The sequence below is a fragment of the Macaca thibetana genome, chromosome 14 (genome assembly GCF_024542745.1).
Source record: "Macaca thibetana thibetana isolate TM-01 chromosome 14, ASM2454274v1, whole genome shotgun sequence".
In the NCBI taxonomy this organism is placed as follows: Eukaryota; Metazoa; Chordata; class Mammalia; order Primates; family Cercopithecidae; genus Macaca; species Macaca thibetana.
This window is the reverse complement of record NC_065591.1, coordinates 14,506,791-14,562,373: the sequence shown is the minus strand read 5'-3', so window position 1 is coordinate 14,562,373 and position 55,583 is coordinate 14,506,791. Positions and strand designations below refer to the sequence as shown.

General features: G+C 40.4%; 2 protein-coding genes across 7 annotated transcripts; both read left to right on the top strand.

The window, feature by feature from the left end:
* Positions 1–4,671: 4,671 nt before the first annotated feature.
* On the top strand, positions 4,672–24,292 carry FAM111B (FAM111 trypsin like peptidase B). 2 transcript variants are annotated; one of them, XM_050758511.1, is made up of 4 exons: positions 4,672–4,882; positions 5,003–5,052; positions 5,881–6,047; positions 20,725–24,292. In XM_050758511.1, exons 3-4 carry the CDS (start codon positions 5,967–5,969, stop codon positions 22,840–22,842), a joined length of 2,199 nt encoding a protein of 732 aa, XP_050614468.1. In that variant the 5' UTR covers positions 4,672–4,882; positions 5,003–5,052; positions 5,881–5,966; the 3' UTR covers positions 22,843–24,292. The 2 variants fall into 2 exon arrangements, with proteins under 2 accessions (XP_050614468.1, XP_050614469.1); XM_050758512.1 differs by lacking the exons at positions 4,672–4,882; positions 5,003–5,052 and having other exon boundaries at positions 5,156–6,047.
* Positions 24,293–30,405: 6,113 nt separating this feature from the next.
* Positions 30,406–41,710, top strand: FAM111A (FAM111 trypsin like peptidase A). 5 transcript variants are annotated; one of them, XM_050758527.1, is made up of 5 exons: positions 30,406–30,611; positions 30,726–30,833; positions 31,159–31,343; positions 35,490–35,607; positions 38,398–41,710. In XM_050758527.1, exons 4-5 carry the CDS (start codon positions 35,527–35,529, stop codon positions 40,150–40,152), a joined length of 1,836 nt encoding a protein of 611 aa, XP_050614484.1. In that variant the 5' UTR covers positions 30,406–30,611; positions 30,726–30,833; positions 31,159–31,343; positions 35,490–35,526; the 3' UTR covers positions 40,153–41,710. The 5 variants fall into 5 exon arrangements, with proteins under 5 accessions (XP_050614484.1, XP_050614486.1, XP_050614487.1 ...); XM_050758529.1 differs by having other exon boundaries at positions 35,451–35,607; XM_050758530.1 differs by lacking the exon at positions 31,159–31,343 and having other exon boundaries at positions 35,451–35,607.
* Positions 41,711–55,583: the final 13,873 nt, after the last annotated feature.

Here is a 55,583-nt window from a genome sequence, read left to right as displayed (position 1 = left end):
TTTTCTTGAAGATAGCGAGTCTCCTTGGAGCCTCTGGAGTCTGGAGGGGGAATGTTACCTTCCGCAAGCTTGTGTTGTCTTCCCAAGACAGAATGGACTATGGGGTCTCCATGGGAAGAGTTAGCTGCCAGGGCTTCAAGGCTGGCTCCTAAGTGGTTGCTGGAGGCTTAGAGACCCCACGCCAGCTCTCTCTCAAACGGGGGCAGCTTGTTTGCAACAGTGAGTAAGGTGAGCCCACTACGAAGTCACAGGACAGGAAAAGACCATCCCGTCTAAGCTTTTACATACCCCATTGCAAGCTCCAGAATGTGGTACCCAGGCCCATATCTCTAACCCACTCCCAGAGGACAATTCTCATCAGCCTTTCCTGCCACTTCTGCCATTGTACATCCAGACAGTTCCCTGTTCTCTTCTATCAAACTCCTACTCAGCTCTCATCCATCTAGTCCAAACATAAATCTTTCTCTGTGATATGCTCTCAAGGTAGAGGCAGTGGGGCCTTCCTCTGTATTCCCAGAACATGTTGTTTGCAACTCTAAATACAGACGTCAGCCTACTGTTACAGTTCAATAGCATCTTTCAGGGGCTCATGAAGGAATCACTCTTCGTAAACACTGGCCTTATTCCCTAACTTCACCAGACCCAACCTTAGTGCTTGATCCATTCCCACCTCTCCCAACCACGTGAGAGGCCTTTTCCTCTTTATGGGTTTGCAAACCACAAAATGACCCAACCACCAGTTACTTGGCCAAAAGTATTCTTGTCATATTTATATTAAAATCCAGCCAACACGATGCTCTGTGCCAAGGGAATGTTCCTTTTCAGGGCAAACACTGTGTCCCCAGGGATGTTAGGCAACTTCCATAGCCCCATATAAGCATTAGCTGAAAGTGAGTTTTCCTTGGTGGCCCAACAGAGCACAGCTGCAAAGTGAAAAGCAAAGCTAGAGCTCTACTCTGGACCTATTGCTCTAGACAGTTTCTCTGTGAGGGTCAGTTGTATACGTAAGGAAGAAATGAAAGATTGCTCCCCAAAATGGCATCAGGTTACTTATCCCAATTGCGTGGTTCAGTTGCTACTCCAGTGATAAGCAAATAAAGAGGAAGTAGAAGCATAACTTTTCCTAAACTCAAGAAGCAGGGAAGCTTCGGAATTAGTGTGCAGCGGTGCTGCTTAGAGCGCCATTATGAAGGGACAAGAGTGGTCCGCTGGGAGGTAAAATTCAGGGCATCTAAGACACAGGGGCTCTAGGAAACAAGGCAGGCTTTTGTATTTATCGTTTGCCGTGATATCTGTGAACTTTCTTCTCCCTTTTAATTTTCCCTGTACTTTAATTATATTTCTCAGGCCAGGTGCGGTAGCTTACCTCTGTAATCCCAGCACTTTGGGAGGTTGAGGTAGGCAGAGCACCTGAGGTCAGGAGTTTGACCCCAGCCCGGCCAACATGGTGAAACCCCATCTCTACTAGAAAGACAAAACTTAGCTGGGCATGGTGGCAGGCATCTGTAATCCCAGCTGCTCAGGAGTCTGAGGTATGAGAGTTGCTTGAATACAGGAGGTGGAGGTTGCAACATCATGTGTTGAATGTCCACTTCCCTCCTTATTTTTCAGTTGGATTGGATTAGCATCTCCAATTCAACATGTCAAAAGAAGAATTACACACACACACACACACACCCCCCACTCCTGGCACACACAGCATCTCCTTCCTCAGACTTCCCCATATCAGTTAATGGAGACTTTGTACTTCTAGTTGCTCAAGTCAAAAGCCCAGGAATCATCACTGAGCCTTCTGTTTCTCTTATTTATGGAACATCCATAAGCAAATTCCATGGTCTGGCCCTTCAAAATAAATGTGGAATCCAGCCATTTCTAACACTTCCACCATTACCATCTGAGGCCGGCTCCAACATCTTTGCAATCCTGGGATAGCTGCCTTCTCCCTTCCACATCTCTTCTTGTCCTCTCAGAGTTTGTACCGTGTACAGCTGCTTGGGTGATTTTAAAAAATATGTCAGGGTATATTACTCCCTTGCTTCAAATCCTCCATTCAAAATAAATTTCACATTTATGACAAAATCCAGACTTCTTCATATGGCCGACCAGGTGCTTTATGCTAATGGAATGTGCAGATGCTCCTCCCTAAGGAGCGCCTTTTTCCAGGGTAAATTCTCTATCTCCAATGATGTCAGGCAATTTCGACAACATCATTCTCTACCACTTCTTGCTTTTCATAGATTTTTTTCCTCCAGATTCTACAAAAAAAGAAGATCAATCTTTTTGCAACGATTTACTTGCTGATGTATATTGGTGCCAGTCACGTGTACTGCTTTCAGATGATTCAGGAATAACAGCGATTTGAGAAAGCTGTCATTAAGTTTTCTCTTCTCTTTGTCTGTATGACATTATTTTTACAATTATACTTCTAAAGTTTGCTCTTTCTGAAAACCACAAGACCCGTGTAATTTAAGCAGTGATTTCAGAGGTCTCTGTATATTTTACATTAAGTTCAGAAACATGTTCATGATTATTCCACCAAAACTATCAACTTTTACATAAACATCTGTCCTCCTATGAATTACAAAATAATTGTCACCACTCCCACTTAATCAACCATCTTCTCCCCTTCTTTGACCAACTTCTCAAAAATAACACCCAATACTTAAAGGCATCTCTCTCTTTTCAGGGTCTCAGGCAGTAAGACGTTCTTTTCTTAAACAGTAACATGTTTTCTCAAGCCCCATGCAAAGCACTTCTTTGATATCAGTTTGGGGAGGCCGAACTCTGGAGTCTTCATTCGAAGGGTAAAGTACCTCACTCAGTAATGCGCGTCCTGAGAACCCGGCCTAAGCAGTGCTGGCCGCTTCCTCCTCCAGGCTTGCACTGTCTGTGTTCGCCAGCCCCTCTGCGAAGTTAGTTCATTTGCAGAGCAGGCCAAGTATCTGTAGACTTCACGCAGACGCGGGTGCAGCCTGCTCTGGGACTGGGTCTCTGCATCATACGGGTGGAGCTCTTTCTGCTGCGGTCAGCGGATCCCGCCTGGATGCTCGTCCCGCCATCGTCGCCCACCTCGCAGCTGCAGAACGGCAGCAACTACCACACACCGAAGCAACTTGGCGGGTTATTCGCCCTGCAGCTCCCGCCAGCGCGCTGCTCCCGCTCGCAATCAAAAGTCAGAAATCGCGAAACCGCCAGGCGCCTCCCACTCCGCCCAGCTGCCGCGCAGCTCCTCTTGGCCTCCACTGGGAGACAGGGGACGCCTATGAGCGGGAAGGAGCAGGGCAGTGATTGCTTAGTTTATCCTGGGAGGCGGGAGCTGGTCTCGGACTCAGTGGTGAGGGGGAAGGGATCACTAAGACCCGCGTGGGTCATCCAGCCAAATAGGGAGGGTGGGCGGGTTGGCGCGCAGTCCCTAGGCCAGAGATGAGTCATTTACATCCAATGAGAGAAAAACAGCCTTCAGAGACTCTTCGTCCATTGGCCAGCGAGAGTGTCAATTCCCAGGCTCCTGCCGCGCGCCGGCGCGCCCTTCTAGGCGGGAAAAGTTCAGCTGAGAGCTACAAAAGAGCAGCCTTTCCGGCACCTGCGAATCCAGAGCGGTGGGCGCTGACTGGCACGTGCACTGTGTGGACAGACTCTCCGGTTCTGTGAGTGGTTTTTCTTTTTCTGGGTCGGACCTGGAGTTCTCTTAGGGGGATGGCTGACAAAAGCAATAGGCAGAAGGACCTCAGCCCAAAGTCAAGGAGGTTTTGGATGGGGAGCTGGGCAGCCGCCAGTGTGGTAATTCCCTTCCCTGCCCCTCAGCTTCAAAGACCAAGAGTTTTACTCCTGAAAAGATATTTGGAGATCGTCTGGGTTTTCCTGAATCTCAAGAGGGTCGTTTGACCCTGGTGGGTCCTATCCCTGCCCAGTGCCGTTCGCGCCCATAGAACGAGACCAGGATCCGTTAAGTAGAGCAGAAACTATTCACTGATCAAGGAATGGAGTAGGGGAGCACCTGCTCAAAGTGCCTGGGGTGTAGTGTGGGGGTGTTTCTTAAGGTCTTTTAGGGCACGTAGTTGGAGAGCAAGGATTCCTGGAAAGAGGTGGGGCCTTCCAGAAAGAGCTGAGTGCGGCAGTCTCGTATTTCCTGTGCACCCAACACTACATGTACCTAGCAAGGTGCATTTCTCCCCGAGGCAGAGATTTAGGTATGGTAATTAGCAAGGGTTCAGGTTAGGGTAGCGCTTCTAAGTTCGTTTCCCATCTTGTAGCATGGTGGTTACTGACATCCAGTCTGTTTCTGTAAGCAAGCACAGCTTCAAGCACAGCTGCAAACCTTCATAGGTTCTGGGGCTTTAGGAAAGCATTGAGGTCATCCTGCGGTGACAGAGGCAGCTGTTCAAACAATGTGGTGCGCGTTTGAGAGGGGAGTTGCGGGGTGAGGCAGGTAAAAGTGCAGATTCCATAGCCACACCCCGACATACAGAATCAGAGTCTGCGAGGGTGGGATCTGGAATCCTTTTTAAAAAGCTCAGAGGAACCAATTCACACGAACAATACAAGTTTGATCTGAGCCAAAGTCCTTAATTTAGAAATGAGGATCCCTAAAAGGGTTACAGGGAGAGGGCTGGAGGAAAGTTAGACTATGACAGTTTTACCGTGATTCTTTCCTGCCCTTGAGAAGTTTTCTCAGCTGCTGCTCTGATCAATACACAGCTGGATGCTTTAGGGCAACCCTCTTCATATATCTGGAGTTCCATCTCTTGCAGGTCTCCCACCAGGTCTGTGACCTGTGACCTCTTGTCACCCTGGTCTCTCAGCTTTGTCTCCTCAAATCTGGAATTCCAACTAGCTTTGTCTTGCCGCCCTTCCTTGCGACACTGGCCTGGAATCCTTCAAGGTAGTCTGCTAACGTGGATTATAGGATGCATTTCAATTGTCACTGTCCTTAATTGCATCATGTCCAGTTCCTTGCAAACCATGGTTTCATATTTTTTTTGTTGTTCTGTTTTATTTTCAGACTAGGGGGAAATCCGGTCCCTGTTACTCCTTTTTGGCCAGAAATTCAAGGTAATGACTTTTAATGTTTCTGACTACCAGTTCTATCATCTCTCTCACTTCTGGACCTGTCTCTATTCACTGATGTTTTCAGTCATTATGGGTCATATTTATCCACTTTTTAAGTGCTTGCTGTTATTTTTAGTAGTTATCAAGCTTTCTTAATTTCACAACATTGTGTGCCAGAAATTTTTACATTCCTGTCAATATTCTTGAGCTTTGTTTTAGTACATTGATATTTTACATGGAAACCATTTTATACTTTCAAAGCTTGCTTTTATTTTTCAGGTGGGACTAGAACTAGTGCTAATTTTGTCCCACTATGGAAGAAATACCTTTCTGAGTAGTCTCCCTGATACTTCATGAATTATGAAGTTTTCTAGTCAGATTTTTGTGAACTGAAATTATACACTGTCCTGTATGAGCCTCAGAAATTGTTACATCTACTCCTTTTGGGTAATTCTTTTCCTGTTCCTTTTCAACCGTTTCATTCCACCCATGCATTCACCAAGCTGAAATCTCAAGGGATACCCACTGCAGATCTCTGATACTGTGTGCTCCTGTGGCTCTCTTCTCCCTAGTACTCTGTCATACAAGTTCCAGTCATCCTGGCCTCCCAAAACTCCCACCTTGTCTTCTCAACTCAGGGAAACTGTGAGACTCTGCCTGTTTCTCCTTCCTAAGATATGCCTTGGAAACTGCATACAGTAAGCTAAATGTCCATAGGGCTTACCTCATATGATTTTCTTCTCAGATATTAGAGATGAGGTCCCTCACCACCTGATGTCCAGTGTTTGAAAGTGGTTATTTCATAGATCTTGTTTTTTTGGTTTTTTTTAGACATTTCACGTGGCAGAATAAATTCAATCCTTGTTTCTCCATCTTATCCACTAGTAGAAGTTAGTTATATTCTCTTTGAACTCATCATGAATTCCATGAAGACTGAAGAAAACAAGTCATTTAGTGCCACGGGAGATGACCAGAGGACTAGACCTGAAGTTTCAGAGGTGTGTCTACTTTTTTACAACTCCCCACAGGAGTGATAATCTAACCATAGTGCCATATGAGGTTCTTGGAGATAAGTTCTTAAACAATGGTAGTTATAAGTCTTTCTCTTAGGTAGTTTAAAATATATTTGGGGAGCTCATACACATAAGTGCTTGTGGAAAGCAAAATGATAGGGTATGAGTTAACAGTGCCAAACATGTCCTAAGACAACAAGATGACTAACAAACAATATAGGCACTTAAAATCTTGGAAAGTGTAGTCAGGCAAAAATAATTAGCTAATGTTTACTGAGGAAACACTGTAGGCCTGGAATTGTGTCCCATTATATTGATTATTCCATTTAACAGTTAATAGAACTATGTAGTAAGTATTATTATCATACTTATTTTACAAAAGAAGAAACTGAAGCTCAGCTTGCTTATAGTTGCAGAAGTAATGGACTTCAGAGCAAGGATCTGAACCTAGGCCTTCAGAATGCAGAGACTGGTTTTTGACCCACACTATTTTGCTCAAAATATGCAAACTGATAATACTAATTTGAGACATAAACAAGTGATTTTAGAGTACAGAGAAAAGAATGCTTAATTCAGACTTAGGAAACTACAGCAGTGTCATATGAGAAATGATTTATTAATGAATAATAAATCTAGAATTGTCAAACTCAGGTGTAGAAGTGGTTGTTGGGCTGGGAAGAGCGGAAAATGGAGGTGTTAGTCAGGCGGTACATAGTTTCCTTATACAAGGTGAATAAGTTCTGGGGATCTGTACAGCCTGGGTGCCAATAGTTAACACTATTGTACACTCAAATTCTTGCTAAAATGATAGATCTTATGTTAAGTGTTCTTATTACAAAAATAATAAGAGAGCAGGAAAAGACTTTGGGAGGTGATAGATAGGTTGATGGCATAGATTGTGGTAATAATGTATCTCCATACTCAAGTTGTATACATTAAGTATGTACATTAAATATGCATTTTGTATGTCTAACACTAATTTATTTTTTAAAAAGAATGAATGACATTTCACTAGTATATCAAGGATGAAGGAATGGCCTGAGTATAGTCATGTACACAGGAAAACATATTTGGGGGACAGGATAGCTTTATTTGATGCTGTATAAGGAGAATTCAAGAATGTGGTATGCAAATAATGCTTTCTGTACTGATAAGGTAGTATGGTGCCAAGATCAAAATAGGCTTTATATCAATAAGAGCTTTCCATATTTCCAGTAGAAATATTTTCTAATTGTGAAACAATAAAATGGATTCATTGGCTCACATGAGTGGACATTCCAGAATTCAGCTGAGCTCTTCATTCATTGGTATACAGTTTCTTTAAGGACGTGTTTGTGTGTTCAGTTCCTATGTTCTGCTTTTCTTACTATCCCCTGGCTGGCTTTCTGCATAGTGACAAATAGAGCTGTAGTAGTATCAGGTGCTTTACTCTCCCAATAATGAGTCTATCCTGGTTTCCTGAGGAAACTTCTCTTTGCCATCTAATTGTCCCAGTTTAAGTAGCTCACCCATTTCAGCACAAAACCTTGTGATTGAGAGGGCACATATAGATATTCTTAAGCTGGCATGAATTCATTTCCATACATGTATGGCTCCTAAAAAGTGGGAGAGAGGTAGAATAGCTTTCTGGAGAATAGCTGCAGTATCTTTTTTTTCTTTGAATTCCATGTGTAGGTCTTTGGATTTTCTTCTGTAAATAAAGGAGACGTGTTTACAGACTTTAGCTTTGTGTTGCTTAGGAGGAGTTATTCAATTCACTTTGGACTTTGTTAAGTTAAATATTAATGTTAAAATGTTTAGGGCCATTTTGTTCAAGACAGTTGCTACTAATCACATGTGATTATGTAAATTTAAATTTAAATTCAACTTAACTAAAATCAAATAATGAAAAAGGTGAATAGTACAAATTCTCAGTTACATTACATGTCAAGTACTTAAGAACAACCACTTGTGGCTGTGGAATTAGACAGTACAGATGTAGAACATTTCCATCACTGCAAACATTCTATTGGGCAGTACTAGTCTAGGGCATCCAATGATAGAACAGAACGAGGGTATAAAACTGCCAAACTATTTTTCTGGAAAATAGAACAAGAGGGAAAAGTCAAAATAAAGGAGACAACAAAGCAAGGGAATATAAATTTAGAAAAAGTGGAAAAAGTAGAAGATACAAAAAAAGTGATAGAAATGAACACAAAAACCCCTACACCCAATTAGTTGTCTTACAGATTATTTGAAAGGCTTTAAGTTTTATTGTTTCCTTTAAATTTATTTATTTCATAGACAGTAAAATTCAATCTTTTTGGTGTACAGTTGAATGGCCTATAACAAATGCCTACAGTAATGTAACCATGACCAAAATCAAGAAGCAAAGCCGTTCCATCACCCTAAATAATTCCTTGTGTGGTTCCATCACTCTAAATAATTCCCTGTTCTCCCCACTAATCCCCTATTCACCGAAGTCCCTGGCAACCACTAATCTCTTCATTACTCTAGTGCTGCCTTTTCCAGAACATCATGTAAATGGAACATACACTGAATCATACCCTTTGAGTCTGGCTTCTTTCACTTAGAACATTCCACTTAAGTGTCATAAGTGTTGTTCATGCATTGATAGGTTTTTCTTTTTATTGCTGAGTAGCATTCCACTGTGTGAATGTATCAAAATCTGTTTATCCATTCACTCACTGAAAAGCATTTGAATTGTTTCCCATTTGGGGACTTTGTATATAAAGCTGTTGTGAACATTTACATACAGGTTTTTGTATGAAGATTAGTTTTCATTTCTCTTGGGTCCACCTAGCAGTGGAATTGCTGTCATGGAAAGTGTATGACATAACTTTAATTTTATAGGAAATTGTCAAAATGTTTACAAAATGGCTGTATGATTTCACTTGCTCACTACCAATGTGTGAGGGTTCCAGTTGTTTCATACACTTTTCAACACAAAGTTTTTCTGATTTATTCATTCTCATAGGTATGTAATGGCATCTTTTTGTGGTATTAATTTGCATTTCACTAATGACTCATGATTTGAGCATCTTTTCATGTGTTTATATCATCCACATATCTTCTTTGGTGAAGTGTCTATTAAAATATTTTGCCCGTTTTTATCCTGGTTGGTTATTGCTGAGTTTTGAGAGGGCTTTACATATTTTGGAAACAAGTCCTTTGTCATATTGCTTTTCTCATAATATTTGTGATAATTGCTGATATTTTATCTCTGTGTGGCTTGTCTTTTCATCCTCTTAGTCCTGTTTGGGAGGGAAAAGTTTTCAACTTTGATGAAGTTCACTTTCTCTATATTTCTCTTTGTGGATCATGCTTTTGTTTTTTACATCAGAGAACTGTGCTAAATCTAAGATCACAAAACATTTCTAAGTTTTCTTCCAGAGTTTTGTAGTTTTAGGTTTAAGTCTTCAATTGATTTTAAGTTTTATTTATTTTTTGTATGGTGCTATATCTGGATCAAAGTTTGTGTGTTTGTGTGAATTGTGTGTTAATTGTGTAAAAAAATTAACACAATTGTGGATAATTAGCATCTTAACAATGTTGAGTCTTCCAATCTTGAACAAGATATATTCTCTATTCATTTTGGTCTTGTTTAATTTATTTTGCTGCTGGGTGCCTGGGAGAATAGGCAAACCTGGTGCATGAAGGCAGAGCAGGGAGTGGGTGATTGAAGGGGCAATGTGACTGGTGCACTGTTTTCTCCAAGGTCACCAGACAAGATAAGAACTAGAAAGATCAGAAGTACAAGGCACAAGTGACAGAGGTTAGTCATCCTGACATTATGCAGCTTTAAGATTGTCCAGAGAACTGTGAGTGGCTCCTCCTAGCAGACTTTCTGCTATTACCTCTGGGTCTCTGAAGTGTGTCTTGCCGCTTTGACGAGAAACCCTTGCTTCCTCCATCCTACATAAACTCCTCAAGGGAGAAACCTCTAGCACTGGAATCTCCCTCTCCAGACAAAAGCTCTGCACAGATGGAGTCACGACTCCATCAGCATCCCCCAGACGGAGTCATGACTCCATCAGCGTCCCCCACACTTAGAGTCCCCTGGAAACTATATGGTCAAGATCATAAGTTATGTATGCCAGATGCAACAGTCTGTTGGGCACATTATACACGTCTTATGGGAGTCGCACCACACTTGGAGGGAAATGTTTTCCAATTTGACAGAAAACAGAGGGGAGGTATTTGTTCAGAATGCATTTGAAGCCTGGCCCCTCAGTTAGCAAACTTTGTTGACCAGCTTCTACTTTAGGGACTAGGCATGTGAAAGAAGGACAGAGTTCCAGCTCTTGTGAACCTTACATGTTAAAGAGCGAAAGAGACTATCCAGGAAATAGACAAATAGAAAGTTTTTGCTAGTGGATCAAGAACATACAAAGGTAACAGAAAGTGGCAGGTGTGTGCCTTGGAGTGCTACTCTGGCTGGGGAAGTCAAGAGGCCCCTGAAGTGGCCCTAAAGAGACCCAAGGGAAGGCCAAACAGAATGGTGAGTGCACAAGCTCTGAGAATGTCTAGGGCTTCCTGTCCAGGGCCTGAGTGGGCAGCATAGCTGGGACCAAGGGGAGAGGAGCTGAGCAGCAGAAGGTGGGGCAGAGGGAGGGATGGACAGGGGCCAGAACACTCTAGCCTCATGGGCCTTGGAAAAGAGGGGATGGGAAGATGCTTGAAGGGACAGAAGAGTTGAGAGTGGAGGCTATTCCACAAACATCCAGGCTAAAGAGGAGGGGGCCTGGGGTGGCCTGAGACTGGGAGCTGAAGGGGCAGAGAGGAGGGGATGGAGTGGATGAGAGGTGTGAAGGAAAAGAGAGATGGAGAAGGTAGGGCTTAAACTGTGGCGGTCAGAGAGGGAGCAGAAATGACAAGTGAGTTTTGACCCTGAAACCCAAGCACTTTATCACCGACAGGAACTTTGCCTTTTTCTTCCGTGTCTCTAATGGGCCAGGACAGTGGTGAGTACATAGTATTCATTCAATCACTTTGATCATTTATTCAATGAACATTTCTTGCAAACCTACATGTCTGGTACATCACAGGCACCAAGGATATACCAGTGAATACGGTGATATCCTTGTTCTCTTGGAGCTGACACTATAGAGGGAGAAAGGAAAAATAAATTGTGTGTGTGTGTTTGCATGCACGTGTGTGTGTGTGTGTGTGTGTGTGTATTGATATGGGCGGAAGGGAAAAGAGAATGGTGGAGGCTGTTTTGGAAGTGGTGATAATCGGCTTCTCTGATAAGGTAATATCTGAGGCCTGAAAGGAGTGAGGAGGTGAGTCCTAGAAATATCTAGGGGAACAACACTGAAGATCGAGAAAGCAGTAATTACAAAGGTTCAGAGGTAGAAGGGTGCTTGTTAACCGACCAATAAGTCTAGTGCTTGTTGACTCACTAATCAGTTTCTGTGTCCCTTCCATTAGACTTGGAATCTCTAAGGAACATGCCTGGGTTTTCCTCATCAGACAAGAGGGGTCAGAGAGGTGGGATGGGGGCCACTTTCTCTCTTTCTTTATGCTATTATTCTTTTTTCCAGTCCTGGCCAGGCTTAGAAGTAGGGGCCAGGGAAAGACAAGGGTTGAGTCTGTTACAATCTGGAGAAAAGGTAGAGAAAGTCAAGGAATAGGAAGGTTCTGTGCTGTTCCAGAGCCCACCACTCCTACCCATGCTGTTTCTGCTTTTAACACCTGCAGGTCCCACCCTGTCGTCCAGTTCCCCACCTCTGCCACTGTTGTGGCATCCATCACACTAAAACTTTCTGTTTCTTGTGTTACCAGTCACAAGTTTTTAGTCTCCCATGCAATAGAAATTGACACAAGGCCAAGTGAGTTTCCCAGACAAGGCTTTGTTAGGGGCTTGTTCTCGAATACAAGGGAGACAGCACTGGAGTGAGTTCTCCAGATGGCTCCCCAAGGATAGGTCTTTTTGCTGTTTTAAAAAAAGCTGACATGAAAAGCACGAGGTATGATAATATCACTGTATGTGTTGGGTGGACTGTAGAGTGTGCAGGCACAGTGAGAAATCATGTTAGTACTTACATCACATGATCAAAAAATGGTGGATAAGTCCCTCCCTGGGTGGGGATTTTCACATAATAATGAGGCAAGCCATGAGGTAAAGTTTGGTCATTCTACTGGTCCTGTGTTCATGCAAGTGATAAAGTTAACTCCCTTGAATGAGATTTATGGTAGAATGGTTCTTAGTTTCTTTAAGGTCTCACAGCCAATGAAGATGGCACCAGTGGAGATGCAAGTTCTGGTAGTCAGCGGGTGTGGAAAAATGCATTATTGGTGGTGGAGGCAGAGTCCTGCCCCTACTCTGTTTCATTTGGATATTTACCTCCCGGTGCATTATTTGCTTCTTTGGCTATCTTGACAGGGGTTGGGCATAATTTCACTGTGGGAATGCTGTGAATGTAGTCAATTCCTGCTCTGCTTCAAGGCCTCGAGACTGAGAAGGTACATAGAAGACTCCAGAATCTTAGAATCTCAGCTCAGATTCCATCTATACTCTGACTTGTGTCCTGGACCTTAGTCACTTCCTCCTTATTGTTCCTCAGTCATTTCTGTTTCTCTAGCTAACTTGCTGACAGAACATGTTGCTCTAAATTCTGCTGATTCAAAACTCTTTTATTCTTACCAACAAAGCATAACAGGCATCTCCAAATATGCCTGACCACACATGAGCTCTTACAAGGCCTACAGTGAATTCAGATTACCCAATCCAATAATTTATTCTAATTTTAATTGTAGACACTCCCCTCCTGGTAAGGTGAAATGCTGCATCCCAAAGGCCCTTTCCACAGAGCATTCTAGGGCTCAGTGAAGGGACATTCAAAAGAGCCAGGTCCTCGTTTCCCATGTGTGCCCCTCTTCTGGAGCCCAGAGCTATAGAGGGAAGAGTGACTGACTTCTCGGACTCTTAACTGGAGAGAAGGCAGTTGAGGACCACCAAGGAAAGGCCTCAGAGTAGAGAGGAGCTAAGGTAGCTGGGCCTGGTCAGCTGCTCTTTGTCTTAACTCAGGGGTGCTCAAAGCCTGGCCCCTAGGATGGCAGAATCAACACAGACTGAAGCCTCACCCCAGATATATTCAGTCAGATCCTCTGGGTTAGGGCTCAGCAATCTGTGTTTCAAGAAACCCACAGGTGATTCTGATGCAGAATGGTGGCAAGAACCCAGACCCAGACTGGGACTGTCAGGCAGGTGGAGTCCTGGCTCTCCGGTAGACTCTGAACATGAGAGGCCATGGGCAAAGCCCTTCTGGACCTGGGCATCCATTTCTCCATTTGATAAGCCCCAGATTTTTTACCAGGTCTCTGAGGCAGTGATAGAATCAGGTTAACATCTCAATGGGAGATGCACAGAGAACCGTAACCCTCCCCCTTTCTCACTTAGAGGGAAAACAAACTATGTGCAGTTGCTTTGAATGTCTTTGGGTAAAGTCACAGGGGAGCTGCCTGCCCTCTGAATGAGCCAGATAATTTGATTTACCCTATTTAGTTAGAGATCTTGCTATACCTTAAGCAGAAAACCCACCACCACTAACACATACTTTCCCACAACCCTGGAAAGGAAGAGACATGTTTTAGTTGGAATTTGCTATCCCTAGACCCTCCTTCCACTTCCACTGTTTTTTGGCAAGGGGACTTTTCTGTACTGCCTCCTTAAGAACTCAGGTCCCATCAAAGTGTGGAAAGAACAATTACATTTGTTTGGCATGTTTGCTTTTTTGATAGCTTCTGAGGAGATTAGGAGGAGGGCAGGTTTTTCAATCCTCCTTTAGGGATGCAAGTACGATTACCTCAAAAGTTTCCACTCCCTACACACTTACCAAGGGTCCCCATAAGAGCCTGGCCTTTCACATATATTTTCTCACTTACCAAGCACAGCTCAAAGATATTAAACAAGTAGCCCAAGGTCACACAGTAGGTGGTACATGTAGCAGAGCCTGGATGTGTGCTTCCTCCCTCTGGACCCTACCGCCTCCCGCAGAGGTTTCACAGGGCAAGCTAGGACTGGCACTGAATCCTCAGGCCACTTAGTACCCTGTCATGGCCCTCAAGGAATCCACACCCCAGGCAACGACTTCTTCTGAGGTTTAGGAGTGAAGGAGTGACTCCCCAATCCTCCTCCTGTTACCAATGCAGGGTCTTCACTAAAAGTTGTCCTGCTTCTTGGCATTTTAAAGAAAGACTTAGTAAAAACATACAAACAAAGCAACAAAAGAAAGAAGCAACGAAAGCGTAGATATATTGAAGTGAAAGTATGCTCAACAGAGTAGGAGCAGGCTTGAGCAACGGGCTCAAGAGCACTGGTTGCAGAATTTTCTGGGGTTTAAATACCCTCTAGAGGTTTCTCATTGGTTACTTTGTTTACACCCTATGTAAATGAAGCAGTGGCCCACAACCAGTTTTATTGGTTGAGGGAGGGGACCAACTAGAGGTACTTCCATGTTTCATCTGCAATGCATTGGAAAGCGGGAACTGGGGGCATAATTTGCAAAGGGAGGAGCCTCTGATTCTTTTGTTACTTGAGTGTGGAGAGGTGGGATTTTCCTTTTGATTCAGTTCTAGGAAGTGAGTGTGAATCACCCTTAGGTTCCCTGCCTCCAGGTCCTGTTCTTCTGCCTCACTCCTTTAGACCTGGGGCATCCCTCTTGTCTCCAAGGGGGCTCCTCAGGGCTGCATTTGATCATTCAGCAGAACCTAAATTGGGGAAGGCAGCCAGGTCTAGTTTAATTTCCTACAATATATTTTAGGACAAAAGTCTTGCATATATTGTCAGAATTTTCTACATAGATTACCTGTCATCTATGAATTAAGATAATTTTACTAATTTCTTTCTGATACAGATGCCTTTTATTTATTTCTGGTTTTTATTGCACTGGCTAAAACTTCCAGCATAATGGTATAGAGATTCTGCCAGAGAAGACATTCTTGCGTTTTTTTCTAGTCTTGGGAATGCATTCAATCCTACACCATTAAGTATGATGTTACCTGTAAGGTTTTCATAAGTGTTCTTCATGAGATTGAAGAAGTTTCCTTTTATTCCTAGGTTGCTGATATTATTAGAAATAGATGTCAGGCTTACCAAATGGTTTTTCTATGTCTGTTGAGATGATTCTATGTATATATAGAAATTTTAATTTTTCTAATTGGCTTATTACAGTGATATGTTTTTCAAAGGTTAAACCAACCTTGCATTCCTGGTATTTACCTATTAGTTCTTGAATTTATGTTTATATTGGCCTGTAGTTTTCTTTTCTTGTAATGTTTTGCCTGTAGAGCTAATATTTCCCTATTGCTGCGGCAATGTTCTTTTTGCTACTGTGCTCAATGCCCCATGAATTATGATGTTTTCCCTAGGTCTGGTGGGAACAGCAACTATTCCCAGCCCTGTAAGATCTCCAGGGATTGTTCCTTCTAATCTTTTTGGGTAGTTGATTTCCCTGACTTAGGTGATTTCCTCATATGCATGTGCAGACCACTAGTCATCTGAAGACTTATGGGGACCCTCTGTGTACAGTCTTCTCCTGCCCTTCAAAAGCTAAACCCATTGGCTTCCCAGAACTCGGTTCCTTTTCCTCAACTCAGTTGCTACTGAGCTTTGTCTGGATTCTTTTCCCTGCACCATGGCCTAGAGCCTCTTTTCAGGCAGTAAGCTCAGGCAGTCATAGAGTTTGCATCATTGTTTTTCTGTTTCTCAAGTACCACTGTCCTTCGACTAATGCTGAATGTCTTGGAAACCATTTTGTGTATTTTGTCCATTTCTCCAGGATTTTCAGGCAGGAGTATAAGTTAGTTCTATGTTATTCCATGGTGGCCAGAGTAGAAGCTCAGGATGCTGCTTTTTTTATTTTTCCAAAGACTTTAGTTTTAATTAGTGGAAATAATAGGCAATAATGGGCTTACTTTATCTTGGCTGCCCCTATTACTATCAAATATATAAATATAAACATACCAGAAGGCTTCTTAGCCAGATTAAGGGCATCTTCAAAAATCTCACAGGGAACATCATGTTAAATAATGAATCATTATAAGTATTTCCTTTACAATGAGGGAGAGTAGAGGAGTTCTCACTATTACTGCCTTTATTTAGCTGGTAAATAAAATTTAATTTAGCCAATACAGTGTGATAAGAAAAAATAGTAAAAGATAATGTTTGAGGATTTAAAAGAAGGGAACAAAGTATATTCATGAAATATTCACAGATGGTATCATATCTATTTTTGAAACAAAAAAGGTTTATAGATAAAATATTAGAATGATTATAATGTAGGAAATTGGCTAGGTTTAAGGTTGATATTTACAAAACAATGGACTTAGCTTAGTCAGCAATATCAGAAAATGTAATCCCTCAAAAATTATTTTATAATGCCTAGAAAAATATTATTTACTTAGGAAGAAATGTAAACATTATTTGTTAACCATTTATGGAGAAAATTATTTTGTTGAAGACTTGAAAATGAGACATAAATCAATGTCAAGATATACTAATGAGTAGAAAAACTCAAAATTAAGACAGTATTTGGTGAATATACAGAAAAATATACCATTGGAACAGAACAGAGAGAGTAGAGACAGACTCACAAATTTGAAGATATGACAATATATTTGTATTAGTTTGTGCTATGGTGTGAATCTTTGCATCCCCCACAATTCATATGTTTAAATCCTAATCTCCAAGGTGATGGGATTAAGAGATGGGGCTTTGGTGGGTGATTAGATCATGAGGGCTCTGCATCATGTATTTTGTTAGAAAAGTCCAGACTATGTAGTCTCTTAGGGGTAATAAAGTACCACTGACTGTGTGGCTTAAACAACAGAAATGCATTGTCTCATGATTCCGGAGGTTCAAAGTCCAAGGTCAAGATGTCAGCAGAGTTCGTTACCTGTTAGGGCTGTGAGGGAAAGATCTGTTCCAGGACTCTCTCCTTAGCTTATAGTTGGCCATGTTTTTCCTACGGCTCTTTACCTCATCTTCACTCTGTGTGTGTCTGTCTCTATGTCTATATTTCCCCCTTTTCTAAGGATACCGGGGGTATTGGATTAGGGGCCCATCCCACTGCAGTGTGACCTCATTTTTAACTAAGTATATCAACAAGAACTGCATATCTAAATAAGGTCACATTTTGAGGTACTAGGAGTTAGGACTATATAACATGTGAGTTTTGAGGGGACACAGTTCAACCCATAACAATCTTATGTGGCAAAACTGGCAGTACAGATCAGTGGAGAAAGAATGAACAATTCAGTCAGCATCGCTGGAGTAATTAGTTATCCACATGCAAAAAAATAAACAGTGATACCTACTTCAAGCTATATACAAAAAATAATTCCCGACTAAAAACTTGAATGGTAAAAGCAACCTTTACAATTTTTAGAAAAAAAAAAAAACAGAATTATCCTGTGAAAGGTGTTCTAATGATATAAAAAGGTTAATAAACTTGACAACATTTAAATTAACTCCTTTATGACACCTGAGAATGAAAAATCAAGAAAAAATTCAGAATAGATGTTTAACACGTATCATAAATAAGTAATTTGTAGCTACAATATTTAAAATACTCCTAGAATCAATAATAAAAAGACAATCCAATATAAAAATGAACAAAAGACATAAACAAGCATTTTAGAGATTGAAGTGTGAAAAGGGGTTCAATTACATTAGTAATTAGGAAACTACTGTTTAAACCCTCAATAAGATGCTATTTCACACCCACAAAATAGGGAAACATTAAAACATAGATAACACCAAGCTTTGATGAAGACATGGAATAATGAAAACTCTCATTTCTCATTGGTGGAAGTGCAAGGTGGTACAACCATTATGTTAAATAAGGCAATATCTATTATAATAAAGGTGATTACTCATTTTCCTTTTCTCCTTGCCTCATGTTTTCAAATATTTATTGCTAAACTCTATTTCTGAAGTTGAGCAATTCCACTTCTTTTTTTTTTTTTTTTTTTTTTTTTTTTTTTTTTTTTTTTTTTTTTTTTTTAATTTTATTTATTATTATTATCTTTAAGTTAAATGTCCATCAGTGACAGATTGTTAAGAAAATGTGGCACATACTTGAGAGACACAGCCATTGTACGTTTGAGTCAGGGACTTGGATGCAGCAGGAAACATATTCTTAGGATATTCTTGAGAGATAGTACGTGTGCACCAGGAAACATATTTGAGGATATTCATAGCAAAATTAACCACTGCTTTTATTAGAAAAACCCCAGAAATAACAGAAATGTGCATAAACAGTTTACTTCTTCAGTGAATTATCTCTAACTGTAAAAGTGGATACAGAATTTCATCAACTAAGATGAACCTCAAAAAAGTAATGCAGGCCAGGCGCAGTGGCTCATGCCTGTAATCCCAGCACTTTGGGAGGCTGAGGTGGGTGAATCACGAGGTCAGGAGTTCAAGACCAGCCTGGCCAAGATGGTGAAATCCCGTCTCTACTAAAAATGCAAAAATTAGCCGGGTGTGGTGGTATGCGCCTTTAATCCCAGCTACTCAGGAGGCTGAGGCAGAGAATTGCTTAAACCTGGGAGGGGGAGGTTGCAGTGAACCAAGACTGTGCCACTGCACTCCAGCCTGGGTGCCAAAGCGAGACTCCGTCTCAAAGAAATAAATAAATCAAATAAAAAAGTAGTGCAAATCACAGAAGAACACATTCAGCTGGATCTGTTTATATACAATCAAAACCAGCAAAGTGAAACAGTGTACTATTTATACTTTACTACATATGTATATGTCCCTAAATAAGTGTAAGACAATGATAATTTTAAAACAAATTCAGACTTAGTGGTGGTCCATGAGAAGGAGAAAAGGAAATAAGATGAAGGAGGGACACACTGTATGCCTCTAATGATTTGTAGTGTAATTTGTAGTGTGCTATTTCTTAGGTTGGGAAGGAGATACATGGATGTTTATTATATGAAATATAAAGTGTCATAAACTGCTTTTGCCTGCATAATATGTTTTATAGTTTTTTAAAAACACAGTATATAAGATAAAGGAGGAGACACTGAGGACTATTCACAGGATACTAGCTTGAGTAGTCAAATGGGTAATGACACCATTATCAGATTCAGCAACACAGGAAGAGGGGCACAATTAAATTTTATGACTCTGGTTTTGAAGGGGCTAAGAGTGAAATGTCTCTGACGTATCCAAGAGTAGATGTCAAAGAGGCAACAAAATATTAATATCTGGAGCTTAGATGAGAGGTCAGTGCTGCAGAGATAGATTTGGGCAATAAATATTTGAAAACATGAGGTGATAGAAGAGTCCCAAGACAAAAAGGAAATCACTATTCCTGAGACCTAAGCTCATTCCATTTCATCTACCAAATGATCCAAGCTGAGCTGTACCTTCTGATTTTACTCTCTCCAGGCTTATTCCTCTATTTATATAGACTAGATCCAATACTTCAGACTTCACAATGATTTCCTTCCAAGTTATGTTGACTTCTATCATATAATGTTTTTTACTTACGTTTTTCATTTCTGTTGCCATCAGATTCTCAATATCTTGTATCCTGGGCTACTACCAACTGATTGTATTTGAGTATTTATATTTATTTATGTATCCCATCCTATTATTTATCTGTCATTTTAATATATTTTCTTAGTGCTATCAAAACCATTGACAGAACAGAAACTAAACAGATTTTTAATGGGAATCCTTGAAAGGTGATGTTTCAAATATCTAAAAGATAAATTAAGTAAGTCCAGCTTCACTAGTAAGTGAATAAATGTACATTCTAAAAACAGTCAAATTAGATAGAATTTTATATAGCAATTGGCAAACATTTAAAATAGTAACACTCAGATCCTTTTAGGGAATCAACCATAGGACTGTGGTTGGTCTCCTTGAGCAGCTGGAGAGAAGGGATGGGGTGAGTTGATACAATTCTCTGGAAGGCAGTTAGGCAAAATATATGTTGCAAAATATGTTTATATCCTCAGTTGTGGTATTTCCACTCCTGGGAATATGACCTAGGGAAATATTCAAATGTGCAGACAAAAATGTTATATTTGTAGGAAATTTTGTCATATTTAGAGTAAAAATCTGGAAATAATCTAAATATTCAGCAATGAAAGGATGGATTACAAATTATTATACAGTGAAATATTCTATAGCCCCTCAGCTTGTGGTTTCAAAGCTTGCTTAATGCGCAAAGTAGTGACACATTGCCTAGTGAAAAATAAAGTCACATGCAACATAGTATTTAAGAAACATAAGATTTAGACCTGCATATGAAATAATAGAGGGCTATTTCTGATCCATTTCAAGTTAGGTATAGCTCATTTCTTTGCATCTGGATATCCAGTTATTCTAGCACCATTTGTTACAAAGATGATATTTCCCCCATTAAATGGTCTTAGGACCCTTACTGAAAATCAAAGTACTACTTTTAAAAATCAGAAAACAAAATCAAAGTATACAGAGAAAAAAAATAAAAATTAAAATAAAATGTAGAATGAATATCCCTGGTGATAGAACAGTGATTTATTTTTTTCTCCATTATTCATTAACCATTATATTATCCAATTTTTATTCAGAATATCTATTAGTTCTATCATTAGAAAAATATAAAACATTATTAAGGGTGATTCCTTTTAACCTCTTTAACCTTTCCTTTTTAAGGATACTGTCATGAAGCGGACATGTGCTGACACACCTGTTGATCATTGTCTATCTGGCATAAGAAAGTGTAGCAGCACCTTTAAGCCTGAAAGTGAAGTCAGCAAGCATGAAACAGCCCTTGAAATGCAGAATCCAAATTTGAACAACAAAGAATGTTGTTTCACCTTTAGTTTGAATGAAAACTCCAGAAAAATAGACCGTAGTGTGTTTACAGCATATGGTAAACCCAGTGAGAGTATCTACTCAGCCCTGAGTGCTAATGACTATTTCAGTGAAAGGATGAAGAATCAGTTTAATAAGAATATTATTGTTTATGAAGAAAAGACAATAGATGGACATATAAATTTAGGAATGCCTCTCAAGTGCCTGCCTAGTGATTCTCATTTTAAAATTACATTTCATCAAAGAAAGAGTAGCGAAGAAGATGGACACATATTACGCCAATGTGAAAATCCAAACATGGAATGCATTCTTTTTCATGTTGTTGCTATAGGAAGGACAATAAAGACGATTGTTAAGATAAAGGAACTTCGTGAAAAAGGAAGTAAACTTTGTATTTATGCCTTGAAGGGTGAGACTATTGAAGGAGCCTTATGCAAGGATGGCCGTTTTCGGTCTGACATAGGTGAATTTGAATGGAAACTAAAGGAAGGTCATAAGAAAATTTATGGAAAAAAGTCCATGGTGGATGAAGTATCTGGAAAAGTCTTAGAAATGGACATTTCAAAAAAAAAGTTACAACGGAAAGATATCCATAAAAAAATTAAACAGAATGAAAATGCCACTGATGAAGTTAATCACCAGAGTCTGACACAGCCTAAGAAAAATGTCCATGAACCAGAGAAAGATGGAGAGACCAAAGATGGAGAACACAGCAGAGAGCAAATTCTCCTACCTCAGGATCTAAGCCATTATATTAAAGGTAAAACTTGCCAGACAATTTCCAGGATTAGAAATTATTACATTCATAGTTTGACCCGAAAATATTGTCAAATAAACTCACAAGTTAGACGGAGACCACATCTGAGTAGGCAGTATGCTATTAATCTGGATGTCCAAAAGAAGGCAATTAACCTCTTAAAGAATTCTCAAATGTTGAATGAAGCCATTATGCATCATTATCCGAATTTTAAGGAGGAGGCACAGTGGATAAGAAAATATTTTCAGGAAGAACAAAAGAGAATGGATCTTTCACCATCTAAGCAATTCAACATATATAAAAAGGACTTTGGAAAAATGACTGCAAATTCTGTTTCAGTTGCAACCTGTGAACAGCTTACATATCACAGCAAGTCAGTTGGGTTCATGGAATGGGACAATAATGGAAACACAGGCAATGCTACTTGCTTTGTCTTCAATGGTGGTTATATTTTCACCTGTCGACACGTTGTACATCTTATAGCAGGTGAAAACACATGTGAAAGTTTGTGGCAAGATATAATTAGCAAATGTGCTAAGGTAACCTTCACTTATACAGAGTTCTGCCCTACTCATGACAATTGGTTTTCCATTGAGCCATGGCTTTTTTCCAATAAAACTCTAGATTATGCCATTTTAAAACTAAAAGAAAATGGAAATGCATTTCCTCCAGGACTATGGCGACAGATTTCTCCTCAACCATCTACTGGTTTGATTTATTTAATTGGTCATCCCCAAGGCCAGATCAAGAAAATAGATGGTTGTACTGTGATTCCTCTAAATGAACGATTGAAAAAATATCCAAACGATTGTCAAGATGGGTTGGTAGATCTCTGTGATACCACCAGTAATGTATACCCTATGTTTACCCAAAGAAGTTTCCTATCAGAGGTTTGGAACACGCACACGCTTAGTTACAATACTTGTTTCTCTGATGGGTCTTCAGGCTCCCCAGTGTTTAATGCATCTGGCAAATTGGTTGCTTTGCATACCTTTGGTCATTTTTATCAACGTGGATGTAATGTGCATGCCCTTATTGAGTTTGGTTATTCTATCGATTCTATTCTTTGTAATATTAAAGAGACAAACGAGAGCTTGTATAAATTATTAAATGATGAGAAACTTGAGACCTACAATAAAGAGAACGGTAAACAAGAGTCATTGCTTCAAGATCATCAGATTGAACCCATGGAATGTTAGAAAAAAGATGCTGTCTTCAAGAAAATATGCCAATAATTACTGGCAAAGATTTCATGACAAAGACACCCAAAGCAATTGCAACAAAACCAAAAATTGGCAAATGGGACCTAATTAAAGCTTCTGCACAGCAAAAGAACCTATCAACATGCTAAACACACAACCTACAGAATGAGAGAAAATATTTGCAAACTATGCATCCAGCAAAGATCGAATATTCAGAATCCTGCTACAACCACACACATTAAAGATCTCAAATCACCTGATCCTACTATTGCAAATAAATCTCCACTGAGTTATTCATGTAAGTGTTTTATAGGATAAATCAGTTGCAAAAACTTGTTTTTAAATAGCATGCAAATAAAGCCTGCTCTTCACGGCCCCAATTCTGAAAGCCCTGTCATATATCACTGCTTGAGCTTACCTGCTGTATGACCTCTGCCTCCATCCCTCTGAACCAACGATGGGTTTCACAAGACGAACCAGAAACACAGTAGTTTCGAGTGGTTATAATACAATTCATTTGCCACCTAAATTTTAGGTAAAAATTATCACTGGAATGTTCAGGAACTGGGCACATAGACCCTGGAAATTTGCAACAACAAAACACATCTGAATTTGGAATCTATATCTCAAATGTTACCACCTCTGTGACAGCATCCCTGAAGCCCTCTCTGTGCTACCACTGCAGCCTGTTCACTTCAGTATTATGTTTATAACTCTGTTTTTAAATTTTTTTACTTTTACTCATCTACTAGATTGTGACTTAATGGATGGTGAGGACAATGTTAGATTCATCTGGGCAATCCCAATGCTTAACACTATATCTGGCATGCACGAAAATTTCCTCCAACTGAATAAAATTTTTAAAAGGATACTTTAGGTTTATATGTCATAGATATAAATTAGTGGAAGGTAACAGCTATCCCATAGAGCACATTAGAGAGACTGGTGTTCCAACAGCTACATGAAGTGGAAACATACAAACTAGCTAAAGGTGGGGCTTCTCCATCACTTTCTGTCTTTGCTGCATGATCCTCATGGGCTGCATCCAACCTTATAAAGTCAGCCAAGAAGAGAAAATCAGAGGCTGGTCCATTCCTCGCTGGTGTGATGACATAAGGAGTCATTCTTTGTGAACAGAACTCACTGGTGTCTGCAGTTTTTTGTTTTGTTTTGTTTTGTTTTTGCTTTTGGTAAAGGTTGGTTATAGTGTTGAAGAAGAACTAAAAGATATCCATTCAAAATGAACTCTGACTAATGATTCTGGACAGTCCAATCCTGTGGTTCAATTTCTTCAATGGCCAGCTAAGGGAAAAGGGACTGAGCATATACATTAATTCCCAGGCTTCAAGGAGCAGAAACGCCTGCAATTGGTTTAGAAATTGCAGTGTGCTTTTGCTCTTGTTGGCTATAAAAAGGCTACGGAGAAAAACGAAAGTTAAGGAATTAAACTTCCTACTGTATATTGGTTTACAAGAAAAAAATTTATATATATATAAAGTTATTTATATTTAAACCTATATATTTTATATTTTAATCCTTATGTCTTCCCCAGGAATCCCTATACATTTTCACAATAATCCAGGATACCACAAGGGACGGAGAGAAGAGCGTTTGAGATCTTGTTAGCCCTTGAGATGGCCCCAAGGGGCTCACCAGCCTCAGTTCTAGCACCTTTAGACCAACAGATGGTTCTCAGAGGAGCACAAGGAAGTGAACGTTCAGCTTCCCAACTTGACACCCCCACTAACCACTCCAGCTTCCCCAACACTCAGTCGGGGAAATGCGGTTTCCCAGAAGGCTCAAGCTCTGTCCTAGAGAACTGAGGACTGGGTAAACCATTTCCACGCCGTGCTGCCGTTGGCATGAGGGATGTCGGTCCTCGCCTCGGCTCCGCCTTCCGCGTACCAGCTTTCCGCAGGCTCATCCTCTGTCGCCATCTGCTGGCAGCGCGCGGCACTCCCAACCCCGGTTAGGAAGAAACGCCTTTCCTGCTTGAGTTTTAGGGGCTGCTCTCACCTCTCTCGGGAGCCGTCCTGAAAGGGAGCTGCCACGCTGGTCTCATTCTGTAGAGCTGCGAATTAAGGAGCACTGCGGGCGCCTCGAGAGGGTCTTGGAGGGTCTTTCGGGCGGTGAGGTCTGGAGGAAAGCGGGGCGGGTTTCTGCGTCCTGAGGTACAAGGAAGACGGAGGCCACTACAGATCGCGCGCCCCTACTAGTCCCTGCAGCCCGGGCGCTTGAACCTCCGGCCACAGCTAGGACGGGCGCGGTGGTTATTTCATTTTCTGGAAGGAGGAAGGCTAGCAGCCTCCGGAGTCTTGATGGGGCGGACACCCCCTTAAGAGTCCAAACGGAGAGTCCTTATGAGGGCATTACCCTCGTAGAGGTTCTTTGCCTTCCAGGTCTTGGACTGAGCTGGAGTCTATGATCTGGCTCCTAGGAATCCCGATCTCGCAACACTTTTGACCTCAAGTTGAAATGAACATCACCTTTTCCTGCTAGTGGTTGAGTAATTTGGTAATATTTATCCAAAACCTAAAAATCATGCACAACCATCTAGACAAGTAAACATCAAAACAGAGTAACATGGTAGTAGTAACAGAAGTAATAATGGCGCCATGCCATTTCCGGAGCATTCGTGCCAGGTACATCTCTACGACCATCCCATAGGCTACCTCATTTAGCCTCATGCCCTCTATGAGACAGTATTAGCGGGGGCATGTTCTTTACACGCAATGACAGAACCAGAACAGAGGCAAACAGAAAGATGCAGTGGCTTCCAGTGTCGAGCTCAGCACAGTGTTAGTTCTGTCTACATTCTACTGCCCAAAGCCCAACATTGATGGGGTGGGGAGGAACTGCAAAGTCACCAGGCAACCGGTGTGTGTACAGGGAAGGGGGAAGATCTGAGAACAATTTTCCACACTCGGCGACTGGTTCTTCCAATTCTTCAAGTACTTCAAACTAGATTAAACAGCAAACACATGTATTTAACGTAGAATGTGTGTGCATTTTAATATATTGGATAGGCTATGAGATGTGACCTGGTAAAGCACTAGGCTTAGATACAATATTGCATTAAACTGCTCTGGGTCCATGAATGTGAGAATCATATTCATTCACCTCTGTTCCCCAATATCCAGTACAACACCTGGCACAAAGTAGTAATTAACACGTGTCTTAAATGAATGAAACCACTGTGGAAATGATATTATTTGTGTACCTTCTCTGTCTTCCCTATTTGAGGGCAGGACTCAACATTTTACCCTTCATAGAATCTGGCACCAGATCTTGTAAATTGCCACCAGAAATTTATACCTTGAATAGATGATTGGATGAATGAAAAAGCAGTAAAGTAGGAAGGAGTAAGCAACTGTGCCTTTTTGCAGTTAGATATGAGAGGCAGTCATCATTCAATAGAATAAGTTTGGCTTCTGGTTTCAGATGGGAGTACAAATCCTCATAAGGATGTTTCTGCACAATTATTTGCTAAAGCTTGTTGTAAAATGGTGAAGATAACCTTACCTTCCCCACAGGGTTATTGAGAGTATTAAATGAAACAGACACATGTAAATGCCAAACTCAGAGAGGAACTCAAAGCAGTACGGCAGCAGAGGTCATTTCCCTCTACACACTACCTGCTCCTTCCCTGGGCAGACATAAGTGTTAGCCAGGCCAGTGAAAGCAGTCAAGCAGCCAAGTTGGACTTTGCCAAGGTATCCCACACCACCACCACCCCTTTTAAAAGTTACTACAAAAGTAATGATAAGAAAGTTTTATATATAATAACTATGGCATTTTTACCTTGATCACGCATCTTGATTTATCAAACAGGTATTGATTTTCAGTGCTTTCAATGATTAAGAATAAGGGCAACAAAAAAGGAAATCTGTGTAGAATATGATGAACCTGGAATTTTTGGTTTCATACATATGTGTGTGTATATATATGTATATGTATACATATATGTATACATATATACACACACACACATATACAGAGCAGTAATGGCTTTTAAAATAAATTCAAATAATAATAGAAAACAAAACATCTTCATGCGTGATGTAATATTTTTCCTACAAGAAGGCCTTGCTTTAAAAATGTGCATAAGGTTATGCTTTTACATATTTTATATAATTTCTTAAAGGTACATTATCAAATTAATACTTTCCAGCCAAGGTATCATATTTAAGGGTGATGGCAAATACTCCAAACACACCAGCTGTCACAAAATAATTAGGCTTACATCTATTATTGTTTCTCGTAATAAAATTAATCATAAATGATATGAATTATTGATTAAAATTAGTGTTTATAGACTATAAACCTATGAAAAGCCACAAGAGCATTATTTTTACATATTTTTCAAGCATTCAGATAACAGTGTAACCTTTGATTATAACAGAATTCACTTCTAGCAGAATTACAAATACAGCAATTATAAATATAAATGATACTCCGTTAAGTCCATTCTGCTTTTAACTGTGCAACTATTTACAGCAAGAGGCAGGAATAAAAAGGTGTGGAAGAAAAATCACCCCATGCTGTTTTTGACCTCACATTGTAAAAAGTAATTTCTTACTATCAAAAAAGGCGTTTTCCCAAATAAAAGCAAACAAGGAAACAAAAATACAGGAAAAAAACAAAAACAAAAACAGAAACAGAAACAAAAAAACTACTGACTGTGACTTAAGTGTGAAGGAAAAAATCCCTTTGCAGCTAATGTTGGAAAAAGTGTGTCCCCTGTAGATTTAGTCTAAGAATTAAGAAATTGGCTGGGTGCGGTGGTTCATGCCTGTAATCCTAGCACTTTGGGAGACCAAGGTGGGTGGGCTGCCTGAGCTCAGGAGTTCAAGACCAGCCTGGGCAATATGGCGAAATCCTGTAGTCCCAGCTACTCAAGTGGCTGAGGCATGAGAATCACTTGAACCTGGGAGATGGAGGTGAAAGCCAAGATTGTGCCACTTCACTCCAGCCTGGGCAACATAACGAGACTCTGTCTCCCCAAAAAAAAAAGAAAGAAAAAATAGCCTGTTTAATGAAGCACTGACAATGAACCCAGGCTATGATTATAGAATAGGAGCTTCATAGTAATTGTAAGAACTCTGGTCCTTAGAAGACGAAAGTTAAATTTAATAAATAAGTTTAATGGCCAAAATACCTTTTAAAAACTTGTTTGTAGACTTTAGAATGTGAATTTTATTTGGTTTAGATCTTACTAAGCTATATTTTGTAACTGAAATTAATACTTCATTTTTGCCCGAAATTAGTAGAAAAAACAATAGCCAAAGTTTGCTACAGAGAAATAAATGTCAATATTAGACTTTTTTTTTGAAAATGTAGAGAACTGTAATTAGTAATATAAGTTAAGAAAATGACAAAGATGTCGGATAATGAAGAAAAAATGTGACAATAATCTTTCATCCAAAAAAAGTTATGTTCCTATTGCCTAAAGCCAAAATGTATTTCATTGCAAATACACATAAAGTTTAAGAATTGTTATTTTATGCCCTTTCAGCAGTAAGCCAACACATAACTTATGATGCCATAAACGTTTTTAAAAGAAATATAATTAAAATTATACAAAATGACAAAAATTTCAGAAAGAATGTTGATAAATATCTTGGTACATAGTAGGTTTAGCTGCGCAGATATTAGGTAGAGGAACATGTTTTATATCTTCTATAATAATAACTTTTTATTATTTCCTTGTGCACTAATATTTTAATATATCAAAATCATTTGAATAACCTTCCTAGTAAATCTCAACTTCATAGATTGAAAACTTTTTTTAAAACTTTACTTTTAAGTTTAGTGGTACATGTGCAGGTCTGTTATATAGGTAAACTCATGTCATGGGGGTTTGATGTACAGATTATTTCACCACCAAGGTATGAAGCCTAGTACCCGTTAGTTATTTTTCCTGATCCTCTCCCTCCTCCCATCCTCCACCCTCCGATAGGCCCCAGCGTCTGTTGTTCCCCTCTGTGTGTCCATGTGTTCTCATCATTTAGCTCCCACTTATAAGTGATACTATGCAGTATTTGATTTCTGTTCCTGCATTAGTTTGCCAAGAATAATGGCCTCTAGCTCCATCCATGTCCCTGTATAGGACATGATCTCATTATTTGTTATGGCTGTGTAGTATTCAATGGTATACTGAGTTTTCTTTATCCAGTCTACCATTGACAGGCATTTAGGTTGATTCTTTGCTATTGTGAACAGTGCTGCAAGGAACATATGTGTTCATGTGTCGAAAGAATGATTTATATTCCTTTGGGTGCATACCCAGTCATGGGATTGCTGGGTTGAATGTTAGTTCTCTTTTTAAATCTTTGAGGAATTGCCACACTGTTTTCCACAATGGTTGAACTAATTTACACTCTCACCTAGTATATAACCCTTCCTTTTGGAAACAAATTTTATCAGTATATTCAATTCTTAACACCCTTGTTTTAGAATATTTTAAGCCTATTGTCCTTTACTCACCATTTGCTTACACATTGAAATGTAAAACAGGCAAAAGAGAAAGAAGGAAGAAAGGAGGGAAGGAGGGAGGGAGAAAATTGAGAGAGAAACAAAGATAAAAGAAAAAAAAGAAAGAAGGAAGGAAGGAAAAAAGAAAGACAGAAAGAAAGAGAGAGAGGGAGGGAGGGAGGGAGAGAAAGAAAGAGAAAGAAAGGAGAAGAAGGATAGAAGGAAGGAAGAATAAAAGAAAAAAGAGAAAGAGAAAGAAGGAAGGAATGAAAGAAGGAAAGAAAGAAAGAACGAAAATTGTCTCCAGAGTAGAACTCTTGGCTGCCATTGTTTGGATGCTGGGTAATAGCTGTGATTACCCTTTCTGAATCTAGGAATGCACAGATTCCAAAAGTGAGTATCACAGAAAAAGTCAGCATTCAAATATGTTTTAAGTTTACTCTATCCAAACCCCAAAGAACCCACAGGAGATGAAGCCGTAATTTTAGCTTCCCTTGGTGTATTGTACATGCATTTAAGGCCAGTTCCTTCCTCCAAATTCCCACCTGTTTTGTAGTTACCAACACACCATTCAACCCTATCTGTTTATATACATCATATAGTCCTCTGTCGATTGCATAAAAGTCGTCCCCTTTGTGACTGTAGTCGCCTTCTCCAAAACACATCTACTCAGAATGCAGGTTCTTAAACAGCAGGCTGCCTTGAAAACCCTCTCCAATCTTCTTTGATCATCCGCTTTCAGATGCATATTCCTAGAGCCCGTATCATCTTCTTCATCACTATCATCAACGTCTCCACATATTGATGAACGTTTGGAGAATCGATTTATGACAAGGACGTTTACTCTTCCTGCATCCGCGGCTTCTTAGTGATTTTGTCCGAGTGTCCAGGCCTATCCCATCTGCTGGGGATGCCGCCCCCTGGGAAATGCCTGCATGTCCCCACTTACCCAACTAGCCTCAGGGCCTCCTGTGGGCTGCAGCAGGTGGCGCGCTGCAGACCCCAGCCTGGTGCCTCCACGCTTCCTCCCCAGCCATGATGTACAGGCGAGGACAAGCACATTCTTGCGCCCCGACTTCCGCCTACGCTTCCCGCGCGCGCGAGACTCAAGCTAGCTCTGCCGCCAACATCCCAGCTCCTCCCACATCTGAGTTTCGATTTCCTGCTCCCTCTGCAGCCCCTCCCAGGCCAACCTACCCGTGACTAGGACGCTTTCGCTTTAGTTCTCGCTTTCCAATACTCGGGACTGGGGAAACCTGGAGAAGGAGGCAAGGACCGCCGTGGGCAGCGAGGTCAGTGAGACAGGGTCCTGCTCGCGGCGTCAAGGAGGATCGCTGTGGGTGCGTAGGATGGGCGCGCTCCCTCGGCCTTGCCTTTCCAACCACTCTTTTTTTGTATGCCACCAGGTATCCCCACCGCAGCCAATCGGCTTCCGAAGTAGGTGAGTTGCTGTCTAAAGAGAAAGACAAACTCCAGTATCTTTCAGTCCATCGGCCAGACGCGCCACTCCCCAGGTGAGTTGTTTTTTGTTGTACTCGTGTAAAAGAAAAGTTCAAGGGAAGAGAACAGGTTCAAGTCTGCTTCTCACGCTGGCTCTGGGGATTAGGAAGTTCAGAAAGTTTTGTTTCCGACTGGCAGTGCTGTCTGATATAAACACAGCGTCAAGTACTGCACGCTGCAGCTACCTGAGGCCCCCGAACGGCCAGTCTCCCAGCTTTTCCAGTGGTCCACAGAAGCAAAAGAAAGGAGAGACAGAAGAGGGGAGAGGTGCGTGGGAGGTTTAGGCGGAAGAGGCACGGCTGATTTAAAAGTGAAAGAAAGTAACCAATTGGTTCGCAGACAACCTTAAAAGGCTGGCGATTCAAACCCCTAGCCCCACCTGCTCCGTTTCCCGCCGAGCTGGAGCTCTGGAGTCTTTGCTTCCTCAAATGCGAGCGGGACCTGCACTGAGCGCTGGATTCCAGGCCCAGTGCTGGCGAGGCGCGCAGTGAGAGAGCACATAGAGCGCTGGGGTGCTCCACGGGGTACGTACGGCGCGGCCGCGGCGGGCTCGAGTCCCGACTGGGAGGGGAGGGAGCTGGGTGCCCGGAAGTCAGGGACTGACAGCGCCACCCATCTGGGGAGCCGGGAGGACGCAAGTTTTATTTTGGTGGTGCTGTAAGTCCCCTTGTGTGCCGGGTCGAGGGGAGGGAGCGGGGCGGCGTGGTAAGATTGGAAGAGGCTTAGAGTTGGCCTCGACTCCTGCCCTTGCCCCTGGAAAGGCAGAAAGTGGGGGTTGGGGTGGGGAGAAGCAGGAAGAGAGGGAGAGTGAAGGAGGGGAGGAGAGGGAGGGAGGCAGAGAGGGGGAAGAAGAGAGGGAAGGAAGGAGAGATTGAGAGACAGAGAAATTCCTAAGGGGAGCTGTTAGGTGGGCTGGACATGGGCCCCAGGCCGCACTGCTTTATCCCTTTGCTGTAGGAAGCCAAGCAAGTCATTTAGCTAAGTAGAACCCTGACCTCAAGTATAAAACAAGGGTTGGTATAGGATAGCTAAGAGTTCTTTATATTTTGATATAATCTGATTCATCCTGGATACTGGAGACAATGTAGGAAAGAGAGGATATTGGAGTGTTTTCTTAACCTCTTGCCCCTTTCCACTGTGATTGCTCAAGTACATGCAAAATTCATGTTTCTTTCTGCCCATTTTATTTTCTTTTTAGTCTGTGTCTATTAATCACTCCTAAAGCAGCTGGATCCTCTCTCAGACTTCCTAAGATGAGACTTCATAAACAGACACAGTGAATCCCTAGATTTTCTTAATAGTTGGGCAACAAGTTCTTGCATTTAAGGATGTTGCAACATAGACCAGTTCCGCAATTATATATTTTCTATTTTTGTTTTCCTAGGTTCTCTGCTGTTTAAAAAGTACCCCTGTAGTGAGTGTATTGATATTGATAACATTTACATCACCTTTTTATTGATTATTTACTGGGCAACCTATTACAGGCAGCGTTTTAAAGGCTTTGCATGCTCTCTCTTTATATACATATATACACACACATACTATGTATAGATAGATTGCATATACATATGTGTACATATATATAGTGTGTATGTGAGAGAGAGAGAGAGAGAGAGATGGCATCTTGCTCTGTTGGTCAGGCTGGAGGGCAGTGGTATGATCTCAGCCCACTGCAACCTCTGCCGCCCAGGTACAAGCCATTCTCCTGCCTCAGCCTCCCAAGTAGCTGGGATTACAGGCACCCACCACCATGCCCAGCTAGTTTTAAATTCTTAGTAGAGACAGGTTTTCACCAGGTTGGCCAAGCTGGTCTCAAACTCCTGACCTCAAGTGATTCATTAGCCTTGGCCTCCCAAAGTGCTGGGATTATAGGCATGAGCTACCGTGCCCAGACCACAATGTATTCCGTAATCTTCATAACAAGGTTGATTCCCATCTTAGGGTGAGGAAAATGAGGGAAGAATAGTTAATTAATATGCCCAAGGTCATGCAGCTAGGAAGTGGCTACCTGATATTTGAACTCAGACGGTCTTATAAGGTCTAACATTATTTTAGCACTTCCATATTCATTATCTCATTTAGAATCATTGCTTCTTTTTACAAACAAGAAATTGAGGCACAGAAAGGCTAAATGAATTTCCTTAGTCATTGATTGACAGTAAACTAGAAAGCCAGGACTCTTGCTCCGTAGTGGAATGGTTACGAGAGTAAACGTAGCCTTTAGATAACTTCCATTTGACAAGAAATACAGGGGCTAGATGAACAATGACATGAGGAAGCAACCCAGGAGGTGAACATTCTCTAGAGATAATTTCTCTGTTCTCTTCAACAAATCAATGCTTTTTCTAGAACAAAAGAGCCGTATAAGACATATAAAGGAAACTGTGTACTTCAGTTGGATCCTAGTATGAATAAATCAGTATTGTGATTATATAAGAAAAAGTATGTAATTTTTAGAGATGGGAAGTGACCATTAGCGTTTAAATGTCGTGATGTTTCTAGCTGTAACATAAATCATCTAGTAAAATAAAAGGATGGTGTAAGGGTAGCCAAACCCAAGTTCAGCAACTCACACCTCAAAGCCAAACATCAGAGATGAGAGTTGGTGGGAGGAAAAGCAGGTTCCTTCAGAGAGCCAGCAAACTGAAAAGTTGGCAGACTAGCATCCCAAAGTACCCTCTTAAGTGAGTACAAGTTTCAGGCTCTTTATGTTAAGGGCATGGGGAAGAGAAGGGATTTACAATCAAGAAGTGACCATTGACTGCAGACATCTGAGCACCGTCAGGGGTCCAAGAAGGTTGGGAATGTCTTTGTCCTGATGTTCCAGTGAGCCCAAGCATTGATTTGTTGAAGAGAACAGATAAGTTGTCTCTACAGCATGTTGATTTCCTGGGCTGCTTCTACATGTTGTTGTTTAACTTATGTTCTAGCCCCTGTATTTCTTGTCAAATGGAAGTTATCTAAAGATTATATTTATTCTCCACATCATAACCCTCCTATAAATTTTTAATGATGTGTAGTTGTTTACATACTTTCCCTTTAATCCCAGAGTTAGTTTTTAAAACTACGTGTTTTTGCATATTATCTCACTGCTCTAAAATTAACCTCCCCTCCATGCATGAATGGGTAAAGGCCCCGTGAACAAAAATAAAGTTAGTTATGTTAGTTCTTTTACTGTTTCACTGTTATATAAGTTGGCAAAAATGAACAATTGTTAACTATGTGATAGGTATGTACAGGTTCATTATACCATTCTCTCATTTTTTTCTCTAATAAATTTTTCATAATAAAAAGTCTTGAAAGTATATTCTCTGAGTTGTATGACCTTGAGTAGAAGTTTAAGCTCCCTGGGTGTTCCAGCTCTTTGCCAGTAAAATGAGATGATAGTACCTATCTCATAGGGTTGTAAGAATTACATGAGGTAGTTGATGAAAAGCATTTAGAAAAGGGCATAGTACACTGTATGCCTATTCCATTCGTTTATTGAATGTACCTTTAGAAATGTATCTTTTTCAAGGGCCTGACATGTCTCAGACATAGTTTTTAGATATTGAGGTACTAAGGACAGATATGGCTGCTGCCCTCAATGGTATTTGTTTTTCTAGCGGTATTTATTACTATTGAAGATGTCACTATTTTATTTAAAGTTTGTTCAACCTCTTCTAGGGAGACATCAGAGGAGAGATAGAAGGAAAAATACCTCTTTAAACAAAAAATCTAAAGCAGCAACCTAAGGTTTCTGACTATCATACCTGGCACACTTTCCAGATTTCTTTCTTTTTTTTTTTTTTTTTTTGAGATGGAGTCTCGCTCTGTCGTCCAAGCTGGAGTGCAGTGGCGCAATCTCCACTCACTGCAAGCTCTGCCTCCCAGGTAGTGAGTGATCTCCACTCACTGCAAGCCATTCTCCTGCCTCAGCCTCCAGTGTAGCTGGGACTACAGGTGCCCGCCACTGCACCTGGCTAATTTTTGTACTTTTTTTTTAGTAGAGACGGGGTTTCACCATTTTAGCCAGGATGGTCTCAATCTCCTGACCTCGTGATCCGCCTGTCTCAGCCTCCCAAAGTGCTGGGATTACAGGCATGAGCCACTGCACCCGGCCCCAGATTTCTTTTTAAAATCTCATTCCAAGTTTCTTTCATCAGCTGTTTCCTCACCACTTCCCTGTAATTTTATCTTCCCTTGCCGTCTTCATCTTAAATGGAGACCAGATTTTAACATCAATGTAAGTAGAACACCTTTTTGAAATTTCCAAGTGAAAATTATTATATTATTTATACCTGCATTTGAATTCCACCTCTGCCACATAGCTCTGGCCTTGGGCAGCTCGTCTACCTTCTCTAAGCTATACTTTCGTCATCAGCAAAGTGTAGATATACCTAACTTGCATAGTATCTATAGGAATTTGCAACTAGAGATAATTTTCATAAAGTGTTTAGTATAATTTTCATGAAGTGCCTGACACGCAGTATTCTGGAAAAGGGAGCTTTTATTGTTGAGGTGATTATAGTTGGTGAATAAACTATCTATTTGCTAAGGTACCATCTCCAGGGAGAGCAAGGCTGGAGCTCAAGGGCAAAGATGGGACATAGGACACCAGCTAATCTTTTCCTCTGTACAATTAATGACAGCTTTGAAGATACTGCTATAACTTGAAAATTTGAAATTAGTATTTCAGCTGAACCATCCATTCATCTTCAAGCCATCATGAGCTGTAAGAAGCAGAGGTCACAGAAGCACTCAGTCAATGAAAAATGTAATATGAAAATCGATCACTATTTTTCTCCGGTATGTCTGTAATTTCTACTTATGTAATCTAGTCATCCCTTGGTATCCATGTGGGATTTGTTCCAGGATCTCCCTTGGATACCAAAATCCATGAATGCTCAAATTATTCACATAACATGTCATAGTATTGGCATATAATGTATCATATCCTCCTGTATACTTTAAATCATCTCTGGATTATTTATATTACCTAATAAGAGGTAAATGCTATGTAAAATGTTGATATACTATATTGCTTAGGGAATAATGACAAGAAAAAAGTCATGCATGTTTAGTTCAGGCACACTAGTTTTTATTCCCAAAATATTTTCAATCTGCAGTTGGTTGAACCCATAGATACAGAACCCACGTATACTAAAGCCTGTTTACCAATATTAGACTTACCTATCCTTGGCATTGGGTTTTATAGTTCTTCTTGCCAAGAAATTACCTGGAGTGTTGGAAATATTAAATAACTAGAATTGTCCTTACTTATTTTATCCTTTCTATTTTGGGGGTAGCATGGGGAAGGGAGTTGTAATACAAATCTTGGCTATATCAAAGCAGTCTTTAATGAAAAACTATTTTAATATTTCTTGATTAACAAAAACTTCAATACAGTATGTTACAGTAAACTATGTAATAAACCAAAATTAATGCAATTTCATAGCATGAAAACATATACCATTCCAAATGTGGCTGAGCTATTCAATTGTAATTATAACCCACGTTTGAATACAGTTTATAAAACAATTTTTTGATATATTTGTTCTTACCATAACCTTGTTAGGAAGTCAGGAAGGATTCTGACAAATCTTCAATTTGTTTATTGGAGAAGAGGGAGCAAGTGAGTTGTTGCTTAAGACAGGAATGAAGTGAAGACTTGGAGTTAAGTTTAATGACATGTAATTGGGCCTTTTTCTACTGATTGGGCTCTGTTATCATATCAAACAATTGTATCTTTCCCTGAGTCTAAAATGCTCCTTGAATTTATCAAGAAAAATGTTGAAGAATGATAAACATTTGAGTATGCAGCTTACAATTTCTCAACTTGTTTTGTTTTGTTTTTCCCAGTTCTGGAAAACTAGAATATCCAAGTATCTAAAAAGTCTAAGGCAAACTTAGTTATGTTTTTCTCTATCCTATTCCATGACAGAGCTAATTACTATATCCTATTCCTCTTCCCCTTTCAAAGGTGTCTATGTCTGCCCAAGAATCACTTTAATAAATAGGAAATTTATCATAGTACTCCAACAGGGTGTATGAAAAGATGTTTCTGATAGCCTTAGGCTGAAGGGATGCTCTTTGAGAGTTCATATGTGTGCCCAAGGAAATTTGTATTACCTTAAGTCCCTTTTATTTATTTATTTTTGATCTGGAATATTAGTATAAAGAAGAGAAACAAATGTTAACATGTGCTAGTCATTGTGCTAGGCATTGTCATACAATGATGCTACACTTAATCTTTACAATATTCCTGGCATTGTTATTCCCAGTAGCAGTAAGGGGCATTGCTGGCATATGGACCCATATCTGCTGGTACCCATGCCATGATGAATATGACTTGGGAAAAATGTGTTTTTTAGACATAAGAAACAGACACTCTAATTTTTCATCGAGTTTCTACTATTTGATTAATCCTCTTTATTTAATTCCACTCCCCACCTTCACCCCTGTTTCTTAAGATAATGCCCTACAAAAATGACAATCATAAATGCAAAGTTTACCAAAAAGAATATATACACTAGTCCAATGGAAAAAATAATTGGATTAGGAATTGCAATTTTGATACTCTATTTATTGGTTATCATGTGACCCTAGAAAAGACGTCTACAAGAAAAACTTTCAGTGCCTTAGTTTCTCCATCAAAAGGACAGATAAGTCATGTTTGTTCCTCCTTATTTTATAAAATTTGGGGATTACTGGATGTAATAGAGAAAATAATTTGAGTTCTTTTCATGCTATATGCTGGGTGAATCATAGTATTTATGTCACAAATAACTATATTATAACCAAATGATTAGTTAAATAATGATGATTTTGTTTAATATGTCATGCTTATAATAAATTGTGGTAGCCTATTGCTGAATTCAGTATTTCAAGAACAATTTTTTTGCTGTAATTTATCATTGTCCTCAGGAAATATAAAAATTATATAGCTGAAGATAATAAACAAGTCCTAAAATAAAACTGTTTCAAATACTAGTGGACTTTTTTTGGGGGGGCGGTTGATGGAGCAACTCTTGTTGCCCAGGCTAGAGCGCAATGGCTCAATCTTGGCTCACTGCAACCTCCACCTCCCAGGTTCAAGCGATTCTTCAGCCTCAGCCTCCCAAGTATCTGAGACTACAGGCGCATGCCACCATACCCGGCTAATTTTTGTATTTTTAGTGGAGACGGGATTTCACCATGTTGGTCAGGCTGGTCTCGAACTCCTGACCTCAGGTGATCCCCCTGCCTTGGCCTGCCAAAATGCTGGAATTGCAGGCGTGAGCCACCATGCCCGGCCGCTAGTGAGCTTTTAAGAATCTCTGTTTTAGAGGCACCTGGGAAAAAAATTTGTTTCTTCCCTCATATTTTTCAGAAAAATACACTAGTGTAGTAGTATCGAGAGTTCATCTAACAGATGTTATAGGAAGCTAAGCTTTCATTTTGGATCCCATGTCAAGCAGTGATTTAATTCTATTCACTGGCCCTTTTAGATTAGTTCCAAGTTTCTCATAGGAATTTTGTGAATTGCATACCTGAAAACAGAAACAAAAGACGAGGGTTGCATTCAGAGTTTTAAAGTATCTTAACATTTATTTTTAGGTCTCTAAAAAGCAACAGAATAATTCCAGTACTTCTCAAATCAGGATGGAGTCTAGAGGAGGCCCAAGAGACGTAACTAATACCCAGGCTCAAGAATTCCATTCACTTAAGAAAAATCCAGAAGACCAGACTATGCCCAAAAATAGGATAATACTTGTTACTTTGGATGTAAACTGCAGGAAAAACCAAAATATGAAACATGAGCTCACACATAGTGAGAATGGTAGCTTATATATGGCTCTCAACACTCTCCAGGCTCTCAGAAAAGAGATAGAAACTCACCAAGGCCAAGAAATGCTTGTGCGTGGCACAGAAGGAATCCAAGGGTACATAAACCTGGGAATGCCCCTCAGTTGTTTCCCTGAAAGCTGCCATGTGGTCATTACGTTTTCCCAAAGTAAAAGTAAGCAGAAGGAAGATAACCACGTATTTGGCCGGCATGACAAAGCATCGACTGAATGTGTCAAATTTTACATTCATGCAGTTGGAATTGGGAAGTACAAAAGAAGGATTGTTAAATGTGGGAAGCTTCACAAAAAAGGGTGCAAACTCTGTGTTTATGCTTTCAAAGGAGAAACCATCAAGGACGCTCTGTGCAAGGATGGCAGATTTCTTTCCTTTCTGGAGAATGATGATTGGAAACTCATTGAAAACAATGACTCTATTTTAGAAAGCACCCAGCCAGTTGATGAATTAGAAGGCAAACACTTTCAGGTTGAGGTTGAGAAAAGAATGGTCCCCAGTGCAGCAGCTTCTTGGAATCCTGAGTCAGAGAAAAGAAACACCTGTGTGTTGAGAGAACAAATCGTGGCTCAGTACCCCAGTCTGAAAAGAGAAAGTGAAAAAATCAAGGAAAACTTCAAGAAAAAAATGAAAGTAAAAAATGGGGAAACATTATTTAAATTGCATAGAGTAAGGTTTGGGAAAGTAACAAAAAACTCTTCTTCGATTAAAGTAGTGAAACTTCTTGCACATCGCAGTGACTCAGTTGGGTACTTATTCTGGGACAGTGCAACTACGGGTTGCGCCACCTGCTTTGTTTTTAAAGGATTGTTCATTTTAACTTGTCGGCATGTAATAGATTACATTGTGGGAGACGGAATAGAGCCAAGTAAGTGGGCAGCCATAATTGGTCAATGTGTAAGGGTGACATTTGGTTATGAAGAGCCAGAAGGAAAGGAAACAAACTACTTTTTCGTTGAACCTTGGTTTGAGATACATAATGAAGAGCTTGACTATGCTGTCCTGAAACTGAAGGAAAATGGACAACAAGTACCTATGGAACTATACAATGGAATTACTCCTGTGCCACTTAGTGGGTTGATACATATTATTGGCCATCCATATGGAGACAAAAAGCATATTGATGCTTGTGCTGTGATCCCCCAGGGTCAGCGAGCAAAGAAATGTCAGGAACATGTTCAGTCTAAAGAAGCAGAAAGTCCAGAGTATGTCCATATGTATACTCAAAGCAGTTTCGAGGAAATAGTTCACAACCCTGATGTGATTACCTATGACACTGAGTTTTTCTTCGGGGCTTCCGGCTCCCCTGTGTTTGATTCAAAAGGTTCATTGGTGGCCATGCATGTTGCTGGCTTTACTTATAACTACCAAAATGAGACTCGTAGTATCATTGAGTTTGGCTCTACTATGGAATCCATCCTCCTTGATATTAAGCAAAGATATAAGCCATGGTATGAAGAAGTATTTGTAAGTCAGCAGGATGTAGAAATGATAAGTGGTGAGGACTTGTGAGAATTCAGTCTGTTAGATTTAAGGGAATGACTTATGGAGTTATTTCATAGGCATTGATAATGGTTTTCTAAATTCCAAAATGGTCATCTTATCAATAATAATAATAATGACCATTTTCTATCTGCCAGGCATTTTTCTAAGCACATGAAGAAATTAGTCCTAAAAACACTCTGAGATGGACTATAACTTGCCCAGTTTTTTGTTTGTTTCTTTGTTTTGTTTTGTTTGAGACTAAGTCTCACTCTGTCGCCTGGGCTGGAGTGCAGTGGTGCAATCTCAGCTCACTGCAACTTCCACCTCCCAGGTTCAAGCGATTCTTATGCCTCAGCGTCTTGAGTAGCTGGGATTACAGGCAAACGCAACCACACCCAGCTATTTTTTTTTTTTTTTTTTTTTTTTTTTTTTTTTTTGCATTTTTAGTAGAGACAGTTTCACCATGTTGGTCAGGCTGGTCTCGAACTCCCGACCTCGTGATCTGCCTGCCTCAGCCTTCCAAAGTGCTGGGATTACAGGTGTGAGCCACCACGCCTGGCCAATTTGCCCTATTTTAAAGTCAAGCAATGTGAAGAATAACAAGATTAAATAATAATCAGTTTCATGACACTAAAAGTCTTATAATCATTGGGTTTTTTCATCTTTCATATCTTTGCCTAAATTCATTTGCTACAGTGCAGGAACTAAAACTTGTTCATCTCATGATTCCCTACATCTGACATAAGGAAAATAAGTGCTCAGAAAAATGTGCAGGTCAATCAGTTGCAAAAGTTGGGGCTGCAGTTAATGCTTACATAAGAGCTAAATGCTTGATTAGAAATGATCTCAAAATCTTTTAGAATTTTCAAAATCCTCATATTACTGAAACTGTCAGAATATATGGGTCCTGAAATTCAGATGATAGTCACTCTTCCCATATTTATAGGCTATTGAGGCAAGAGATATCTTAAACATCATATTACTTTATTTAGATTTCTACTATTTCGATTATTAATGTTATGTTTTTCTCATTGTTTTACTTCTTCATGGTATTATGAAGACTGTATAGATGATTCAACCAAGCCTGCAAATCTCCCTCATTTGGAATTCCACTGGACCCAATCTGTTTTCCATTGCCATTGCAATGCTACTAAAGCCATGCAATATCAAGCACCCTCCCTCTAGGTGCAGGGACTATAACAGAAGGTGGGCATGTAGGATTTTAAGGGCTGGTTTCAAGGGGTGGAGTGTAGGAAAACAGCCTGTTTTATTGCAAGAGTGATGTCATCTTGAAGTGTAGCTGGCACGATGACTGCTGTTTGACTCCTGCATACCAAGATATTCTGCAGCAGTGTCTTTAAACAATGCTGATAGTGCAGATAACCCCTCATAAAGATGCTTATCTAACCTCCCCAGTGGTCAAGTGTTTCACAAGAAAGTCTGAGATATGACCAGCTACACATGTTTTGCCAAAAATGCTTGCTATATAAAGGGTACTTTGGGGAGGGTGAGTGCCACCATTTAGTGGCTGCTAGAAACATTGCTTCTGTTTGTAAGTTCCTATTAAATGTTTCTTTCTGAGAAACCATATTTGTCAGCCTCTTTGTTTGGCCTCTCAGTTTCTTTGGTCTTTGGGGATAGGTTTGCACAGACCTGCTCACCGTGAAACACCTGGTGACTTTTAATGAAGAATGGTATTAGAAACCAAGATCTAGGCACTAGATATGCTCATCGCTGGTGGGGTGTTGTTTCTTTTAGGCCCCCTTAGCTGACAGGGCAAAGAAATATTTGTGTGTATATTTACCCATATATGTATATGTATACATATGTATATATGCCTTCCTTATCTGTAAATTTCAACTCCAAACAGTGAGAAGCATGAGATGCCTGCCATCCCTCACACATTCACTTAATTGCTTAATCCAAGTATACATATATAGCAGTGTCAGAATTGTTAACCTCTACCTCAATGGGAAATAATTTTATCAACTAGAATACAGTGCCAACATGCAATTTCCTTGCTTTTAGTCTTTTATATTCCATTCATTCCCAAAGTTATTTCAGTCACCCTCTTGTTTCTCACCTCCTTCAGTGACGTTTTATATGCTTATAACACAGTCATACATACATATAATAGTTAGATTTTCTTGTCATAGTTTGAATTCTTTCCTTTGACCCCTTGACCTCCTAAATGATATTTTAATGTGTATCCATTGATTCACTCTGTGCTGTAAAGTTCTGTGGGTTTTATCATACAGAATAGTTACATTACCCTAGAAATCTGTGCTTCACCTATGTATCCCTCATATCCCTCCCCTCTCGCCTGAACCCCAGCCAAAAAATAAACAAACAAAAAAAACTGATCTTTTTACTATATGGTTTTACATCTTCTAGAATGCTATATAATCAGATTCTGTTTATATATTTAGTACATTTTCCACATTTTTCTTTTTTGTTGTTGGTGGTGACTTTTCTGCTTAAATGGGCCCCATTCATAAAACTGAGGTTTTGTCGAGTGTTCCCTAGCAACAGATGGCTCCGATATGCCTTATAAAGAAAATGTATGTATTAGATAAGCTTTTCAGACATGAGTTACAGCATTTTTGGCTGTGAGTTCAATGTTAAGAAATCAACAATATATATTAAATAAGATGTCTTTTTAACAGAAACACACATAAAGCAAGTTTATGTACTGACTTTGATGAAAATGAAGATAATAGGAATTTAACACTGTGTTACTCCTAAAGGCAATGCTTCAGTATTTGCTAATGCAGTATTTGTGGCATCTTTATAACTACCACAATAATGAGAATTGACTGTATCATTTCAAATATGGTTTCAAGCCTAGTGCCTCTCTAATCATCACAGAGACTTAAACTTATGTGACTTTACTGTTTATTAAACAATTTCTGACATATTTTCTCAATACCCATTAGAGCAGATATTATTATACCTGTTTCCTGTGTGAGAAGGAAGTATAACTAAATTTTTGCCCACATTGGTGGTACCTTGGAAAAGACTGGGACTTAATCTTGAAATGTAGCTTATTGTTCTTTCTCCTAACAGCTGGTTCATCAGATCCAGACACTACTATGGCCATTCTTGCATCTGAAGTACACCCACCTTGGATCACTTAAGAAATATAAGCATTTCAGAATGTAGCAAATACCTTTTTCTGATTTTCTCTTGTCCTAGCTCTACAGACCAGGTAGCTAGAAAATTCAGCTTAGGCCTGGATTTATCACCACTCACTCATCCAATTCCCGGTTACAGAGCTAACTCACTATCACATTCTACTCCAGATCTCTCTTTGAAATGGTATAGTGGACTGAACAAAGTTGTAGTGAGTTTAACTGTGCCTGCCCCTAAGGGCAGGCACTATCCTCACCCTATAGATCTGTAAATGTTACCTTATTTAGACAAAAATGCTTTGCAGATGTAATTAAATCAAGATTCAAGAGACGAGATCATCCTACACTTACTGGGTGAGCCCTAAATCCAGTAACGAGCATCCTGATAAGTAAAGAAGAAACACAGAGGAGAGACCCAGAAAGAAAGACCACATGAAGATGGAGACAGAGATGGAGAGATACGTCTACAAGCCAGGGGTTGCCAGGGATTGCCAGAGGCCACCAAATGCTAGGAGAGAGGCATGGGACAGGTTCTCAAAACCTCCAGAAGGAACCAACCCTGATAACATCTTCATTTCAGACTTCTGGTCTCCAGAACTGTGCTGTAAGAGAGTAGATTTCCATAGTTGTAAGCCACCAAGTTTGAGGTAATTTGTTATGAACTTGGTGGCTTAAAACAATTTATTCTCTCACAGTCATGAGAGGACAGAAATGTATAACCTGAAGTCAAGGTGCTGGCAGGGCTGTGCTTTCTCCAGAAGGTGCAGCGGGGGTAAGGGTGAGGGAATTAAGGGTCTCCCATTGACCTACCTGTTAATGAGTCTGTGTGGCCAGAGGTAGAATTGAAATAAGCCACCCAAATGATTCTTTGGTTGTTACTCATGTGATTCAGTCTCCTCTGGGCAGGAACAGGAAGAGATGCTCTCATGACAATGGAGCAGCAAGCCCCATAGCCCAGCAGAAAAGCAATGTGGTTGTGACTACTGAGTGAAGAATCCCTGAAGTTGAAATACATGGTGTCAGCAATAAGGACCTTGCTATTTGGTATATAGCTTCAGGTGAACAAAAACGTTTGAAATGTATTTGACTGAATCCAAACTAGTCGTTCAAAACTAAAAATGGATGTAGCCGATTTCTTTTCCCTTTGCCCCCCTTTAACCCATCCCTTCCCTTCCCCCTCAACCTCAGCTGCTTTTAGAGACAGATAATTAGAATGCAACTGAGATCTCTGTCCCCAAATGGGACAGAGGCCATGCACACCTGTGTGCATATACTGGGGACTGCAGGGAGGGAAAGGCTCAAGCTTATGGCTCTGTTGGATTCAGGTGCCCAAGTCACCATCCTATCCTGTCCTGTAAGAGAACAAGATGTTGGGCACAGGAATGGACAAAGGCACCAAGGACTAAAGGATGGAGCTGAGGCGGTGTGCATAGGGGTAGAAAGGGATCTCTGGGCCTGGGTGTTCACCAAATACTGAGAGATGCATGGAAAAGAACTGACACTTGTGCTTAGATTCTGACCCTAGAGCAAGGAGCTAAAGGAGGGAAAAGGCTAGCAACCAAGTTTTCTTCCCTCTCTCTCTACTGTCCTCCATTTGCCACCCTAGCTGTCCTTTCCCTGTCACCCTGAACTTCCCTGGGCTCCTAGACAGGCACAATTGTTGGAGCCTGATTTTCATTATGCTCCTATAGGAGGAAAAGCAAATGAATTCAACTGATGGAGTTTAGGTATGATTTGCTGTGGGAGAAAGAAAGCAAAAATAAGTTGTGGATGGAGCTCCTTGGGCGGATTTAAGATACCGTTGTTGTGGAATGATGTTGCGTGCCTTCACTTCCTCATCTCGTGTCAGAGAGAATCACCCTGTTCAGCAACTGCTTTCTGTGGGACATGTAGATCATCCTCTCGGTTTGTTTCCCTGTCGCCTCTCAGTAGTCTAGCAACAATATAGACTCTTCAAAAGAATGGGAAATCCCAGCTTTGCTTAAATACAGAAGCGCTCACAGGCCATTTTCTAGGACAATATTGCCACCTACTGGAGGCAGCCACAAATGCACACCAATAAAGGCAGCCACCACTTAACCGGCTGCCAAACCCTTGAGATCCACTGCCTGATTCAAGGAGGCCTCTTCCATCTGGCATCCCTTTTTGGAGATGGGTCAACTAAGACTCATTGACTAACAAAGGGAGAATCCAAAAGTCAAAAAAAGCAGTTAAATGAAAATGATATATTCAAGAGCTCAGCTGGGGTGGTCTTGGCATCATATTGGTTTTACAAGAAAAGAAAATGTCAGATGCCTTTCTGGGTGAAGTGTTATCTCCTACTTTGTTACCTGAATTGCGTTATTTTCCTCCGATGAGGGTTTACTGTATCCTCCTGACACAGAGTGAAATCAGATCATTAAGATCTAATTGATAATCAGACCTCTTAATGATCAGATTTCAGTCATGGATAAAATCAACTTGAGACTCAGTTGCAGAACGTCAAGGCTCTGTCTACTTCTGGTTGGCTTCGCTTCTAGACTGTAGCCTGGAAGGGCCCCAGCCGAGGACTTGGGATGTTTACTAGTGTCCTCCCACTTCCTGCCTTATCAAATTCAGAACTCCAATTTTTATCTCCTCAGCACTGTAAGTCTTTAGGGCACTCTGCTCCACTTTTCATTGGATTACTCCAATGGGCACAAGGCATGAAACTTAGTGCCATCTTTAAGGATGTAAAGGGTACAGAAATGATGCTCCCTGTCATGTATGCATTTAGTTCATCAGTTGTGGAGAATGACCGTTCACTATCACAACCAATTGGTGGGCCCAATTGCAGCCACTGCGCCAGATGTGGAATCTTTGCTAGAGCAAATGCACATTGACTCATACATGGTATGTGGCCATCAATTGAATTAATCCATTCTCTTCTATCTCTATCAGAAAAAGGGATCATAAATAGTTCCACTTATATGGAATAGACAACAGTATACATGTGTATTTTTGCCCTAGGACTGTATTAAATATAGTGTTCCTTTTGTTATAATATAGATAGAAAAGGTGTGGACTACTTGTACATCCTTCAGACCATCACACCTGTCTACTATATCGATGTTAACATGCTAATTAGACCAGATGGCAAGAAGTAATCAACACCTTGGAGGTGCCAGTACATGTGCATTTCAGGTGACAGGAAGTAAATCCTATGAGGAATCAGAGGCCCCCTAAATCAGGGGCATGCTAAGACAACCCATCCAAAGAAAAGGATGAATTATTGAATCTTGCATACCCCATGGAGAAAAAGAAAGTACACTGCCTGATAAACCTCTTTGGGTTCTAAAGATAGCATATTCTACACATGGGTATACTGTTTCAGTCAATTTACAGGGGACACTATAGCCTACCAACCTTGAGTGGGGTCTGGATTAGGAAAGGGTCCCAGAAGATCCAAGCTATAGTGAAAACAGTACGGCTACTTGGACCGTGTGCCCTGGCTGACCCTCTGGTATCAGAAGTATCAGATGTGGGAAAAGATAGCATGTGGAGTTGATAGCAAGCCCAAGTGGGAAAAGTACAAGGCAAAGTTTTGGGGTTCTGGAGAAATGCCATGTTTTTGCAGTGGATAATTATATATCTTTTGAATAACAACTCCTTTTGAATTATATACTGTTTGAATATGCCTTTTGGCCCCTGGTAGGAGCACCTAACCATGAGACATTAAGTGACTCTGCATCCAAATCTCCCCATTTTGTAATGAGTTCTATCAGATTTATCAAGTCATAATGTCAAGTGTGGCCAAAAAAACCAGTCTCTCATATAATGGAGTTGGAATATCTAGCATTGAGCAGCATGAGCAAGAAAGGAGACCACAAGTGAGTTGTATGAGAAATGTGAGGAGCAGGCTCCCAAAGATGTTCACAGCCTAATCCCTGGAATATGACTATGTAGGTTATATGGAAAAAGGGAATTAATGTTGCAGAGGGAATTAAGACTGCTAATCATCTAAGTTTAAGATAGCAAGGTTATCTTGGATATCTGGATGGCCTGATGTAACCACAATGATTCTTAAAAATGAGAAAAGGGAGAATCAGAGATTCAGAGGGAAATGTGACCATGAAATAGGCATAGAGAGATGCAACACTGCTAGCTTTGAAGATGGAGGAAGGGGCCGTGAACCAAGAAATGTGAGTGAGCTCTAGGAGAAAGAAGAGGCAAGGAAATAGATTCTCTTCTAAATCCTCCAAAGAGAACTTCATTTTAGTCCAGCAAGACACATGTCAGATGTCTGACCTATACAGGCCTATACTTGGGCCTGGGAAACAAAGGGTAGAGGCAGGAAGGGCCCTGCTTACCTTTATCTGTATTCCTAATAATACACTTAGGGAATTTGTGCTTCCTGTCTCTCCGTCTGCCATTCATGGCCCTGCCAGCCCCCAAGTCAGGACTCTGTAGGATGAAAGGTCCTGATTCCCTATGGGGGCACACTTCTGCCAGGGGACATGGAAAGAGTCCCGCTGAACTCTAAGCCATAGCTTCTGCCTGTCACTGCAAAGACTTTGTATCCAGAGACCATTATGCAAGAAGAGTCACTGTCTGGGCTCAGGCAATTAACCCAGTTCTTCAGGAGGAGGAAGTGCTTATGTGACCCAGTAAGGGCAGAAAGAAATATGTTTGCCACTCACATGATCCATTTGGACCCTACTTGACCAAATTTGATAGTAAACAGACAATTGCACCACCCTAGCTTGAAAATAGCATGGGAGCCAGGGTCTCAGACCCCTCAGAAATGAAGACTTGGGTCATGCCACCAGGTAAGACACCAATACTAGAAGAAGCATTACAGGAGACTGAGGGTAATTTAGAATGGACACCAGAAAAGGGAGACAGTAAAAATCAGTCACATCCCCTAAATCAATTGCTCTGAGAAAAAGGAGAATTCTCTCTGAAATTCCAAATAAAATAAATTCTCCCTTTTATTTATTATTTTATTTGAGAGAATTCTCTCTCAAATTCCAGCTGTACATTGTACCAACTAGAATTTGAAACCAAAAACAATACCATTTGTTTGAGCAATTCCCCTCCTTCCCATCCAAACTAACTTGCTGAGATTTTGATTGCAGTTGCAATGAATCTATAGAACAAGTTGGGAAGAACTGGAAATGTGACAATATTGAGTCTTTCTATAAAGGTACATTGAATATCTCTCCATTTCTTTAGTCATTCTTTGATTTCATTCATCAGAATTTTGTAGTTTTCTTCATAAAGAGCTTGTTTAGCCTTTTTAGATTTATGCCCCCAGGTGTCCCTTCCCAGTGGAGTTGTATAGATAGTGCTATTTCTCCCAACCACAATGTGTGACAATACACATGAAGTATCGTCAACCAGGGAAGCTCATCTGAGCTTCAGTGTCAGGGTTTTTACTGGGGGCTAGTGATGTAGATATGGCTGAACTTAGTCTCCAGATCCTCCAGAAGTGGTGCTGATAATGTGTGGCCCAAGGCCACCACTATCAATATTAAATAAAATAGACTTCAGATCAGAGAAAATTACCAGAGACAGAGAGTGCTATTATATAATAATAAAAGGATCGATCACCAAAAAGACATAGTAATTACAGATATGCAAGCACAAAACAACGAAGTGACACAATATGTGAAGCAAATCCTGATATAATTAAAAGGAGAAATAGGCAAATCCACAATTATAGTTGGAGAACTCAACACCCTTCTCTCTCAACAACTTATGGAATAACTATACAGAAAAACAGCCTGGATATGGAAGAACTGAACAACATGATAAATCAACAGGGTCTACTGGTCATTTATAGAACACTCCATCCAACAGTAGAGTACACATTCTTTTCAAGCACCCACAGAATGAATACAAAGATAGATCATATCCTAGGCCATGACACAAACCTCAACAAAGTTGAAAGAGCTGAAATCATATTGAATGTGTTCTCTGGGCTACAATGGAATCAAAACTAGAAATCAATAACCTAACAATAACAGAAAAACCTCCAAACATTTGGAAGCCAAAGAGCACACTTCTCACTTCTTCTTCTCTTTTTTTTTTTTTTTTTTTTTTTTTTTTTGAGATGGAGTCTCACTGTGTTGCCCAGGCTGGAGTGCAGTGGCGCAATATCAGCTCACTGCAAGCTCTGCCTCCCAGGTTCACGCCATTCTCCTGCCTCAGCCTCCCAAGTAGCTGGGACTACAGGCTCCCGCCACCACACCCGGCTTTTTTTTTTTTTTTTTGTATTTTTAGTAGAGACGGGATTTCACCTTGTTAGCCGGGATGGTCTCGATCTCCTGACCTCGTGATCCGCCCGCCTCGGATAATGCACAGGTTAAAGAAGAAGTCTCAATGGAAATTTTAAAAGACATTGAACCGAATAAAGGTGAAAATAAAGCATCTCAAAATTTGTAGAACACAGCCAAAGCCATGCTGAGAGGAAAATCAATAGCACTAAATGCTTACGTTAGGAAAGAGGAAAAGTCTCAAACCAATAATATCAGCTTTTACTATAATAATCTAAAAAAAGAGCAAAATAGGTAGCCAAATGAAGACAATAATAAAGATAAGAGCCAAAATAAACACTGAGTTGGTTCTTTTGAAAAAAAAAAAAAAAATATATATATATATATATATATATATAAAATTGACATAGTGCTTAGCAAGACTGGCAGGGAAGGAGGGAAGGAGAAAGGGAGAGGTGCGGGGAGAAAACCAACTTGACAATAACATCAAGAATGAAGCCGTGTTATCACAACAGCCCTTGAAGATATCAGAAGTATAATAAGCACACATTATGAACAACTCCACACATAAATTTGACAACTTGTATAAAATGGACCAATTCCTTAAAAAATACAAATGACCACAATTCATCTGATATGAAATAGATAATTTGAATAGCGCTCTATTAAGGAAATTGAATTTGTAATTTAAAATCTTCTGAAAAATAAATCTCCAGGGCCAGATGCTTTTACTGGACAATTCTATCAAACTCTTAAAGAAGAATTAACACCAATTCTATACAGTCTTTTTCAGAAAATAGAAGAGGGTAGAAAACTTCCCAATTCATTTTTATGAAGCTAGTATTATTCTGATGCCACCCCTCCCAAAATGAAAGAAAGTATTGAAAGACAAACTTTAGACAAATTTAATTTAACAGAATTTTACAGAGCAAAGAACAATTCTAGAATCAGTCAGCTCCCCAGAACTAGAATAGATTTGGAGACACTCCAACGCTGCCATTTAGTTGAAGATAATTTATGGACAGAGAAAGGAAAGCAGCTTAGAGAAAATGAAAGTGAGGTACAGAAACAGTAGCCTTGGCTGTAGTTCACAATGAGAGAGCAACTCACATATCTAGGATGATGTTAAATGTTCCCAAAAAAGGAGATGATAAATGTTTGAGGTGGACAGATATGCTAGTTACCCTGATCTGATCACTATATGTTATGTGTATCAAAACATCACTATGTACTCCATAAATATGTACAATTATGTGTCAATTTAAAAATACAATTTTTAAAAGTATTTTGCAATAAAAAGTTTGAAAAAGAAGAAGAAAAAAAAGAAAAGTAACCATTGCCTTGGCTACAGCTCAGCATTTACCTTGTTTGAACACTATTGGAACAGCTGGCCGCCTGTGAGTGGCTGAGGTATTGCTACTGTGATTGCCTGAGACTCAGGTACTTGCTACAAAAGTAGGCTGGTCTGTTTCCACGTTCAGTTAGGTTATAGTTCACTATGTATTGAGAAACGTTTAGGTCAAACTTAAAGTACGTAAGGAGGTAGCTTTAGGCTAAGCTTAATTTAACAAAAGAAAGAGAAAAGAAAACTATACACCAAAAATCTTTATAAATATAGACCACCCCCAATTTTTTTTTTTTTTTTTTTTTTTTTGAGACAGGCTCTTCCTCTGTCACCCAGGCTGGAGTGCAGTGGCTCATGATAGCTCACTGTAACTTTGAAATCCTGCACTCAAGTTACCCTTGTGATTTAGCCTCTCAATTAAGTAGAACTACAGGTATGCACCACCATGCCCAGCCCCCTGAAACCTTTAACAAATAAAATACAGCAATATTTTAAAAGAATTATACACTATGACTATGACTAGGTGGGGTTTATTCCAGGATGCAAATCTCATTAAATATTTAAAAATCAATCAATGCAATCTACCATATTAGCAGTCTAAAGAAAAAAAATTTATGATCATATCAATTGATACCAAAAAAGCATTTAATAAAACTCAATATCTATTCATGACAAAAAAAAAAACCTCTCAGGAAAATAAGAATAGAGGGAAACTTCCTCAACTTGATGAAGAACATCTAAAATAAACACCTACAGTTAATATCATAGTTAATAGTGAAAAACCAGATGTTATCTAAAATTAGAAACAAGGCAAGAATGTCTAGTCTCATGACTGTATTAAACATAGTACTGGAAATTACAGGTAATACAATTCTAAGTAAGGCAAGAAAGGAAATGAAAAGCGTAAAGATCAGAAATGAAGAAACAAAATTGTCCCTATCTGGAGATGACAAGTAAAATCCCAAGGAATCTATAAAAAAACTCTTAGACCCAGATTTGGACTCCCTAGCAAGTTTACAAAATACTAAATAAACATACAAAAATCCATTGTATTTACATGTGCCAGCAATAAGTATGTGGAAACCAATATTAAAAATAGAATGCCATTTATTAATATAATCACTCTGAAAAAATGAACTACTTAAGTGTACATTGAGTAAAAAATGAACTGGACAGGTATGCTTAAAAGTAGAAAACACATAAAACAAAGAATATCTAAATAAATAGAGAAGCATATCCATATCGTGTTTATGGATTGGAAGACTTCACACAGTAAAAATATGTCAGTTCTCCTCAAATTGATATACAGCTTCAATGCAATTCCTATCAAAATCCCAGCGAGAATTTTTGCACATATAGACAAGATTATTCTAGTATTTATGTGGAAATCAAAGGATCCAGAATAGCTAAAACAATTTTGAAGAAGAATAAAGTGAGATGAATCAATCTACCCAATTTACAATATAAGACATTACATAGCTTATTAATACAGCTTACTAATTAACACTGTGCAGTACTGATGAAGGGATAAACATACAGGTCAATGGAACAGACTAGAGAAACCAGAAATAGATCTACACAAATATGCCAGAATGATTGTTTTTACAAAGACTCAAAAGCAATTCAAAGGAGGAAGAAAAGCCTTTTCAACACATGGTGCAAGGACAATACATCTATAGGCAAACAAACAAAAAGACACTCAACTTAAACCTCACTCCATACACAAAAATTTAACTCAAAATGGATCATAGATTTAAATGTAAGTTGTAATGGAATGAAACTTTTAGAACAAAACAGAGGAAAAAAATACTCAAATCTTAGGACTAGCCAAAGAGTTATTAAAATTAACACAGGAAGCAGAAGCCATTTAGGAAAAAAAAAGATAATTTGTATTTTATCAAATTAAAAAACTTTTGTTTTGTGAAAGACACTATGAAGAGCATGGAAAACGTAAGCTACAGATTGAGAAAAAATATTTTCAAACTATATATCCACTAAGAGTATTTATTTACTTATTTATTTATTTATTTACTTATTTATTTATTTATGACTAGGATTCACTCACTCTGTTGCCCAGGCTGGAGTATGTCACCATCACAGCTCACTGCAGCCTCAGCCTTCCAGACTCAAGCCTCAGTCTCACGAGTAGGTGGGACTACAAGCCTGCACCACCACAGCCAGCTAATTTTTGTATTTTTTGTACAGACAGCGTTTCCCCATGCTGCCCATGCTGACCTCCAACTCCTGAGCTCAGGCAATCGAACTCCTGACTGAGCTTCCCAAAGTGCAAGGATGACTAGCTTGAGCCACTGTGCCCAACCCAATATTTAGAATATAAAAGGAACTCTCTAATTTCAACAATGAAAAACAAAAACCAGCAAAAGACCTGAACAGATATCAAAGAGCATATATGGCAAATAAACACAGGGAAAGATGTTCAACATTATTAGCCAATAAGGAAACAAATTAAAAGCACAATGAAATAACACTACACACCTACAAAAATGGCTAAAATAAAATATACTGACCAAAAAATGATGGTGAAGATATAGTGACCAGATCATGGCTATATTGCTGGTGAAAATGTAAAATGGTGCAGCCACTTTAGAAAACTGGCAGTTTGTTAAAAAGCTAAACATGCAACTACCCTATGACCTTGCCATTGTACTCCTAGGCACTTATCACAGAGAAATGGATACTTTATGTTCACACAAAAACCTGGATGAGAGTGTCCATAGCAGCTTTATTCATAATAGCTCAAACTAGAAACAACTTACATGAACTTCCACGGATGAACAGTAAGATGGTCCATGGATAGTAGGGAACACTACTTAGCAATAACAAGAAACAAACTTCTCTTGATACACACAATTTGGATGAATCTTTCAATAATTATGCTGAGTGGAAAAAGCCAGTCTTAAAAAGATTAAATGCTCTATGATCCATTTACATAATATTCTTGAAATGACAAAATCATAAACATGGAGAACATATTAGTTATTGCCAGGAGTTATGGACAGGATGGTAGTGGGGAGGAATTAGTGGGTGTGACCTTTTAGGGCAACATGAGAAATCCTTGTGGTGCAGAAAATGTATATTGTATACAAAATGTATATTGTATAATGTGTGACACAATGGTATTGTATCAATAAAGGAGCAGAATTGTAACAGAATTGTGAGAAGGAAGAAGAAAGCAGTTTTGCATGAAGTCAGCTATAAGAAGTTCTCTGAATGGCTGGTGGCTCTGGTCTGTCTGCTCCCAAAGCCAGGAAAATCTGAACCCCAGCCCGTGACAGGTTCTGGGTAGAGAAGAATGGGAGGCGCACAGGCAGATCAGACAGGGAACTGATGAGCCCAGCAGGTTGGCTAAGGGACACTGGCCACAGCCACGGGTACCCTGAAGGTGCTACTGGTCCTCAGTCTCCCCCTCCTCCACCCTCTCAAGGTTTGCAGCTACTTTTTGACAGGGAGAGCTCTGAGGCAGATCCCAAACTCTCTGAAAAAGAGGGCTACTACTCTCTCATCCCTCCCCCAGAAGACAGGGCATCAAAAAATCAGTAAGGGAGAGAGGGACTGGAAGCAGTTGGGCAGAGAGGCCTGTTATCACTTTTCCCTACCATCCCTGGCCTCACCAGTTCTGCCCCACAGGGACTCACACACTGGGATCCATCAGGAGATCCCACTCCCAACATTACCGCCTCCCACTAGGGCAGGCTAGAAATGGCCGGTGTCTCCAAGATTCAGTCACTGGCCAATTCCAGCCTCATGGCCCCCTCTATGACCTTGGGGAGTGGAGGGCTGGCGAACCCTCACCAGCACCACACCAGACTCTGCTGTTATGTCAGGACGTACCAGCTGGAGAGGACGGGGGTAAGGGCTAGGACTCAGGACTAAGGCACAGTCTAGCCCCACACACAAGGGGTGTGCAAACCAGCTCTGGGAGAAACAAAGGAAAACTACAGGCATCCACTCCCTGCTCCTCCCCAACCCCAAGGTGGGAGGGGGTGGCCCAGCTGAGTAGGAAGCATCTGGGAAACCCAAGGACCCCCTCACCCAAAGGAAGAGAGTCCCTGAGGTGAAGGCAGGCCCTTGACCCAGGGCTGGGAAATGAACAACCCTGGGGGCAGGGCGTGATGGGCAGCAAGAGAGGAGCAAGCCAGTGGGAGGTTGGAGGGTGCAGCCTCTCAAGTAGGAGGAGGAGCAACAGGGGAGAGCTGAACTCGGGAGTGCCCAGAGTGGTGATGGTCCTGCCATGCCAGGGGAGGGATTGCCAGCATTGGCAGGGATGGGGCGGGCATCCTAGAGGCCCAGGACACTGGTTCGCTACCTCTGCGGCCCAATTCCCCAAGTAAAAATGCTAGAAAAGGCATAGGGAGCACTCCGGTGCTCCAGGAAGGCTCGAGGGGCCCCTTCCTGAGCCCCTCAGTAGCCCAGAGAGCAGAGGAACAGGCTAGGTGTCCAGAACCCCTCAAGACAAGGTGGCCAGCCCTGATTGGGAGGGCTTAAGCAGGGGAGGGAATAGGCAGACAGGGTCCCGGGGCAGGGGAAAGAAGTTCCCTACTTGGGGGACTGTAGGGGATCTGGCATCCTATGAAGCCGAGGCAGCTTCTCACTGTGGGCCTGCCCCCATCAACTCCTACCCCAGGTCTTTTCCAGAGTCCTCCAGCTCACTCCCACCTCCAAAAGAAGCCACCTCTTCCTACACCCCATCTCCAGGGCCCAGCTCTTAGGACAGCCCTCATGGAT

What these genes read in the sequence shown, in the direction of transcription:
- FAM111B (XM_050758511.1), top strand. Translation starts at nt 5,967, where the DNA reads ATGAATTCCATGAAGACTGAAGAAAACAAGTCATTTAGTGCCACGGGA. An exon ending in CTAGACCTGAAGTTTCAGAG is followed by an intron (nt 6,048 to 20,724) that starts GTGTGTCTACTT and finishes TTCCTTTTTAAG; the next exon opens with GATACTGTCATGAAGCGGAC.
- FAM111A (XM_050758530.1), top strand. Translation starts at nt 35,527, where the DNA reads ATGAGCTGTAAGAAGCAGAGGTCACAGAAGCACTCAGTCAATGAAAAA. An exon ending in TCGATCACTATTTTTCTCCG is followed by an intron (nt 35,608 to 38,397) that starts GTATGTCTGTAA and finishes ATTTATTTTTAG; the next exon opens with GTCTCTAAAAAGCAACAGAA.